The sequence below is a fragment of the Nicotiana attenuata genome, chromosome 9 (assembly GCF_001879085.1).
Source record: "Nicotiana attenuata strain UT chromosome 9, NIATTr2, whole genome shotgun sequence".
Classification (NCBI taxonomy): domain Eukaryota; kingdom Viridiplantae; phylum Streptophyta; class Magnoliopsida; order Solanales; family Solanaceae; genus Nicotiana; species Nicotiana attenuata.
In genome coordinates, this window is record NC_031997.1 from 40,626,555 (window position 1) to 40,698,643 (window position 72,089).

The 72,089-nt window shown below is 40.2% G+C and overlaps 1 protein-coding gene across 1 annotated transcript; it reads left to right on the plus strand.

Annotated features, from left to right (window-relative positions):
- On the plus strand, positions 19,619–20,494 carry LOC109232674. The gene has a single exon (XM_019398428.1). The coding sequence runs from the start codon at positions 19,619–19,621 to the stop codon at positions 20,492–20,494; it is 876 nt and encodes a 291-aa protein (XP_019253973.1).

Consider the following 72,089-nt stretch of genomic DNA (forward strand, 5'->3'; position numbering starts at 1 on the left):
TATATCTTAGAGATAGCTATAAAAAGGAGAAGACTGGTCATTTGTAAGGACACGAAATATCAACTCAATATACTGATTTACTTTGTTTTCTGCTACCTATCTTATTGTTATCAAAATCAATTTCTTCTGTTCATTTTCGATTATCAGTAACCCGAGTTCTTCTAAAAATAAAGCTTTGACCGAAATTCTATTTTTTGGTTAAACAAATTAGTTCCATTACCGGGAATCTGATAATCTATTCTTTCTTAGTCTAACCTTTTTTGCATCAACAACCATGTCAAACGTTAATGACAACAACCAAGGAAACCAAGTAAACCAAGGAAATCCTCAACTCCAGGGGAATTCACAAGATGATCGCACCCCGATTCCTTCTCCACAAAGCTCCCCTCGGCGGTCTCGAGAAGGCACTCCTGATGGGTCGCATTCAAATGCAAATGCTCAATTTGAAAACGATGAAGCTATTAATGAAGCTTTGCAAAAACTAATCGCTCAACAGGTCAATAAAGCTCTTGAAGCCTTTGCCAGTCAGTTACCTGTTGCACCACTAACACCAATTCCAAATACCAACACCTTGGAAAACCCTCGTTCTGGGCTTGCTAATTCAGGCAGTGGTGGAATCCCCAGCGAGTCACGAGATGGAGAATCAGGTAACTTAGTTAATTCCGATTTACAAAATTTAGTATTAATATTGCAGAAACAGCTCAAAGAGCAAAGTGACCGCATAGAACAAATACCTGGAGTACCGCCTGTAATCAAAGGGATAGATATAGACAAATATTCACAACAACCTTGGAAGCCAAGTGCTGCTCCTCTCCCAATTCCAAAGAAATTCAAAATGCCCGATATTCCAAAATACGATGGAACAACTGATCCACGAGACCACGTGACTGCATTCACAACTGGCGTAAAAGGCAACGACCTGACCAAACAAGAAATCGAATCAGTATTGGTCAAAAAATTCGGTGAAACACTCACTAAGGGAGCATTAACATGGTATTCTCTTTTACCCGAAAATTCCATAAATTCTTTTGCTGAGCTTGTATATTCGTTTATCAAAGCACAGTTGGGAGCTCAAAAAGTCGAAAAAAGAATGGAGGATATTTTCAAAATCAAGCAAGGGGACTCAGAGTTGCTTAGAGAATTCGTGGATAGGTTCCAGCGTGAAAGAATAACGTTACCACGAGTACCAGTCAATTGGGCAGCTATAGCCTTCACTAGCAATTTGAATGAAAAAAGCTCAGAAGCCACGAGGCGACTCAAGGAAAGTCTTCGTGAATTCCCAGCAATAACACAGAATGACGTATACAATAGGTATAGCACGAAGCTAAGGATAGAAGAAGATATTATCTCATGGTGTCAAAAAGAGGAAAGGGTAATTCGAGACGGGCGGAAACCGAAAAAAGGTCCGGTAAAAACAGGTACGAACCATATAAGGGCCCAGCGGGAAGAGATGCACGATCAAAACAAGACAATTCAAGGTACGATCATAAATCGAGGAATAGAGAGTCGAGCTCATCATCAAGATTTGGGAATGATCGAAACACGCGAGAGTCGCGGGACGATGACAGAAACTTGAAGGCAAGATTTGGCGGTTATAATTTTAATGTAAGCACTTCCGAGCTCGTAGCTGTTTTAAGAAGCATGGGTGACAAGGTGCGGTGGCCAAAAAAATGAGATCGAATCCAAACAGGCGCAATCTCGATCACTGGTGCGAATTTCACAATGATCATGGTCATAAAACGGCAGATTGTAGGTTGCTACAAGGAGAAGTTGATCATCTATTGAAGCAAGGGTATCTCACCGAATTATTCAGTGAGAAAGGTAAGCAAGCATACATGAAGAATAGGCAGGAGCCCCCTAAACTGCCTTCTCCCAAAAGGACCGTTAACGTTATACGCGGAGGGGAAGAAATCAATGGTGTGACGTACACAGCAGCCAATAAAGTTTCCAAAGTCACAATTACCCACGGGAAGCGGGTGCGACATGTCTTAGAGGAAGAAAGTATTACATTTGATGATGCAGATGCGGATGGCGTATTATCTCCACATAACGATGCACTGGTAATATCTCTACTTGTACATGATACTAATGTGAAACGAGTTTTGATTGATCCAGGTAGTTCCGTGAACATTATTCTGCTAAGAGTACTACACGAGATGCAAGCTGAAGATAAATTAGTACCAAAGGTGCATACTTTGTCTGGATTCGACAATTCCAGTGTCGTAACGAAAGGAGAGGTAATACTTACTACATTTGCAGAAGGAGTTGTCAAGGATACAAAATTTCAGGTGGTAGATATGGAGATGGCTTACAATATGATTCTCGGGAGACCATGGATCCACGAGATGGATGCTGTTCCGTCGACCTTACATCAAGTTATTAAATTTCCATCACCATGGGGGATATGTCAAATCCGTGGGGATCAACAGACATCCAGGAGCATCAACTCTGTTGCAGATTCAAGTATGAGAAACGAAGAAAAATAGCAGTTACAGAATCCAGTTGAGGGTACCACAACACAAACCTCAACTGAACAAGGGCGAACAGATGTGGACTCAAGGCCTGATGCCATTCAAGAACCAGAGGAAAACGAAAATATCAAAACAACAATTGAAGAGCTGGAGGCTGTAGTGTTGTCTACACAATGGCCTGAAAGGAAAGTCTACGTAGGGGCCAATCTAAGCCAGGATATGAAAGGTAAGTTGATTGAATTTTTGTTTGCTAACGTAGATTGTTTTGCTTGGTCCCATTCTGATATGACAGGAATACCACCGGAGGTAATGACTCACAAATTAAATGAAGACCCATCATATCCGCCTGTCAAACAAAAGAAGAGAAAGCAAGGAACTTTCAAGAATCAGGTGATTCAAGATGAGGTTCAAAAATTACTAAAAATTGGGTCTATCCGCGAGGTAAAGTATCCTAACTGGTTAGCCAATACTGTTGTGGTACCGAAGAAGAATGGCAAATGGCGAGTTTGTGTAGATTAAACAGACCTTAACAAAGCTTGTCCTAAAGATTCTTTTCCATTACCACATATAGATCAACTAATTGATGCTACTGCAGGGCATGAATTGTTAAGCTTTTTAGATGCGTATTCAGGATATAACCAGATCAAAATGGATCCTATAGATGAAGAAAAAAATTCATTTATAACAAACAGGGGGACTTACTGTTATAAAGTAATGCCCTTTGGTCTTAAAAATGCTGGTGCAACATATCAAAGACTAGTGACCAAAATGTTTCAAGAACATTTGGGAAAAACTATGGAGGTCTATATAAATGATATGCTCGTTAAAACTCAACATTCAGGGGATTATATATCACACTTGTCTGATACGTTTCAGATCTTGCGAAAATTCAATATGAAATTAAATCCTGAGAAATGTGCATTCGGTGTTGCATCAGGTAAGTTTCTGGGTTTTCTTGTTTCTAACCGTGGTATTGAAGTAAATCCCGCACAGATTAGGCCATTGAAGAAATCCCTAACATGCTTACAAGTAAAAAAGAAGTGCAGAGGTTGACAGGAAGAATTGCAGCCTTGGGGAGATTTATTTCCAAATCATAAGAAAAGTGCTTTAAATTCTTTTCAGCTCTTAAAAAGCAAGATCAGTTCGAATGGACTGAGGAATGTCAACAGGCACTCAAAAATTTAAAGACATACTTATCAAATCCGCCATTGCTCGCCAAACCAAAAGTTGGGGAAAGATTGCTCATCTACCTTGCTGTCTCCGAAGTAGCGGTAAGTGCTGTGTTAGTTCGTGAAGATCAAGGTAAATAATCTCCGATTTATTATGTCAGCAAATCTTTATTAGATGCAGAGACGCGGTATCCTCAATTAGAAAAGCTTGCACTTGCACTAATCATGGCATCTAGAAAATTAAGGCCTTATTTTCAGTGTCACCCTATTGCTGTAGTAACTGCTTATCCATTACGCAATATATTACACAAACATGACTTGTCAGGTAGGTTAGCCAAATGGGCTATAGAATTAAGTGAATATGACATCACATACCAGCCTAGAACCACGATAAAATCTCAAGTGTTAGCAGATTTTGTGGCTGATTTTAGCCAAGGAATGCAATTAGAAGCAGAAAAAGAATTACAGGTGTTTAACGGATCTAATCCGGGAATTTGGACCTTATTTACTGATGGTTCGTCTAATGTGAAGGGTGCAGGCTTAGGAATTGTTTTGGTACCACCTACGGGTGAGACCATTCGACAAGCCATTAAATGTCATTCTATAACTAACAATGAAGCAGAGTATGAAGCTGTGATTGCAGGTTTAGAACTGGCACGGGAACTCGGCATTAATCAGATTGTAATCAAAAGCGATTCGCAGCTTGTAGTTAACCAAATGCTGGGGACTTATACAGCTAGGGAAGCACGAATGCAATAGTATTTAAAGAAGGTACGGGATCTGATCAGGCAATTCCAAACCTGGAAAGTTATGCAAATACCAAGAGATGAAATGTCGAGGCGGATGCCCTAGCCAATCTCGCATCTGCGGCAGATGTGGCAAGCAATGAAAATGCTTCCGTAATTCATTTGTTTCATTCAGTACTTGATCCAGATAAAAATGAGGTAAATTTTAATAACTTAACCTGGGATTGGAGGAACGAGATTGTCGTTTTTTTCAGCATGGAACCGTCCCTGAAGATAAGAAAAAAGCTCACGCGCTTCGAAAAAAGGCTGCTCGATATTGTTTAAAGCAAGGCAATCTTTATCGAAAAATATTCGGTGGTCCCTTAGCAAGATTCCTCGGGCCTTCTCAGACAGAATATATAATGAGAGAAATACACGAATGGCATTGTGGAAATCACGCAGGAGGAAGATCACTAATAAGAACCACGATTAGGGCAGGTTATTATTGGCCTAAAATGAAAGAAGAAGCGAAAAGTTTCGCGGCTAAATGTGATAAATGTCAAAGATACGGTAATAACATGCATAGACCTACGGAGTTGTTACATCCGGTTATTGCACCGTGGCCTTTTATGAAATGGGGGATGGATATCGTGGGTCACTACCACAAGCAAAAGGACAGGTAAAATTTTTGCTTGTACTCACCGACTATTTTACTAAATGGGTGGAAGCAGGAGCATTCAAACAGGTGCGGGAAAAAGAAGTTAAAGATTTTATTTGGCGAAATATCATATGTCGATTCGGTGTGCCAAAGGAAATCGTGTGTGATAATGGCCCTCAATTTATAGGCGCACAAATCACAGAGTTTTTTCAAAGTTGGCAGATCAAAAGGATTACATCCACACCTTATCATCCGGTGGGTAATGGCCAAGCTGAGTCAACAAACAAAGTCATTATCAACAATTTAAAGAAGCGTTTAGAGGAATCCAAAGGTAATTGGCCAGAATTGCTACCTGGTATTTTATGGGCATACGGCACAACAGCAAAAACAAGTACGGGAGAAATGTCATTCTAATTGGTTTTGGAGCCGAAGCCTTAATATCAGTTGAGATAGGAGAGCCAAGCACGAGGTTTACACAAGCATCAGAAGAATCCAATGACCAAGAAATGCACATAAACCTTAATCTACTTGAAGGAAAAAGGGAAGCTGCATTAATAAGAATGGCAGCACAAAAGCAGGTCTTGGAACGATACTACAATCGAAAAGCGCGCCTAAGATACTTCAAGATTGGGGACTTCGTGCTCAAAAAAGTTTTTCAATCTACGAAGGCAGCTAATGCGGGAAAATTGAGTCCAACCTGGGAGGGACCCTACAGGATTCATGGTATCGCAGGAAAAGGAGCATACGAGCTGGAAACGATGGATGGCAAGATACTACCTTCACATTGGAATGCCGTTCACTTGAAGAGATACTATTTCTAAGGAATACCCACGGTCAGGTATCCATACTTTTAAATTTTATTTTTGAATTGTTAAAATTTTACTAACGATTTTAGATGATAGGCAAAAAGCTAACCCGTACTAAATGATGAGTCACGACCCGCAAGGCACGTGGAATCAATTTTCCCGGTCTAGGGTTACAATTATTCTGATAGAAATTGAAACGGGTTAAGCAGTCTTCATCTATAATCGCACCTCCGCGTCCCGTATGTTTTTCCTTTTCAGGGAAAGGACCAAATGAGAGGAACAATCAAGTGCTCGAGACTTCATACTTCAAAGCTCAAACACTTGGGGGACTATATAATATACATAGACACGTGTATAAAGAAGGCAAAGAAGATTGGAAAATAATCAAAGATCAAGCCTGAGAAGTTCACTCATTGAATGAGTCAAGTGCAGAGCAAAGTCACGAGCTAAGGCCAAAGAAAAACCTTATTATAGTTAGGGTAAAGGCAATGTACTGAAACGGGTTATAAATAAAAACCTTGTGTTCATTTTCTTTTTTGAAATCTGTTATAAGAAAAACAGTTACGAGAAAGTTATAGAAGTAATTCAAATACATGTAAAGTGTTATTCAAAACTAGACAAAGTTCAAATAAAAACTTGTCAAAGTTATTTCAAGAAACATGTGTATTCCTATTTCTTTCATCGTATATTAACACCATTATGAAGTTGAGACGTCTTCTTCATTAAGTGTCGAATATAAAAGAGCCCTCTTTTATAAAATTCATGATTAATTCAAGTATTCATGAAGCTAAAAAAATAAAAAAAACAGAAGCATTTTTGAATAATAAAAATGCAAGTTATTCAGTAAGTCCTTAAAAATAAAGGCAAGAATAAACAAAACAGAAGTTCAAACAGCAACAGAAACTTCTTAATATTAAAAAAAGTTTAGACTAAGTATGAACTTAGTCATAAATCAAAAGTTGTTTATACAAAGTGCCCCATAAAAGGTCTGGGGACTTAACGTTTTCAACAAACCCTTAAAAAGACCAAGGGTTACAACCACATATCACCAAAAAGAAAAAAAAAAACAACAAAGGAATTCAAACAACATAAAGTTTTCACTGAGAAGTTGAAGGAATTGAAGTAGGGACATCAACAACAACAAGCTCAACTTGACTTGAAGGAGTGGGGATACCCGTATCATCTTCAATATTTTCAGAAGCTTCAGCCACGGGAGAAGAAAAATCTTGGTTCTGCTGAGTCTTCTCAATAGTCTCTTTGATCTTGGCTAACTCAGATTCCAAGTTAAAATTCTCCTGGCTAACTTCAACGAGGGTATCATGGCGAGAATTTAAAAACTCCCAGCTCACTTCAATGACAGTTTTATCTTCAAGGATCTCGTAATCTCTTTCCCAGTCAGCAATTTCATTTCTTAACTTTTCATTTTCAGCCAAGGCAGATTCATAAGAAGCTTGAAGAGAAGCATGGAAATTTTCTAAAGAACAAACCTTATCAGAAGATACCCGGAGGTCTTCTTAAGTTTGAGCCAAATTTTGCACAAGTTCACCAGCATATGCTTCTTTTTTACCCAAGAGAGCCCTCAGCTGTCTAATTTCTTCACTTGCCTTGGACAATTGCTCGGAAAAAGAGGTTTCCAGACGAGCCTTTTCCTTACCTGCTTGATTTGAAAAAGCTTTTTCAACTGCCAATTCTAAAGTCAAACCCCGTACCTGCTGCTCTAAGGTACTTTTACTTTCTTCTAATGTTTCCACGTCGATCTGAAGACTTTCACATTGTTCCCTCCAATTATCCGCCTCCACTTAGTAGTCACGCACTAATTGCTCTGAGAGGGTAACCCTCTTCATCATCTCCGTGCCAATTAGATTGACCTAAAAAAAAGAAGGGAAAAATAAGAACCCTGAAAACAGAAAAAAGGTAAAGTAAAATTTGAAAAAGGGATACCTTTAGAGAAGCATGCACTATATCGTTCATCAAGGTCAAAGAACTGTGGCTGTCAAGTTTAGCTCCCTCAACTGGACCAATCAAAAGTTCACGTCAGCTTGACCTGATTTCCTCAAAAGGTTACCCTCAGCAGGAACTTCAATGGTGACTTGCCTCATAGCAGCACCCCTACTCGAGGAGCCAACTTCAGTGTGAGGAACAGGTGGAGGGGGAATTGTTGAAGGAGGAACAGTAGAAGCAGTCAAAACAGCATGGGGAGGAACAGTAATAGCCACGACTGGCAAAGAAGGAATCACAGGAACGGGAGTAGAAAAAGGAGCCATGGGAGCTTCATCAGAAATCGAACCTAAATTTTCACTACCAAACCCGCGGTCAAAAAGCTGCTCAACAGAGTCATGAACAGCAGCGGGAACATCATCAACGGGGATCACCATCGGGGCTTCAACAGACTCGGTAAGAGGAATCGAACGAGGTGGAGAAGCTTCCTCATCAGAAATGATCCGTCTACAGGCTCGTGGCCTTTTCACTAAGGAGCCCTCGTCTTCCTCTTCTTCAAAGTCTTGGTCATCAGCAGCTTTTCTTTTCGATGAAGAGTCCAAAATTATCTCTTGGGCCCTTTCCAAAGAAATACGAGAAGCTATGACCGCCTCAGCACTAATCCCTCGAACTGCAAATCCTGATAAAAAGAAGGATTAAAATAAGTTCAGGAAAAAGCAATATATAAAAGGAAAAAAAAACTCTTACCATTAGTTTTCACTTTCCAACCAAATCGATGGGAAAGAGTCTTCCAAGATCTACCCTCCATTGGGGCAGTATTCAACAACATTCCTACCCAACCACGGAAATTGGGAATATCGTCAACAATTCCCATGGTTGCTGGAAAAGAAAAGGAAAATTAGGATAATAATCATCAAAATTGAAGAAAAAAGGTACGAGAAAGTTATTTAAAAATAACTCACGTGCAAAATTCCACTTCTCAAGGAAGGGAACATTTTCATCACCCACTAAACCAACGGTGGGGGCAGCAACAAACCTAGTGTACCAGCCACGGTCTCTGTCATCTTCTAGACTAACCAAAACTCTTTTACTCCTTGCTACTAAAGTAAAGAGACCTTGGTGAAAGAGTCTGGGAGAATAAAGGTGAATTAGATGAGAGAAGGTAAAAGGCACGCCTGCCATGTTGGTCAAATGCCTCAAACAGGCAACAGTCCTTCACACTATAGGGCCAATTTGACCTAAACAGACGTCAAAAAAACGACAGAATTCAAGGATAACAGGGTCAATAGCAGGTTTGAAGCCTAATGTGAAAGGGTATGTGTAAACAAAAGAAAACCCCATTAAATAAGAAGTGATTCTTTGGTTCGCATTAGGAATTATAATAGGGAAGTCATGACTCCAATGGCAGTCTTTGCGAACTAAAGTAATCAGATCTTCAATGATTTGAGTTGGGTAGATATCAGCACGATCTAAAGAGGATACTTGATTTCTAAGGGATTCTCTGTCGTTATAGAAAGATAATTCAGCAGGAACTATTTCATCCACCGAAGGTTCACAAAGAGGTTCAGAAGGTTCCTTACCCCTAGAAGAAGATCTTTGAGAAAGATAACCTCTGGTTCTAGAAGAGGGGCTGGAACTAGATGAAGGAAGAGAAGAACCACGTATGGATGAAGACCCTAAGTTACGTAGTCTACCTCCTCTTCTAATCCTATTAGGGGCAAGAGGAAAGTTATCAACTATGGGGACTCTCCTAGGGTTAAGGTTTGATGAAGACATGACAGTACGAGGAAGGTAAAGAACAAGAAATGAATATTCTGAAAGCTATGAACTTTATGTGAGAAAGACAAAGATGAGAACTATATTTATACTAAGAAGCAACCGTCAAAGGAAAAGGTGCAATGATGGAAAGTTCATAATGAGAACTATCGCTTCGTAATTGGTGAAGCCGTAAAAGAGCCTTAAAAAGCGCTGCAAAGTCGCAGAAACAACAAAAAGATGCCACGTGTAACAAGCATTAAATAGAAGTGACAATTGAAGCGTCGATTCTATCATAGCATTAATGGCGGCAAATATTCCCGCTTTAATAAAATCCACTTCCCAAATATTCAATTGATAAATAAATGGCAAGTGGGGGGACTATCTGTATTGGGAAAAACTGAGTTTATATATTGAAGTGATACCATGTCATGACATGAAGGCTGGTCAAAGAGTGATGATTAGAAAAGAGGCACGAGTTGCAACAGATACGAGCAGAGGCACAAATATAGGCACGAGCAGTTATTCAAAAGACTCAACGCTCGTACCTATTTAAATCCAAAAATCAAGGAGAATGAATCTGACAGCACAAGAGAGTACAGATACAGTATTTAATAAGCATTAAATACTAAAAACGTTAGAGAATCTGTATTAAATTACAATGGTTATGTAACGTAGCATTTAATGCCTTTAATTGTCTATAATAACCTTATTATGACAAAGGCAAAACGTATATCTTAGAGATAGCTATAAAAAGGAGAAGACTGGTCATTTGTAAGGACACGAAATATCAACTGAATATACTGATTTACTTTGTTTTCTGCTATCTATCTTATTGTTATCAAAATCAATTTCTTCTGTTCATTTTCGATTATCAGTAACCCGAGTTCTTATAAAAATAAAGCTCTGACCAAAATTCTATTTTTTGGTTAAACAGTTTGGAAAACAACTTTGATACAGTTTCAGCATAATTAGGGGTCGTTTGGTAGGATGTATTAGGTAAAACAATATATGTATTAGCTTTATAAATTAATAATACCTTGTTTGATACACTTTTGAACTTATGCATTAGTTATATACCCTTTTTGGTATTATCATATGCATAACCAATGCATAAGAAACAATAATATTAATAATGGATTTTAATGCATGCATTAGCTTAGCTAAAGATAAAATTGTTGTTCAAAATTTATGCTTGATTAAAATATACTATTATATTAATGCAAGTTTGAAATAATCCAAGAAAGTGAGAAATAAAGTTATATCCATAGTAGATAAATCATGGTAGGCTCTAACAGTTTAAGGGGTTAGGCTTGTGCCTTAGGCCCCCAATTTTGGGGCCCCATTTTTTTAGGAATAATATATTTTTTATAGGTTTATTGGTAGTTTAAAAAAAAATTATATATATAGTACTTTTGTACTTTCATATAAAAGGAAAGAAAATCTTTTAGATATGTTAATAAAGTAAAAATTTGACTTACTTAAAAATTGTAGATGAATAGTTCTCAATTTGATTTGATTTGACAATTTTACTTTTTACTCTTCTTCCCAATGTTTCAATTTCAATATTTCACTCTTCATATTCCAATTTCTAGACATGAGACCTACCTTCTTCCTTTCTCTTTATTCTTGCTCGCCTTCTTTCTCCTAGATTTCTTTCTTTCTACAAAATTTTATAATTCACTTTTTTTCTTCAAGATTTTATTAGTTCAAGTGATCAATAATATTTTTAAGCTTCCAATAGTTTTATTGTATTAGTGAAAAATAGACCCGCCATGTTGGTCTACTAAATGGCGACACGTGTCAGCAAAGTTTGGAGAAAAGTGAAGAATGACATGTAAAGATGATATGTGAAACACTCCCGGGACTGAACATACTTGTATCGTGCCTGTTAGCCTCGGAACTGATTATCATAAAATAGCCCGGATCAGGTGCGGGAGAATATCTCATAATTACAAATGAGGAAGGAATCAATTAATCCCGGATTATATGGGATTTACCATCATTACACCATAAGTTACAAATCAATTATTAATAAATGCAATAAATGATTGTAACGGTCAGAACAAGGCAATCAATTACAAGATTGACTCAACAGGCACGAGATTGGCTCAACAGGCACAGGATTGACTCAACAGGCACGAGATTGACTCAACAGGCACGGGATTGACTCAACAGGCACGGGATTGACTCATCAGTTACCAAATTAACTCATCAGTTATGGAATTAACTCATCAGTTACGGAATTAACTCATCAGTTACGGAATTCCAGCATTTACACAGTTGTTACAAGTCTTCCAAAACTAATGGATGGATTGGGTAAATGCTCATAATAGACCCATAATTCAAGGACAATAGTTACTTAGATTTAACCCTATAAATAGACATATTTTTACCACCATGAGGGGAATCTAATTTTCTTCTCTACAATTCTATATATTGTAGTTTACAGCATATTGCTCCCAAGTTAGCCATAGTTCGGCCCTTCAAGCTCTGTTCGGCTCATTATCCTATCAAGGATCATTCAATAAGAATTCTTTCTTCTTTCCTTTACTTTTATTATATTATCTGTCATTAAATTTAATTTCCACTTCTCTATCACGTTGCATTAACGAAAATTTATATCTCGGATTGAATCGGTTGCTTGTGGCCCGTTACATAAAATTATTGCTTTGACCTTGAAAACTATTTTTTGGGTTAAACAGTTTGGTTCCATTGCCAGGAACTCAAGCAAATTTGCTATTCATCTAAAGATAGTAACATCTTTTGTTAATATTCGCTTGTTTTCAGCTTAAACCTTCATCATGGCCGAAATTTGCCAATCAACACAGTTGAGGACAACCAAGTTGGAGATGGCTTTACCATGGAAAATAAAAAGGGAAGAATAGCCATGATAATGATAAGCAAGCAACAAGCAGAGAAAATGGAGAATGTATCAGTATATTTGTACCACAATTATTAGTACCAGAACTGATTATAACGGATCTGTACGAAACAGTTTCGGAATATGAGGTTCAGATACACCAGGTAATTTTAATTTGCAAAATTTAGTTCTAACCTTACTGAAACAGATCAAGGAACAGAGGGAGCGGATAGAACACCTCCGGGAATTCCTATCTATCCTACGAGAATGATATGCATAACCGTTACAGCACCGGGATTTAAACAGAAGAAGACACGGTAAGTCGAATCGACACTAAGAAGATGTCCAAAAATAGGTTCGAAAACCAAACCGAGGTGATTCCGGATCCGATTGAAGGAGTCAGAAGAATAACGTCGGAGCTTCCCGGAACTGAGGAGTAAAATTTACATTCGATATAGTACAAAGCTTCGAATAGAGGAAGACACGTTCATTCAATTGAAAGTCAAAAACAGGTCCGAGGATCAAACGGATGTGATTCTTGGGTGATCCGAATCTAAACGCAAAAATCTAAAAACAGGTCTGAGCAAAGAGATACGAGATTTTCTTCGCGGGCTGGAAAAGATCCGGATCTACCCGAACAGGTAAGGAATTACCTTGCTAAATTGCAAAAATCTAAAAAACAGGAGAAGAATGAAGATTAGGAAGAGCATGGTTAAAACACCCACGAGATTGCTCACAAAGATACCACACCTAGCAATTGAATAAGAAGAGATAGATGCGGGATGGAATAGACCACGAGGAAGGAAGGTTCATTAATAACCTTGGACAATTATGCAAATATTTTCGGAAGGAATCATTGAACCGAAGGCATCAGAAGCCACAAGGTCAAATGCTGAAGAACTAGAAATTATCATTGACTTCCCAAATAGGAAGGTTTACGTTGGTCGAGACTCGACACCAGATTTAAAGGTAAGTTGATTAAACTTTTACATGCTAACAAAAATTGTTTTGCTTGCCTCCATGCTAACATAACAGATATACCACCGGAGGTAAGGTTTATATGCTCAATATTGACCCGCGGTATAATTCGGTCAAGCAAAAGAACAAACTAGAGTCAAATAATAAAAGATAAAGTTACAGAACTTCGAAAGATCGGTATAGTCCGAAAAGTCGAATCATTCGAACTTGCTAGCTAACAACAATGCATCATTACTTTCAAAATTCCGAGGAGAAAGATGATTGCTGGTACACCAAATTGTGTCGGATGTCTCGGTAAATGCAATTTTAATTCAAGAAGATAAAGGTACACATTCGCCTATCTATTATAAATGCTCTTAGATACGGAAACTACATATCTACATTTTGATAAGTTTGCATTAATTATAGATACCCTAAATCTAAGGCTTTATTTTCAATGTCATTCAATTTCCGTAGTCACTATATTTTCAATACGCAATATTTTGCATAAACATGAACTGTCAGGAAGGCTAGCTAAATGAGTAGTTGAACTTAGTGAATATGGTATTATTTATCAGTCACGTACGACTAATAAATCACAAGTTTAGCATATTTCATGATTAATCTTAGCTTGAACATATTTCCCGAAGCTAAAAAAAATAGTATATGTTATTTTTGGGATAATTCTCGGGATCTGGGCCTTCTACACAATTAGGTCCACAAGTAATAAAATTTCTGAGTTAGGGATAATGCTTAGTGCCTACCAGGGAAGTAGTTAGATAATTCATAAAAGTTATTTTATTACTAACAACAAAGCCGAGTATGAAGCATATGCTACAGGGCTTGAATTAGCTGGGGGACTCAGAGCAAAAATATTAGTTTAACGATTGATCAAATCCAAGAAAACTATGCAGCCCAAGAAAATCAAGCCATATGTGCTAGTCTCGGATCTATTATTGATATCACTGACTCTGAAAGCAACTCCGGGCTCTTATTGAGAAATATCGTTTCCGGATCAAAGAGTCTCGGGATCGAGCCATCTCTTATTTAGGCTCCCTGATCTATCATCAATTCGAACGAAAATGAGGTAAGCTTGACTAATTTTATTTGGAATTGGCATAATAAATTCATTTATTACTTGCAGAATGGGACTTTACCCAAAGACAAGCATGCTCTCGATAACTCTGAGTGCGTCTCATCCCATACTGCCTTGTTGAAGGAGAATTATATTTGAGAATATTCAAGGCTCAAAAAGCTAAAATGCCACATGGACCAAACAAACAAAATATATGATGCGAGAAATTTATAAAGAAAGCAGTGAAAATTACTCCGGTAATAAGGCTATAAATCGAAAACTCATGAAAGTCAATATGAATAGCTCAAATCAAGATATGGCATGATCCTCGACAACATTTTGGAACCTCCGTAGTTCCGTCCAGAGTACAAAAAAATTGATAAAAAAAGCTCCGTTACCGTCCCTATGTTGGAACTGGACCATTTGAAAGTCCTTCAATATCGAAACTAACTACCCTACCGGGGACTATTAAACTGTGGATCGTCAAATTATGATTACAGTGTTTTGAGTTCTCATACCTTAAAACTCAAACACTAGGAAGAGTACTTATACTTGAAGATTAGTCAATTTGACCTGACATTATAAGAAGTGATACAAACAATTGATTGCCTTGGGAGATATAATTCCTAAGAGTATTCCGATACTATTTACCAGCTCAACTCAGTTAGTTGTATTGCTCATATCAAGCATAAACACTTCAAACAGTGTTGAATGAGTTCTTCAAAAATACATATACTACATGTACACAAAAAGGATCGAGAACTCCATGTCAGAGTCAAGAATCCCACGATAAAAACGAGAGTTTTACATCCAATTCAAGATAAATGTATGCAAATAAGCCACCAGAATAAAGTTCACTTTGAACAAACACGTGACTTATATTCGGTCCAACAACGACCATTCAAGTTAAATATATAAGCCTTTCTTAATGGCTAATTATATTATGACTCGAATCGATTATCCCTTATATATAAACGAAAATCTCTAATATTATTTCGGACATGTGTCCCTCTCTACTTGGAAGTATGTTCATTTACTCCAATTTGGATTCAAATACAAACAGATTAAATGTCTCTTCAGGATAAATCTACTAAGATATATATTTGTTTGGGATCAATATTCCCTTAAACTCAATGTCTTACCGGGATCAATACTCCCGTAAATCTTAATGGGGTCAATACTCTTGTAAATCCTACCTGGATTAATACCCCTCAGACTAAAAGTCTACTTGGATCAATCGATCCTATTTTACGCCTGAATGAAAAGGAGACGTCCTTTTCATAGCGTTTAAAATATATAAAAGGGCCCTCTTTTATTTAAAAGTTAGACACCCAAAGGTGCAACTTTAGACATCGCACAAGTAACGATGCATCAAAATATATATTTTAAGTCTAAAATACTAGGTATGAGCACTCAAATAATTTTCTAAAGTGCCAAGAAAAATTAGTACTCGGATAAATTCCCTAAAAATGCCAAATGATGATATTAGACCCGAAAGACACGAGGAACACTGTATTATTCCCGGTCTAGGTTACAACCTTTCTAATGAAATAAAAGGATTAAGTAGTCATCATCTAAAATATATACCTCCGAGTCCCGTATGTTTTTCCTTTTCAGGAAATGGACCACATGGAAGGAATAATCAAATGCTCGAGATTTCATACTTCAAAGCTCTAACACTTGGGGGACTATATATATGGAAGGCAAAGAAGACTAGAAAAATCAGAATTCAAGTCAAGCCTAAGGTCTACCCAACAAATCGAAAGTTAAGAGCAATGTCACGAGCCAAAAATGCAAGCCTGATTCAAAAAATCTGTGAAGAATACACTCGTGGATGTAAATTTTAAAATCTTACGAATGTTTAGGTTAAAGACAATATTTAATCATGGGTTGCAAGATATACCCTTGAATTTTTACAAATCTGTTGTAAAGAAAACAGTTACGAAAGAGTTATAGATGATACTTAAATACATGTAAAGTATTATATAAGTCGAAAGATAGAATGATACAAAACTTTCTTCAAAGTTGTTCAAAGAAACATATGTGTTCCTATTTCTTCTTTCGGATGTTTACACCACTATGAAGTTGAGACGTCTTCTTCATTAAGTGTCGTTCATAAAAGGGCCCTCTTTTATAATTCGTGCTTATTCAAAAAAGTCACGAAGCATTGAAGCATTTTTAATGCAAAGTTAAACAACAAAGGGTGAAACAAAAACCCAAACATTAAAATAGGCAGAAAATTAAGCCGAAATTTATATATCAAACTTTGCAAACATAAGGCAAATATTTGTCTTCAAACCCCAAAACAAGAAAGGGGTAAACCAACCGATTATTGACGAAAGGAACATAAGCGGTGGAGTTGTCATCTGAATCTCTAAGTTCTGCACTCTTTTTTTCTTCGTCCGTTTTTTGTCCCTATTGGATTTTTCGGCAAAGTTTTTAATGAGGTAGAGGCAAGGATGAAAAAATAAAATATTCCACTTCCCGGTCACATCATACTGAGTAACCGAAAAGTGGGAGAACTATCTGTATTAGTAAAAAATAGACCCGCCATGTGGGTCTATTAAATGGCGACACGTGTCAGCAAAGTTTGGAGAAAAGTGAAGAATGACATGTAAAGATGATATGTGAAACACCCCGGGATCGAACATACTCGCACCGTGCCTGTTAGCCTCGAAACCGATTATCATAAAATAGCCCGGATCAGGTGCGGGAGAATATCTCATAATTACAAATGAGGAAGGAATCAATTAATCCCGGATTATATGGGATTTACCATCATTACACCATAAGTTACAAAACAATTATTAATAAATGCAATAAATGATTGTAACAGTCAGAACAAGGCAATCAATTACAAGATTGACTCAACAGGCACGAGATTGACTCAACAGGCACGGGATTGACTCAACAGGCACGAGATTGACTCAACAGGCACGGGGTTGACTCAACAGGCACGGGATTGACTCATCAGTTACCAAATTAACTCATCAGTTATGGAATTAACTCATCAGTTACGGAATTAACTCATCAGTTACGGAATTCCAGCATTTGCACAGCTGTTACAAGTCTTCCAAAGTAATGGATGGATCGGGTAAATGCTCATAATGGATCCATAATTCAAGGACAATAGTTACTTAGATTTAACCCTATAAATAGACATACTTTTACCACCATGAGGGGAATCTATTTTTCTTCTCTACAATTCTATACATTGTAATTTACAGCATATTGCTCCCAAGTTAGCCATAGTTCGGCCCTTCAAGCTCTGTTCGGCTCATTATCCTATCAAGGATCATTCAATAAGAATTCTTTCTTCTTTGCTTTATTTTTATTATATTATCTGTCATTAAATTTAATTTCCACTTCTCTATCACGTTGCATTAACGAAAATTTATATCTTTCGGATTGAATCGGTTGCTTGTGGCCCGTCATATAAAATTATTGCTATGACCTTGAAAACTATTTTTTGGGTTAATCATTTGTATTTCTATTGCTATATAAAAAATATAGTATAATTTTTCAAGATTTAGAGCAAGAATTTTGAAGCGGACAAGCAACAAGCCAACAACTAGATATTTTGGAATCAAAGTGTTCAAACTTCTTGAATCAGTCATTGGGTAAAATTATTCTTACTTTCTAATTTTTTTTATTTGTTATTTATTATTTTATTAATTTTACTCCATACATATTGTTTAATTTTTATTGAATATAAATATGTGTAGACAATAAATTTGCGTCGAGAAATAAAATCAAGACCGAAAAATATTGCATCAATCGTAGTATTTTATTTCAAATATTTGAGTGTTACAATCTCTATGATTCCCATGATTCTACTTTTCTAGTATAAATTCAAGGGCCTTTGAGCTTGATCTAGAATTTTAATTTGATTTATCCGTCGCGAACACTTTGATTGTTGCCATGAATTTTATCACGAACAAGTAGCCTTGATCTTGAACGCCTTGTATTTGATTAGACTTCGTTCTTGATCTTGAGTTTGATTGCTTGAACTTGAACTTGATTTGTTCTTCGTTCTTGAGCCTGAACTTGATTTGTTCTTCGTTCTTGAGCTTGAACTTGATTGTTTGAACTTGAACTTGATTGCTTGAAGCTTGAAACTTGTGGAGGAATTTGCAATGTTTGATTCCCGAGCTCTTTCTTGCTTCTTGTTATAACTTCTGGTGCCTTTTCTGAGTTATGAAGACCCCTATTTATAGTTGTGGGAGGGAAAAGTTGTGATAAGAACAAACTCTTCCCGACCAATCAAATTGAAGTGTGACAAGGTCGCATTTGATTATCCAGAACATGTCACTTGCACATGTGGCGTAGTTTCATTGGCATTTTAATGTGATTTAGCATACCTTGTCTTTTTGACACGTGGCATGATCCTATTGGCCTTTTTCCGTTTGACTTGCTGTGCCACATCATTTGACATGTGGCACCAAACAGGGCCTCTAGAAAGATGATATCTTGGGCCTAATGAGGTGGGCTCATCATTTGTGGCCCAATTAAATGGGCTAGCCCAATAATATTGGACTTATACAATTAATCCATTTATATTAGCCCAAAATATTTATTTGCACTAATATATTTAAAATATAATCCAAATTATTTATTGAATTTGAATTCAATAAAAAAATTTACATGCCTACAAAAGCCCCTACTTCAAAACTTGTTAAATATCAACTTATCAAAGACGAGGCTTGAAGTATGGTGTTTCAACGATTGAGCAACTCGCACTTTGCTTGTCAACAGATGAAAAGCTATTAATTTTCAAGCTTTCCAAATTAATCCATTTTTTTCTTTTAGTGTATAATCCATGCCAAGACCTTAATTTAAATCAACTAATTCATGTGAGCAAATAGCAAAATCAGAGATAAGCTCACATAAGACACAATAATTCATGGAAACTTTGAGTCACATGTTTCACGTAATTAAAGGTCAAGTGACCAAAGACCAAAAAGTGTATTATTTTAAAATTACACTGGTCCCTATATAGGCTTTCATTTGCAAAGAACTGAGCAACTTAATATGAATAGGATCGTGAGTAGTATATTACAGTAGATCACTACAAGGGAAGCCAAAAGAGAACAAAATGCTCTCTAACAAATTTTCAAAAATACACACTGTTTCATCATGAATCCATTTACTCTTCCTCACCACCAACACTAAACCATTCATCCACCTTCACTGATGGCACCATGAACATAGATCCCCCTGATTCCCCAACAAAACCGGCAAATTCTACCAACCAATCATACCTTTGCACACTTATATCTCATAACAATATATCTTCACATACCAATCAACCTTACTCCCTAAACCCTAGCCTCAACATCACAGATGAAACGGAGGCACCTACGGATCCTTCAATCTTTATCCCGCTCTCACTAGAAGAAAAAAACAGACTCTATACTCCATGGAAACATGCAGTTATTATCAAGGTTTTTGGTCGAAAGGTTGGACACCAACTTCTTCGCCAAAAAATTTATGCACAATGGAAACCTACTGAAAATCTTCCATTGATTGATCTAGGATCTCATTTCTTCCTCATTAAATTCCAAAAGGAGGAGAATAAGCTTCATGCTTTGCAAGATGGCCCTTGGTTTATTTCAAACCATTTTCTCTCAGTCCGTCAATGGGAACCAAAATTTATGGCTTCAGAAACGAAAATAACATACTCGGCAATATGGTTGCGTCTCCCTGAATTACCTACAGAATTTTACGACCTTCAGATCCTGAAAAAACTGGGAAATAAAATTGGAAAACTACTTACTGTTGATACATGCACCTCTACAACAACAAGAGGAAGATATGCAAGGCTCTGTATTGAGGTACCATTGGATCAACCGTTTAAAACTCACCTCTTTATCAGCAGCCACAAGCAAACTATCCTTTATGAAGGATTGAACATGCTCTACATCAATTGTGGTCGACTTGGCCATAACCAAAGGGCATGTACTTACCACCTCCAACAAAACTTTCCCCAAGAATCAAATCCATTGCACCAGTCCCAAACTACAAACCCTACTGCCATCCTTTCTTCGAAATTACCCACTCCATCTACTGAAGAATAGAAAATTGTACAATTTACAAGGAAATCCATGATGAAAAAACTGCCGCGCAACCAAAATCCCTCCAATCACTCCCAGTTTCTCCTTCTCCATCTTCTCAGTCATCAGGTAAGCACGTGACTCCAACTGATATGCCAAAAAACCCTAATAAACTGTTTTTACTAATCTGTCTATTAACAGTAGTAATCCTACCACTAAAAATGTTTTTAATAAATCCTCCACATCAGCAACTCTTACTAATAATAAATTTGCTTCCTTATCAAATAATGACAATTCCTCTGATAATAGCTTCACTAAATTAAATAAGGACAATTCTTTAACCTCTAATAACCTAAGGCCTTTAATTACTAATCAAAACCTAACCGAACAAGTTATCCCTACGGCCCAATCAAAGAACACACAATCTCCAACACCTACCCCAGCCCATGCAGAGAGACACGACACCCCTCTACACATGCAAGACCTCTCACAACACTCAACCCAATCCCACTCAGCACCCCTACAAAACCTAGTACAAAACCTACACAATCATAATACTTGTACTACCAACGACGGCTTACCCTCTCCACCAAGGCAACCTGCTACATATTCCATGCAAACAACAAATGATGATTTCTCAAACACTAACACTACATAAAATCGACACCAATCCCACCCACAGACTCTCATTCATCAAACTCAATCGTCCTCTTCCACCACTGATATATCTTCATCTTTAAAACAAGTCTCAATTCCTTCACATATCAATCAGCTTCCTTTATCAACTCCTTCAAATAAAAAAGATGTTTCCCAACACTTTCAATCACCTACACAGACAATCAAACACCAACAACAGGCAGACTATTCATCGTCTCAATCACCACCAAACTCCATACTCAATCCCTCATCCACATCTCATAATGGAACCCAACACAATAATATACACTGCTCAAACACCACATGCAACGACAGCTCCAACATCTTGGCTAGAGATAGGGCTTCAGAATCATGCTCTAACCTTCACAATGGAGGTAAACAACCAAGAAGTGACAATACTTATCAACAATTTGAGGGACCTTGCGCAAATAATCGCGGAGGGAATGAGCCTAGGGATGGAAATCTATGGCAGGTACCATTGGTCTATGATGCAAGCCCCTTATCTTGCACCATACCATCCTCAACATCTTCTAATACCAATGTGGGATCCCACTCATCTCCACCCAAATCATATTCAACTGCCTTTGTACCCACTACCAACTCCAATTCCTGCAACACCATGGATATAACCATACTCAGTTCCACAGCCACACACACCATTATTGGAACCCCTTACACCTCCACTCCCCTCACCCCCACAATCCCCACCAAACCTTCCCAATCCAGGCGCACAAAACAGTGCTTTCCAGGAAGAACTCAAAGCAGCAGTAGCCTATAACAGGGAGACACGCCCCGTTCATGCATGGCTCGATAGAATCAAGGTCTTTGTCCAGAAGGAGGAATACAAAATAAAAATATACATCCGCTGTCCCCCAAATCTAATAACAACATCACTTCGCATAAGGCCCACCACAAATCCAGAGGTGGGAAAATATGCAATGCTCCTACTACCAACACTACGTCTGCGCCCGGGGGAGAACACCAACACCCTGAGGAACACACAGAGCAGCCAACTGCTCACCCTCGATAATAATCATATGAATTTAATTATATGGAATTGTAGAGGAGCTCAGTCTGCTGGCTTTCGACATAATTTTTGCTCCCTCCTTGATTACAATCGCCCTTCTCTGGTTATGCTTCTGGAAACTCACTGTGCAGATCACCAACATTTGAAGGAGGAATTTAATTTTACTGGCATGGTTGAGGTGGCTGCTATAGGCCAATCGGGAGGTATAGTCATTTTATGGCATTGTGACATACTTACAGTAGAACCAGTGGCAACCACACAGCAGGAAATACACTGTCATATCCAGGTACATCCTTCTCCTTTTAAGTGGTTATTTACTGCAGTATATGCTAGCAATGATTTAAGTAATAAACAAATTCTTTAGAATAATCTTATGTCTTTGTACGACAATTACAAGGGTCCATGGCTTATAGGATGGGATTTTAATGAAATAACTCACGCTAATGATAAGTTTGGAGGCCAACAGATTAATAATTCACGTTCAAATAAGTTTATTGACTGTATAAATTATTGCCACCTTACTGATCTAGGTTATAAAGGTAGCCGATACACTTGGACAAATGGTCGATATAATAATCATAATATTCTAGAACGTATTGATCGATTTATAGGAAATTATGACTGGATCAGTCATTACCCTGATGCACTTGTCACACACCTCCCACGTACACATTCCGATCATTGTCCCCTTTTATTACAACTAAAACACTATCCATTACCTCGAAAAAAAAAATCGCTTTGAAACAATTTGGGCTACACACCCTACTTTCCCATCGTTAGTCCAACAAGCTTGGCATGAACATTCACAATTACTCCCAGCAATTGAAAACTTCACAGAAATTGTCCAAGAATGGAATAAATCCACCTTTGGAAATATATTTAAACGCAAGAGAAAAATCTTGGCTCGATTAGGAGGTATTCAATCTTCCGTAAACTATCCTACTAGCACTTTTTCACAAAATTTGGATCGTCAATTACAAACTGATTTCAAGCTTCTTCTTAGGCTAGAGGAGGACTTCTGGAAATTAAAATTCCGTATTAACTGGTTAAACGATGGAGATGCAAACACAAATTTTTTTTCATCTCTCCACTTTAAATCGTAGAAGACATAATCGTATAACTACATTACAAGACCTAGGGGGAAACTGGCTCACAAACCCACAAATCATTAAAATAAATATTACTAATTATTACCATACTCTATTTACAACACAAAAAACTTTTTCCACTAGACAACATTCAGTCCAACCTTCAAACGTTCTAACTCAGGCTGAACATATTTCTTTAACTCAACCACTACAAGATCATGAGATCCTCAATGCCATTCATTGTTTTAAACCGTTAAAGGCTCCGAGGCCGGATGGACTACACCCCTTCTTCTATAAAAAATATTGGGATACCATTGGCAATTCAGTGAAATACTTTTGCCACAATGTTTTTCTTGATCATAAGATACACCCTAACAACAACACTACTCTTATTTGCCTAATCCCTAAACATAAACACGCTTTATCTATTTCCCAATATCGACCCATAAGCCTATGCAATACAATTTACAAACTGATTATAAAAATCATTCTAAATAGGCTCAAACCAATTCTGGAACATATTATAGATCCAACTCAATCTAGTTTCCAGAAAAATAGAAGAGCTGCGGATAATGCTATTATTGTCCAGGAAGTAATTTCTAGATTCCAAAAAATGAAGGGCAAAAATTCTAATATGCTTCTTAAATTGGATCTTGAAAAAGCTTTTGACAAATTAGAATGGTCATTCATACATCATACTCTCGTTACCCTAAATTTTCCGCCAACTTTTATTCAACTCATTATGTCATGTATCACAACAACTTCTACATCAATTCTTATTAATGGAAATCCCACTGAATATTTCAACCCCACCAGAGGCATACGCCAGGGAGACCCACTATCGCCATATTTGTTTATCCTCTGTCTTGAAATGCTCTCGCGCACAATCAACACAGCAGTCGATAATCATGCTTGGTGACCAATCTCTCTCGCTAAAAGAGGACCTCAGCTATCTCACTTATTTTTTGCCGACGATATTATTCTAACAGCAAAATTACTCCAACTACATGCGAATCAATTGTTGATACTATTACTCACTTTACAAACCACTCGGGCCAAACTATAAACTTTCAAAAATCAAAAAATTTCTTCTCAAAAAATTGCTCAACAATTACCAGAACATCAGTACTCCAACTCTTTCAGATGAATGAAGGAAAAAATTTTGGAAGATATTTAGGGTTCCCTATCTTTACAAAGAAACCATCAAAAAGGGATTTCCAATTCTTATTAGATAATTTTAAAAATAAACTAGCTGGTTGGAAAACAAATTTTTTATCTCAGGCAGGTCGGACAACACTAATTCGTTCTACACTAAACCACCTACCAATCACCTTATGCAATATATTACACTACCTAACTATATACTTTCTCATCTTACTCGCTACCAAAGAAATTTTCTATGGGGTACAACTCCCCAAAAGAAAAAATTACATCTTATTAAATGAAATATAGTAACCCAACCATTAGATCAAGGAGGCCTGGGGATACAAAATCTTGCAACAAAAAAGTAAAGCATTACACGCAAGTCTCGCATGGCGACTTTTCCAAAATCCAAACCAACTTTGGGCACAGGTACTTCTTCACACATATATATGCCCAAAACATTTTATAAAAATAAATGCTTCATCTACTTGGCGGAATATAATTCGTGGATGGTCTGACTGTCGTTTAGGATATAAATGGAACCTAACCAATGGCCAACACGTCCAATTCTGGACTGACCCTTGGATGAAACAAAATTTACCACTTCGCACTTGTATAACTGGACCACTCCCACGTTATGCAGAGCAAAATTTAGTCTCCGATTATCACTACAGTCACGAATGGCATTTTGAAAAATTACCTTTCGAATTACCAACTCAACTAAAGAACACCATTAAGGATATATACATGCCTCTCTCTCACACAACCTACGATCAGATTTTTTGGGCTCTTACCACGAATGGTATCTTCTCTATAAAATCTAGTTACACATCACTCACCCCTATTACCATTCAACAATACTTACAAGTGGATTTGGCAACTAAACATACCACCAAAAAATATCATTCTTTCTTTGGTTACTTTCACATAACCGACTTCCTACTGCTATGTATCTCTCACGTTTAGGTATCCTACCTTCGCCTATATGTACACAGTGTCATATGGCTCCTGAAACAACAACTCATATTTTTCTTGAATGCCCAAACGCAATTCAGCTATGGGCATACCTCAAATCATCCCTTCCATCTCAGGGTCCTACTATACCTCAAACTGATAATACAAATTGGCTCTATGACATTATCCATACACCTTTATCATCCACTCCTCATAAGATTCCTTCAACCATCCTCCTACCTTTTGCACTCTGGCATCTATGGATTATAATGAATAAAAATACTTTGGACCGTAAAAAAATTTCTTTAAATATACAGTTACTAATCAATACCGCAGCTGAATACTATTTTTTAACACACAAAAATCTCAAAAAACATCACGTAACATCTCTTCACATTAAATGGCATCCTCCAGCAGTAAACCACTATAAACTAAACATAGATGGGTCTACCTCATCTACCCACCAAAAATATGGCATTGGTGGAGTCTTTCGCAACCACCAAGGAAACTGGATCATGGGTTTTGCAGGAAAATCAAACCCAGCTACAAGTGTCCAGACAAAACTCCTTGCACTACTCATGGGACTAAAAATTGTTGTGCAACAGCAACTCACACCCATCGTCATTGAGACAGATGCGCATGAAATCATAGGTATGTTCAAAACGACTACTATGCATTATACTAACATTATCAATGATTGTAGGTTGTTACTTCTACGATTGGGTAGGCCTCCTATCCAACATGTCTATAGAGAGCAAAATTGTGTTGCAGACAGTTTAGCTAAACATGGAGCCATGCATGCAGCTGATAAAAACTGCCTACTTTTTGCAAACCCACCACCTTTTGCCGAGCCATTCTACCAGGAAGATCTAGAGGAACAATGCAAAGGAGGCTCGTTAACACAACAACAGTAGTTCCCATGAGTGCTTCAACACAACCGCTCTCTGCTACATCTATTTTTTGTAATAGTAATGTTTTGCTTAATACTGACTTTCTGTCTAGTAATGATCCCTGTGCGGGGGGTACTTGTAGTAGATCCTACTATTCCTAGCTTAGCTACTCTGATGTTAATGTTTAATTTCTATAATATAAGTACTTCTTTTCGACCAAAAAAAAAGGATCGTGAGTAGTTTCCATATTAACGTTGGACGCGTCGACGGCTGCTTTTTCCTCCAGCCTTTACGTCGTTTAAACAATCAAGCAAGGAAGCTATTTGATTCCTTATTGAAGTCAGCCACTCACGCCTAATCCATGCTGGAGACAAACTGTATTTGCCGCCTTAGCACTGATCCCATATCGACAAAAGGTTCTTTAACATCACCGTTCAACACCTATATAAAGTCGTCTGCTCATGTTTATTGAGCATAAACCCGTGACATTCTCAAAGTCGATCTTACTTCGACCTCAAACGTTTAGGAAGCCTACGCAAAGGTAATTTTCCCTCTTTAATTCTTTTGCGTTCTGTCTTTTTCTTTTGTAGGCCAAAAAGAGAAAGTTCGTCGAGTTCCAAGTTGACAGGCAACTCCATGACCTTCCATAGAAGGATAAATTCATCACGGCATATAGATGATCAAATATACAACTACATCTAGGAGGATACCCCGCGCAACATATAGACGGACAAATCCATATTTCCATATAGATGGATAAATCTTTATCAACATATAGATGGATAGATCTATATCAACATATAGACGCACAAATCTCCATCACCATATAGATGGATAGATCCATATCAACATATAGACGGACAAATCCCCATCACCATATAGACGGACAAATCCATATCAACATATAGACGGATAAATCCATATCAGTATGTGGACAGACAAATCCATATCAACATATAGACGGACAAATCCATATCTCCATATAGATGGATAAATCTGTATCAACATATAGACGGATAGATCCATATCAACATATAGACGGGCAAATCCACATCACCATATAGACGGACAAATCCATATCAACATATAGATGGATAAATCCATATCAATATATAGATGGACAAATCCACCTCAACATATAGACGGACAAATTCACATCACCATATAGACGGACAGATCCACAAAGAGGCCAACTTAAGGTGCAAAGGGACTTAAATGTCCACCTTAATATCGAAAAATTATAGTTCCTTTTAAGGACAAACCCGCGAAGAGGCCAACCTAAGGTGCAAAGGGACTAACATGTGCACCTTAAGATTAGAAAATTATATAGCCTCATCTTAAAGGCTTGGTGGATTTGTAGACTTCAACTTGAGGACTGACAAACTTAATGACTTGACGGATTTGAAGATTTGGTAGACTTTGATGCGTCAACTTGGAGAGCGGTGTACTTTAAACTTCAACTTGAAGACCTCAACTTAAAGAATTGGAGGGCTTAAACAACTCAACTTGAATTCTGGTAACTTAAGGACTTCAACTTGAAGACCGATGGACTTGGAGGGCTTGAATACTTCAACTTAAAGACTGGCGGACTTGTAGACTTCAACTTGAAGACCAAAAACTTGAAGGTTTGGCGAACTCGAAGGCATAACGAATCTCCAGGCTTCATTGCAAATACTTGGTAGCCTCCTAAAAGACTATAATCATTCCATTGAAGACACCAATTTACCATGGAAGCTTGTCCCCTTTAAATAAAATGAGATCAAAGTTCAACAGGAGGATAGAGTTTCAGCTTGATTTTCATTCCTTCATACTTCGTTCGGACAACAATTGGGGCAATATGTATCTTTTGAACTTATGCGACTGAACTTAGAATGAAACTCTAAGCTGCCTACCCACCTCGGTGAAGAGGATCAAGTCATACCGTAGTTTAGATTGGGTGATTTTTTTTTAATTTTTTTTATGTCCTAACTTTTGCCTAGGCCGCCTCTTTCGAGGTTTTCAACCTAGCGGACTCTCTTTTTTTTTGTGGGGGCCGTATACAGTTTAGACTCATGCGGGCCGGGAGTGTAGGAATATGCAGTTTAGGCTCATGCGTTAAGGAGCATTGCAACTTCAAGGATAATACTACTTTAAAAACTTTCCATTTATAGGGCCGATTCTCATGCCATCTGCATCAACCAACTTGTAAGCCCCACTTGAGTAAGCTTCTTGTACGACATATGGCCCATCCCATTTTGAAGTGAACTTCCCTACAGGTTTATGGGAAGTAATTATGGGTCTTCGTACAGAAAGGACTTGATCTCCTACTTGAAAGGATCTCGGGCGAAATCTTTTATTGAAGGCGCGAGGCAATCGAGTTTGATAATATTCAAGACTCTGTTGAGCTTCCAACCTCTTATCATCAAGAGCCTCCAACTCTGATAATCAAAGTCGAGCATTTTCTTCATCAGTGATCCCTTCTTGAATAGTCAGTCGTAATGAAGGTATTTGACGCTCAAGTGGCAAGACGGCTTCGACTCCATAAACGAGTGAATAAGGAGTCGCTTATGTTGGCGTGCGGTGAGTCGTCCTATATGCCCATAGAGCTTCTTCCATACGGTCATTCCAATCTCGTTTAGATTTGGAGACGACTTTCTTTAACAAGTTGCATAGAGTTTTGTTGAATGACTCAGCTAGACCATTGGCGGAAGCATTGTACATCGAAGAGTTACGTTGCTTGAAGCCAAAGAGATCACAAATCTTGTTCATCAACCTATTATCGAATGGCTTTCCATTATCCGTTATTATGTAACAAGGAATGCCAAAGCAATAAATAATGTTTACTCGGATGAAACTTGCAACATCTCCTTCATTACTTCCTTAAGAGCAACAGCGTCAGCCCATTTTGAGAAGTAGTCAATTGCAGGCAAGATGTATAGGTGCCCACCAGAGGACTTTGGCAGTGGTCCAACAACATATAATCCCCAAGCGTCAAATGGCCAGGATGCAACAGTTGGGTGCAACACTTCAGGAGGTTGATGAATAAAATTCGCATGGAATTGACAAGTCTTGCATGTTCGAGCGTAGTCCAAGCAATCTTTTACCATCGTTGGCCAATAATATCCCATCCTTTTTATATGGAAGTGGAGCTTTGGTCCAGACTGGTGTGACCCACATACCCCAGAATGCGCTTCTTGCAAAGCTTGGAGTGCTTCATCTTCCCCTATGCATCGCAAGAGTACTCCCTCGAATGATCTTCTGTATAGGGTATCTTTGTAGTAAAAAAATGAGGTCCACGACGACGGATTTCAGTTCTTCTCTGTGGATTTTCTGGAAGTATCCCATAGCATAAGTAGTCGATAATGGGTTGTCGCCATTCTTCTTTCTCGACTTCAGAAACAGCGACAAGATGCTTGAGTTCATTTTCTTCACCTTCAGCCTCATTTGGAGGCAGTAGTACCCATGTTTGGTAGACAGTAACTTGCGCTTGATCAGGCAGGATTAACGATGAAGCTAGGGCAGCTAAAGCATCAGCCTTCTTATTTTCTTTCATTGGCACATGCTGAATAGTTATATCATCGAGCCACCCCACTAATTTTTTGGTGTAATCATGATATGGGCGTAATTCAGGCTTCTTGACCTCTTAACTACCTAAAAGCTGATTGACCACTACCTGAGAGTCACCAAAGACTTGCAATTGCAACCGCTTCATTTTGACAGCCATTTCAAGCCCAAGTATTAGTTCTTGATACTCAGCAACGTTGTTAGAGCAAAGTTGCATCAACGTAAAATAGTAAGGCAGAACTTCACCTTGAGAAGTGACAAATACTATACCAGCACCAGCTCCTCCGTGATGTGCAGCACCATCAAAGTACATCTTCCATGGAGGCTGAACTTCAATGACCATGGTGTCCTCATCAGGTAGTTCGTCAGTTAGCTCCCAATTATCAGGTATAGGGTGATCTGCCAAGAAGTCCGCTAATGCTTGTCCTTTTATAGCCTTTTGTGGGATGTACACAATTTCAAATTGTTGAAACTGGAGGTACCACCTTGCTAGTCGATCACTAAGGATAGGTTTGGACATCACGAACTTGATGGGATTTGCTCTAGAAACCAAACGAACGACATGAGCTTGAAAGTAGTGCTTCAACTTTTGGATTGAGAAGACACCGCCAAACATAACTTTTGATTTGGCAAATAATTCAGCTCATTTGGTGTCATCATCCTGCTCAAGCGCTCTAACAGACCTTTCTTGTGCTGAAATGTATAGTATCAGCGGCTTTCCAAGTATAGGGGCTGCCAAAACCGAAGGTTTCATCAAGTAGGATTTAATGCTCTCAAAGGCATTGCTACACGCTTGGTCCCATTTGGAAGGGATACCTTTCTTCATAAGGCGACTGAATGTTTAGCACCTCCCAGCTAGGTTTGAGATGAATCTCCTAAGGTATGCTAGCTTTCCTTGCAGACTTTTCAATTCATGAATATTGCGGGGCTCAAGCATTTTCAAGGCTGCATCTACTTTAGCTTGATCTATTTTAATCCCTCGATGTCGGACAATGAAACCCAGGAACTTTCCAAAGGTAACTCCAAAGGCGCATTTTAATGGATTCATCCTAAGTTGGTATCTCCGGAGCAACTCAAACACCATTCTCAAGTCTTTCAAGTGGTCACTTTTCTTTCTTGATATTACCACCAAGTCATCAACATAGCATTTGAAATTCTTGTGGAGAAGGTCATCAAAGATATTCTTCATAGCTCTTTGGTAAGTAGCACCAGTGTTCTTCAAGCCAAAAGGCATTACTTTGTAGCAATAAATACCCTTAGGGGTACGGAATACAGTAAGCTCTTCATCTTTTGGCGCCATGCAAATTTGGTTATAGCCTGATGAACTGTCAATAAATGACATTGCCTCGTACCTAATAGTAGGATCGGTCATCAGTTCTGGGATGGGAAGCGGGAATTCATCTTTCGGACACGCATTGTTAAGATCCCTAAAGTCAACGAACACTTGAATCTGGCCATTTTTCTTCCTTACAGGGACAATACTTGAAACCCATGTTGGGTATTTAACTTTACAAATAAAGCCAGCTTCGACGAGTTTGTTAACTTCGGTTTCAATCTAGGGAACCAAGTCCGGCCTAAAGCTCCTTTGAGCTTGTTTAACAGGGCGAGCGCCATTTTTGACTGCAAGGTGATGGACTGCTACTTTCGGGTCTAAGCCAGGCATCTCTTTGTAACTCCAAGCAAATACATCCCTGAACTCCTTGAGTAACTCAATATAAGTGCTCTCTTCATCAACATCTAGTAAAGCACTTAGGTAGGTGGGTCTTGGTTCTTCATCGGTGCAAGGTTAACTTCTTTTAAGGCATCAACTGTCGTCTTCACTCCTTCTTCAAGTTCAGGTGGAGCATCTTTTACGTCTTCATCTTCTTGAGGGTCCCCATCGTTGAAGGATATGTGATAACACGGTGAAACATCCACCAATTCTGCATTATCCTCCATTGAAGATGGAACACCATTCTCGCCTTGTACGGTAACATGATATGAAGAACCCACACTTTCTTTATCTTTGTCATGTTCCTTAGTGTAGACCACAGTATATGGCTTTACCTTCAGTACTTCTTTACATGAAACCACAAGTTTTGTATGTTGCCTCATTCTAGAAGGAACCAAACTTTGGAAATCCTTAGATATCTTCTGGATTTTGGGCGAATCGAGTGTTCTTATTCTTTGAAAATTTCTCTGGAACTTGTTCCCCTTCTTTAATGGACCCAATCTTTCAAACACAGAGGTCCTCACAGGTGATTTTCCAAGTCGATCAAAGACAGAAGGCTTGTTAGAAGCGGCTGATTCATCTTCTACAGTGATATAATTGCTGCTCGCCCTTCTTGTGGAGATGCGCACTGGTGACGGTTGCTTGTATCCCAAACCTTTACGTGGTTGTCTCGTTGCAGCTTCTGATGGTAGCTTCCCTAATTTTGACGGCTCATTAGGATTGTATCCAGCTTTTGCAAATAGCCTGTAAGCGTTAGGATCAAAACCTTCATCTGTTCGCTTTGTAGGGAGTGCCACATTATGGAAACGATTTTGGGCCACAAAACCTGCAAGTGGCTTTGAGGACAACTTTACAGCCTCAATTCGTTTTATCGGAAGAGTTAAATCCTTTAGTATGTTAGTTTGGAGATTAGATGATTCACCTTCATCTTTCTTCATTTTAGGGACATATTGGAGCGCGTGACTTACTTTCTTGCCATAAGACGCAATATTCCTCTATAAGATTTATTTGTGTTGGGTTGTACCTCCTCAGTAATAGCTTTGGCTTCACCAGTAATCACCTCTGCTCTTTTAGTTGTGGGCTCGTCATTCTTGTTTTTCATGCCATCATCAGCTTTTAGCTCCTGCACAATGCGGTTCTTCCAGTAGAACTTTGCATCGGCGAAGTGTGACTCAGCCTTGGTGAATGGCTCATCATCAGCAACTATATTCTTCTCGACCTCACCCTTGTAGTATTTTAAACATTGATGGTAGGTAGATGGAACTACTTTATTTCATGTATCCAAGGTCTTCCAAGCAAGACGTTGTATGAAGTCTTTGCATCGATCACATGTAGCCATGCACTTGATTGCATATCTTCAATGGTGATTCCCAACCTGATCGCGCCTATGGCTCTTTGCCCCCCTTGGTTGAATCCTCGGATCATCACACGACTTTCAGAGAGTTTGTTCATGGGAATACCAAGTTCTTTCACAGTGCGAATTGGCAAAATGTTCACTGAGGATCCTCCATCAACCAAAATTCAATTTACCCTTTCATCACACATATAGCCAACCAGGTACAATGGGCGGTTATGAAGAGTGTCACCTAGCAGAAGATCGCCATTTGTGAATGTGACATTTTCCTCACAAACATTAACTTCTTGAGGAGTGGACTCAATGAGCTTTTCCGAAGATGGTGCCAATGGTAGGTCATCACACTTTTCTTCCCCTTTGTCCTCATGGCTTCCGCGCCCCCTTTTTCTCGCGAAATCGGGTTTATGACATTTTGGTTGAGACAACTGGTTCCTTTTGGGAAAGGGGTTTTGCATTTTTGAAGAGTTGCCACCTAACGATTTAAGGTGCGTTAGGGAACCTATAGGGTTCATTTATAACTACTTTTGGTAACCATAGACAGGGTAAGGGCTTGAAATTATCCTAAGGGGAAGGTGTTAGGCACCCCTCAAGATCCACCAGTGTGGTTCCCGGCCAAACAACTTTTGTGGATTTGTAAAATTTAGCAAATAAACAAGTATGGCTCAAATAATAGGGGATTTAAATTTAAGTGCACGGATATTTGAAAAAACAGTTAATGAAAAGCTAGATTTTGAAAAGAATTACGATCTAAGCATATTTATGAATGTAAAGGGGTATCCTAGGTTTGTTTATAATATGGATCACATCAATGCAATATCCGATATGACACTCCTCAAAGAGGGGCTACACGTGGTATTAACGCACCGGTCATCATATCCATATCTACCCTTTCCCGCCACGTGAAGGTAATTAAAGCGAGGGTTGGTCTCGACCCCTATTGCATGTTGTTACCCGTCCATTCCTATCAGTCCCGGAGGAATTTAGGACTCCTATCCAATAAAAGGGGGTCCTAGGCAGACCCTCAAGTTTAAAGGTAAAATACTAAANTCTATGGGGTTTTAGACTGGTACCGTTGAGCGGACAACTCAAAGGGGAAGGCACGGAACCGTCGACTGCACCGTTGATCGACTAGTTTTACCACAAATAAGCCTTTCCGAATTTAGGGGGTAATGCTATAGGAAGGGCGCAACCACTCATCAAGCGTTGCTATAGTATTTTGTTTGGCACGAGTGGAGTATGATGTTGAGCATGTTTTTGCAATAATTAAAAGCATGTTGTCATGTATTTGCACGTTAAGAAAGCGATAAATACAGCAGTTTCATAATTTAATACGGTTATAAAGGGAGGAAACAAGAAAGATACGTCAGTTTGCTTTTGAAGAAGAAATTAAACGCTTAAAGGAATCAAACAAATAATTTGCACATAGGGGGGGTACAAATTCACAAAAACGGTCTGAAATGGTAAAGGCCTAAAGTCCCCAGCAGAGTCGCCATACTGTTGCGCCCCCTTTTTCTTGCGAAATCGGGATTATGACATTTTGGTTGAGACAACTCGTTCCTTTGGGGAAAGGGGTTTTGCATTTTTGAAGAGTCGCCACCTAAAGATTTAAGGTGCGTTAAGGCACCTATAGGGTTCACTTATAACTACGTTTGGTAACCAGAGACAGGGTAAGGGCTTCAAATTATCCTAAGGGGAAGGTGTTAGGCACCCTTCAGGATCCACCAGTGTGGTTCCCGGCCAAACAACTTTTGTGGATTTGTACAATTTAGCAAATAAACAAGTATGGCTCAAATAATAGGGGATTTAAATTTAAGTACACGGATATTTGAAAAACAGTTAATGAAAAGCTAGATTTTGAAAAGAATTACAATCTAAGCATATTTATGAAGGTAAAGGGGTATCCTAGGTTTGTTTATAATATGGATCACATCAATGGAATACCCGGTATGACACTCCTCAAAGAGGGGCTACACGTGGTATTAACGCACCGGTCATCATATCCATATCTACCCTTTCTCGCCCCGTGAAGGTAATTAAAGCGAGGGTTGGTCTCGACCCCTATTGCATGTTGTTACCTGTCCCTTCCTATCAGTCCCGGAGGAATTTAGGACTCCTATCCAATAAAAGGGGGTCCTAGGCAGACCCTCAAGTTTAAAGGTAAAATACTAAAGCGACACATAATAAACAGATAGGACTTCAATTAAAGGGGAGCATGGAAGACAAATAAAAGGCTCAGATATACCTCCACACATAGTACACACAAACAGCATGACTCATACACAATTAAGGTCTAAATTCAGATCTTAAGCATGGTAGCAGAGTCAGATTTATTACATAATTCAGAGAGGAAGTCCTAATCAGGCTTGCCTACTGATTTTAAGCTTGTTAACCATTAAGCAGTAAACACAAAGAACAGTTTCTAGTTTCATAGAAGTTGATTACCTAAGGCTTGCCTAGGCGTAGGATAATGCACAACAATTACCAGAATTATTAAAACAACTTAGAAGTTATTTTACCTAAAGCATGTTGTTCTAAATGTTGCAAAGATGTACAGGGATTATGACCAGTTTCACTTAAATAGGATAATCGAACGTGAGATTGTTTTGAGTCCTTTTCATGCATCAGTAGTTTAACTGGGTGTGACTGAGCGAGTGTGAACGAGATCCTAAATCAGGGTACTTAACATGCACATACAAAAATGCAGAATGATTTCAGGATATTGCGGAATTCCTAAAGCATGATTTCTAAATGCCCAGAAAGTTACAGCATGATTTCAAGATGTGCAGGAGCAACAATTTTATGTTAATGCTATTATTTAGCCTAAAGCAGGATTTCTAAGTGATAAAATAATGTCAAATGAGATGCTGAAACAGTAAACCTAAGAACATGGTATCTAATGCATGACATGCTTTGAATGTGTTGGTCTTAGACATGGATTCTGATGCGCATATAGGAAATGTAAACCTAAGGCATGGTTTCTACCCATTGATGTTGATAACATATATAACTACCCTCCCCTTTTCACTAGCCAATCCCAATATTCGTTTACAACAAATTATTACTGACCAATATTGAAATGAATTACATAAGTAGAAAAAGAAAATAAGAAGTTACACTATAGAGAGCCTGAAAATGGGCCCAGATTTCCAGAACCTCAAATGCCAAGACTGTTTCATAGTCTTTCTCATATCCGGGTGTGTCAGAGTTCCCTAAGGACCTCAAGGGATCCCGGGCAGTGCTCACACGCAGATTTCATAGCCAAGATAGAGTAAGTGCAGTGTGGAAAGACCAGCTTTTGTGTGTCCAAGTTCAGAGGGAGCTCAAGGGTCCCAAGGAAAGGCTCACACAAAAGGGGCAGAACTTAGTGGTCTAAGAGTAGAGTGAGAGTGCTTGACATAGTTTTGAAAAGATTTAAGCAGGAAAACAGTTTGAAAAGAGACTTGTTTGAAATAGTTTTGTAAAACAACAGGGGAAGTTATTCAATAGAACAATTTTGAAAAGAGAGTAGAGTAACAAGCAACAGTCCAAACACAGCAACCAAAGCAGGTTCATACATAACCAAGAGACATAGGACCAAGGCAGATTCAGCAACCACAAACAGGGGTAGTGGGATTTGGGGACACATAGGTCACATAGATAAGCACATAGTTGTAGGAGCACTTAAGCATAGAATCAGCAACATGCTAAGGGGTTAGGGAACTTCATAATTAACACAGAATGATATAACTTAAGGATAGCCAACTACTTTGCATAGAGAGGTTCATGCCAGAAATCAGAGAAACATAAGTAAGGAAAAGCCACATTAGGGTATACTAGGAGGGGGATAAAATTTCATAAACATGATGAGTCTAAGGGAGGGGACACATTCAAAAGCATTCAGTAAAGTAATGAAGTAAACACATTAGTTGCAAGTTGAACAACAAAACCATAAGTGAAAACATACTAGAAACAGGATGAACTGAAGCAGTAAAAGAAGCATATTGTTTTTGAAACCTGAATTGAAATCAGAACATACCAGTAAAGAGGATAGTAACACAAAGTGAGGAACAAGAGAGTAGAGTAATCAGCCTTGGCTTGCAGCCGGCTGACTTAGAACAACAGCAAGTAACCGGACGAAAAGAGAGCAGAACAATGTTTTTTTTTGTGAGAGAGAGTTTTGAACCAATGTGTTCGTGTGTTGTGTTAATGAAAAGCAGGGTATTTATAGTTTAAAGAACAGGCAGCAAATAAGGCAAGAAACATAGTTCAGCAGTAATTAAAGCAATATGTATCAATTAGAACCAAATCAGCATAGGTACTTCCCTTAATTAAGGAATTAAAAAGAATCAAACGGTAATAAGCAGTGACAAATAAGGAATGAAATCATGTAAGACTGAACATGACATATAAGGAAATAAGCATAGTACAGAGCATGTAATAGAGGCTAGGTTCGACAAATTCTAATTAAGGAAAATGTCTAAGAATCAATTTGATAGCATAGTCAACCACAAAATAAGGCAAGAAAATATTTAGAGGTTGAAATCAGTAGAGAATATCACAGAAAATCAGTGAAGGATCAGTCATAGAGGTTCAAAGATTCGAAAATAGCAAATAGCACTGATTTAGCACAACTTTACGAGAACAAGCACATAGTAAGCAAAATCAGAACTCTAAGAAGCTGAGTAGGCCAAAAATCATATAAAAAATTAGGGATTCATATAGAGCATAGCATGAGTTAATAGAATAAACATGACATAGGCGGAAGAAATAAAAGTCAGAGGCACTGATGAACAAGATGGGGTAAAACCACAGAGAATCATAAGGCTCGTGAGAAACAAACACATATACAGATTAAGCGAACATGCTATCACAAAACAGAATCGGAATCCAGGATTAAAACCAATAAACTTAGGGTTTTCAACACAATAACTCAGATAAAAAGAGAAAAATTAACATAGTGAAAATCATAGATTAATACTAAAATCAGAAGGAAAAGCCATTTTGAAAAGGGGTTAAGAAACCCTAGTTTGAAGACGAAGAGTCGTTTTGAAAAATCGGAGAGGTTATCATGGAAAACGGCAAATATAACTCAAAATACACTCAAATCTATGGTTGATCTGAAGAGTCAAGAGATGAGTTAGGGTTTCAGAGGGAGATAACCCAGAGGTAAAAGAGATTCTGACCTAGAAACCATGGGTCTAGCCGGAAAATATGAAGATCTTACTCGGACAGGACAAGATTGGCCTGAGAATGACATGAAAAACCATGGGGTGAGTTGAACCGCCTCTAGTTCCTTGAGGACCTTAGGGTAGAAATAATCCGGCATGGGGGGAGCCATGGAGGCTAGGGGTCTGGTGGAACCCCATTGTTACCGGCGAGCCAACGGCCGGTGAGAGGAACCATGGTTTAGCAGAGGGAGCTTTGAGAGAATTTGAGAGAGAATGGGAGGGTGTAACGGCGGAGTGAAAGAGAGGAAATGAGGGTTTGGGGGGTGGTCTATTAGGTTAATTAAGGAAGGAATTAACCTGGACCGTTGATCCAAAGTGATCAACGGCCAGGATTTGGGCGGAATTGGGTCGGGTAGGATTTAGGTTTGGGCATGGGTCTTTGGGCTAGTGTAATTAGGTTTGGGGCTGGTTTAATTTAGGCTAGAATTGAAATGGGAATTGAATATTTGTTAAATACCCAATTTGAATTAAATAAAAATTATTTATAAAAATAGCTGATAATTGTAAAAAATGAATTTTGTGCATGGAAATAGTTAAAAATGATTACTTAGTATTTTAAAAATACAAATGATTAATTTCCGGTCAAAAATAGTGTAAAATCATATGATTGGACTATAATTGCAAAGTTGTTGCAATTGTAGCCAAACGATGCCAATTTGGCTAATTATGAAATAATTTGGTTTAAATAGGACCATAAATAGTAAACTAAATCAAGAAATTCCTTTGAAGTCGCTTGTGATGCAATTCTGTAATTATTTATTGGAAATAAAATGTTGGGTAAATTAATAAAATATAGGAAAATTATGGAAAAATACCAATTTCTATTGATGCATGATTTTGAAGGTATATATGCAATTTTAAGAAATATTTTGGGGAAAAATTGGGTATCAACAGCTGCCCCTCTTTACCCGGGAAGGATGAAAGAGTTTTCGGGTAAAGAAATGATGGACAAGTTTGACCGAGCGAAACGGTTTGAGAGATTAGGACGCACCCTGGCTTCTGAGCTGCCTACATATCCCTGGTTTTACAGGAATCAGGACGTATGTAGTTCAGGAGTCATCGGCGAAGTATATCGATGAAGTTTTACAAGAACGGACGCAACGTATAGGGTTGGACGAATAAGCGACTTACGGGAATGGTGAGGTTTTATATGGCTGGGAAAAGTAGAGCGGGATCGCTCCTGCTGGGATAGCCGTTGCTCGCCGGGTTACCTGCAAATAAATGATACAAGCATATATTGCGTAATTTAAACATGATGCAAATTCCCGTTGGACCATGAATGTTGTCTTTGGACAGTTAGGAACGGCGTCCTCAGACCATGATGTCCTGGGCCATGGATTGTTTGATGCAGGACTCGCAGGCCATGAAATGATGTTCTCGGGCTATGAGGATGGTGCTTCCGAACCATGACGCCTTTGAATAATGATATGCAAAAGATTGAAAGAGATCCTCAGGCCATGACATGGTGTTCTCGCACAATGAAGATGGTGCCTCCGAACGATGACGCCTTTGGACGAGTTGGCGGTATTTCAACCCATGAAGGATGCAATAGTATGATGCGGACAAGACAGATCTTAGTCTTGCAAATTGAATGGCAGAGCTTGGCCCGTAAGAAAAGCAAGATAAATAGTGCTTGAGATAGCGCTTAGTTTCGAAGAAAATTGGAGGCAAAGCTTAGCCTCGAAAGGCAGGAAAGTAGCCTTATGCAAAGATGCGAATGCAGATGGAGGTAGAGCTTAACCTCGGAAGGCAGAATGGTAGCCTTATGCAAGAATGTAGATGGAGACAGTGCTTAGTCTCGGAAGGCAGAATGGTAGCCTTATGCAAGTTGGAAGGCAGAATGGTAGCCTTATGCAATGCAGATGCAGATGGAGACAGCGCTTAGTCTCGGAAGGTAGAATGGTAGCCTTATGCAAGAAATAAAATAACAAATGACAGTAGAGTTTTCTTAGCTGATAGCAGATTGCGGCATTGTAATTACTTGGAGCATTATGACTACGGAGCATTGCTGGTGTGTGCTGATAGCAAATGTTGGCAAGTACAACGGTTCTGAGAACAATGTTTGTCCCCTGGACGTACAGTATGCTTAAGGATTTTGCAATCCTAGTGCCTGCATCCAAAGAAAAATCGTGAGTTTTGTAAGGGGGAGGTTAGTTCGTATCCCCGCTGGCTTTGCTTGACTCGTTCGGCTTTGATCTGGTGATACCGTCTGTATCATTGGGGTAGCGTTGCTAAACAAAGCAGTTCCAATAAACATGCATGATTTTGTAAAAGTATGGTATGAATGTATAATTAGAAATAGCTTTTAGATGAACCGACGATTGTGACGTAGTACAGGACATTGCAACCTCTCCTGCTACGGAATTTTGAGGGACCTCCTCAAAATTCTGCCCCAGTTCGATGGGTTGACGTTTCTGACTGTTGCTCGTGCGGCGATCGGCTGAAATTACTTCGGAATTTTGAGGGTCCTCCTCAAAATTCTGCCCCAGTTTCCAATTGCGGGGGGAAATGAAATTTGTATTGAATTGTGACCGAACCCATAGGGCTGCCTACGTATCCCCTCTTAAATGGGAACCAGGTCAAGTGTAGTTCTATTTACATCATATAAGGAAAGCCTAAAGATTACACATATTAACGCTTGACTGCATCTGAATTTATCGGCTTTGGCCAGACTTCTCCGTCCATTTCTGCAAGTATGAGGGCTCCTCCTGTCAAAACCCGGTGGACCATTGGATTGGTTGGCAGCTTGTGAGCCACAATAGACGTACTCAGACCAGTCATGTCATCATACGACCATGCGAATATGTCCTCATACTCCTTTAGAAATTCTGTGTATTCTTTCTTCTCTGATGGCGACAGGTGAATGCTGATTCGCATTTCCTTGACGTTTTCTGAATCTCCCAGGTTGACAATTTCGGTCTCGTCCAGGTTGGACTTAGGTCTGTTCTCAAAATTCTCAACTTCTTTGACAATCTCGTCAGATATGTCATCTTCCTCTGAATCCATGTCCGTTTGTTGCGTTGTCTCATTGCATGTCACAGTCATTGGTTCATCAAGACAGGTAATAGTAATGCTGTATAGGTAAAGTAATGAGAGAAAACGATAGTGCTAAATATTAGTTCATAAGAAAAATCAAAATTGCTTTTGATAAAGTGAATAATTGTTTTGAACATCGAAGATCTTATTGCGGGAATTGAAAAATGCAAAAGGAAAATCATTTAGTAAATAAAACAGTGAATAATGCTTGTTTTAGCCTTGCTACCCCGAGGCTCGTCGGGCTTTGGTTGTCCTGATGGTCCAATTCTTGAGACGTGCCCCTCTTCTTTCAGCCTGTATGGAAGGGCCTTCCTCCCCTTCCTCCTCGAGAATAACGCAACAGTCCATATCACTGTCCTCTAGAAATAAGTTCTTCACCGTTGCAAGTGCTTCTTCTTCATCTGACCCATAAATAATGTCGGCCTGTTGGAAGGTCTGCTCTAGATGCGGTATTGGCTTCTCCAGCGGGTCTTAAGGACCACGCCATGGTGGCGACCAGCTATTGAATTCTTCCCAGGTGTATTCATATCCCAAACCGAAGGTAGTGCCATGTTTCTTGAGTCTTATGGGTTTAGAGATTCCTTGGAGGTTCTTGCCGAGCCCTTTGCCAGGCTCGTACCCACTCCAAGTCAGTATGCTCTCGATTTTGCTATCCCACCATTTTTCTTTATCGGTAGCATTGACCCGTTCAATGTAGTGGTAAGTTTCTCCGCCCAGCTTCCTTCTTCCCTCGATCGCCGGAATAGTCTGGTGACTGTATATAGGGTTGCTACCGTCGCCGTGAATGATCACTTCCTGGTGATTCCATTCGAACTTTACTGCCTGATGCAGCATTGACGCTACGGCCCCAGCAGCATGGATCCATGGTCGTCCCAGCAGCAAGTTGTAAGATACTGGTACATCTATTACCTGGAAATCGACCTCGAACCAGGTTGGTCCCATCTGCAGGCATAGACTAATCTCACCAATGGTGGACCTCTGAGAACCATCGAAGGCTTTCACATTGATTGCTCTATCCTTTATCTCATGCCGCCCTTTACCCAACTTCTTGAGCGTTATCAGCGGACAAATGTTAAGACTGGATCCTCCGTCGATTAGGATTCTGGTGATGAAATTATCTTCGCATTGCACGGTGATGTGCAGTGCTTTGTTGTGCCCCAGCCCTTCAGGTGGCAACTCGTCCTCATGAAAGGTGATCTTATGGCTTTCCAACACTTGTCCTACCATATTAGCTATTTCCCCGCTAGTGATGTTATTTGGTACGTACGCCTCATTCAGCACCTTCAACAAAACATTCCTGTGCGTCTCAGAATTTTGCAGCAAAGAGAGAATGGATATTTGTGCTGGCGTCTTGTTCAACTGGTCGATGACCGAATATCCTTGGCCTGTACTTTCCTCCAAAGGTTGTCCGGACCTGTCTCAATGAGGGGTGGCCGATTGGAGGCCTGCTTGCTTGATTCAGCTAGATGTTCAGGGGTATAGACTCTACCAGTTCTTGTCATACCCTGTGCTGCGACAGTTTCTTCAGTCTTGACCTTGCCCTTCCTTCTCACCTCGGCTGTATAATCCCAGAGTACAGCATTTGTATAGAAGGGTGGCGTGGTTGATATCGCCACTGGGATCGGCGTGGCTATCCTTACTTCGAATGGAACATGTTGCTTGGGTGGCAATACTGCAACCTCAAGTGGTGCGGGGTGCATTTGCCGGAAACACGAATTCAACCTCAATTGGTACTAGTGTCTTTGCGGGTGGCGCTCCTTCAAACTCAAGAGGCATAGACATATTCACCTCAGCGTCCTCAGACGGTTGGATCTGAACTATGATTGGATTGAGAGTAATTGCCGGTTTCTTTGGGTCATCACCTCCACCCTTATGGTCTGGCAGAGGATTGTTGGGGACGTTTGGAGCGGGTTCCTTCGCCACAATGTTCTTGTTATCAATCAGAGACTGCATCTTGTCTTTCAAAGAGCGGCATTCATCGATGGTGTGCCCTTTCATGCTGGAGTGGTATGCACAGGACTTGTTTGGGTTAACCCATTGAGAAGGATTCTCAGGGGTTGCAGCAGGGATGGGGGTGACATAACCAGCAGCTTTGAGCTTCTCATACAGCTGGTCGATGGGTTCAGCGATGGCGGTATATTGTTTTGGAGGTCTGCAATCAAAATTAGGTCGAGGTCTAGGGAAGTTTTGGCGTGCAGGGGGTGATTGATAATGGGATGGTTGAGAATTATAAGTGTGGTAGACATGTTAGGGGGTGGAGATGATTGATAAGTTGGTGGCGGAGCTTGGTACGAGGGTGAGGGTGCTTGGTAATTTGGGGTTGGCTGGTATGTGAGTTGAGGTGTTGGGTAAGTTTGGTATTTGAGGGGAGACTTGGTCCTTTGTGCAACCATCACGGCCCCCACGTCCCTTTTCTTGGACACACCACCAGACTGTAAAGCCTTATTCGTAGCTTGCAAGGCTTCGAAATTTGTGACCATACCACTTTGATACCCTCTTCAATTCTTTCACCTAATTTGATAATGTCGGCGAACTTGTGATTCTCAATCATCATCAGCCGTTTATAGTACTGCGGGTCCTGAGCCCGGACAAAGAACTTGTTCATTTGTTCCTCTTATAAGGCGGGTCTGACCTTAGCAGCTTCAGACCTCCAGCGAGTAGCATACTCGCGAAATGTCTCTGTGGGCTTCTTCTTCAAATTCTGGATATAGAATACGTCTGGTGCGTTCTCTGTATTAAATCTGAATCTGTCCATAAAGTCAGATGCCATGCAGTTCGACATCAGGCTGTATGCAAAGGTCCTTATAGTTCAGCCCCTCGATTCATTTGCTTCCCTCGACGCCCTGAATCCGGCTGGTCAGTTTCTTAAGTTCCTCGGCCAAGTTCCTGATAAGCAGATCCTTTTCATCAGACTCAGGTGTGTATGAGATAGGTTGGGTGGAGTGTGGCATGGTCTCCACGTAGATAGGATTGTTGTGGTGGCCTGGTGTATGGGTATGGAAGTGGTCGTTTGTGGAGTTCTGAGGCTTTGGGATGAGTAGTGGAGTGTTGTTTGGGGTATGGCGGGTGTTACATTAGTTCTTTGGTGGAGTAGCGTGATGGTGAGGTGCGGGATGATTCTGCTGTTTTGGGATATTTTGAGGAGGCGTAGGGTTTTGAGCGTTGGGGAAGTTGATGTCTGGGGTGTGAGGGAAAATGACAGGTTTGCCAGATTTCGAACCTGATCGAGCTCTTCCTGGAATTTCAACAGTTTCTGTTCAAGCTGTGACACATTCTCATTAGGAACCCGAATACCCTGGCCATCAGTGGCCTCTACCCGTTCAGCTGTGTTCTCCTTCCTGATGTTGTTTAAATCTTCCATTTTATTCTTGCCTTTAAAGGGACTAGGAGGAGGAGTGGGTGGAGGGCCCCTGGATCTTGTGAAATAAGATGATGATGCCAGAGTGCACGAACTAACCTTTGGGGAGGGGAATAAAAGAAAGAAAACAAAAAATAAAAACAAAAGGTAATCAAGTAGTGAGGATTATAAAAAGTATTGCAATATTTAAACACATAGTGCGGGAACGTAAAGCGTGTTCTAATTTGGGAACCTCTTTGTGCCCGAGGTAGACCTAGCGACAAATTGATTTGGAGAACTTTTAATGCCAATATATTCCTCATTTCATAATGTAAGAACAGACGAATCCCAAAACGATACTGAAATAGTGATAAAAAATGAGTTACTATTGGCATTTGGCCATATTACATCTTAAGAAAAAGCAAGAACAAATCTAGCCTATTTGGTCCCAGAAGGACCTTCCTCAGGTTGAATGTTCTCGTTGATCAAATCCTCCAGCTCGCGTAGGCTCATTAGTAAGAACGCCTTCGCCAGATGTCCTTCTTCATTTCTTTCAGCGCTCTGGCAGTCGTTGACTCTTTTCCTCACTTTTCCTTCCAATTCTAACAGGCTGTATTCTAGATAATCTAGCTTTTCGCTAGCCTTGACGGCCCTTTCTTTCCATTCATTGATCTGATCATCCGATGGAAGATTCTTCCACCAGTCTAGCAAGAGTGGGGGTATGTTAACCATTCCGAAGCTGGGGACCTCGTGCCTCATTTCTGCAAGACAAAAGGGTTAGACCTCACCCCCACCAGATTCGACTATTTATACATTTATGATCAGCATATCGGCATTAAGTTCTCCAAATTAATGCACAGAACGTGATGATGTCCGTTTGGGTTTAGGGAAACCCAGTGGACTTTTGGACAAGGCTATCTTAAAGGATCATTATGTGGACAACATAACTGACCCGGCTAGGTTTGACCATGATGCATGCAACAACAATAACAGAGTAAGGTTTCTATGGGGTTTTAGACTGGTACCCTCAAGCGGACAACTCGAGGGGGAAGGCACGGAACCATCGACTGCACTGCTGATCGACTAGTTTTACCGCAAATAAGCCTTTCCGAATTTAGGGGGTAATGATATAGGAAGGGCGCAACCACTCATAAAGCGTTGCTATAGTATTTTGTTTGGCACGAGTGGAGTATGATGTTGAGCATGATTATTCAATAATTAAAAGCATGTTGTCATGTATTTGCACGTTAAGAAAGCGATAAATACAGCAGTTTTATAATTTAAAGCAGCAGTAAAGGAAGGAAACAAGAAAGATGCGTCAGTTGCTCGTGAAGAAGAAATTAGACGCTTAAAGGAATTAAACAAATAATTGCACAAATTCACAAAAATGGTCTGAAATGGCAAAATCCTAAAGTCCCCAGTAGAGTCGCCATGCTGTCGCACCCCCTTTTTCTCGCGAAATCGGGTTTATGACATTTTGGTTGAGACAACTCGTTCCTTTTGGGAAAGGGGTTTTGCATTTTTGAAGAGTCGCCACCTAACGAATTAAGGTGCATTAGGGCACCTATAGGGTTCATTTATAACTACGTTTGGTAACCAGAGACAGGGTAAGGGCTTGAAATTATCCTAAGGCGAAGGTGTTAGGCACCCCTCAGGATCCACCAGTGTGGTTCCCGGCCAAACAGCTTTTGTGGATTTGTACAATTTAGCAAATAAACAAGTATGGCCCAAATAATAGGGGATTTAAATTTGAGTACACGAATATTTGAAAAACAGTTAATGAAAAGCTAGATTTTGAAAAGAATTACGATCTAAGCATATTTATGAATGTAAAGGGGTATCCTAGGATTGTTTATAATATGGATCACATCAATGCAATACCTGGTATGACACTCCTCAAAGAGGGGCTACACGTGGTATTAACGCACCGGTCATCATATCCATATCTACCCTTTCCCACCCGTGAAGGTAATTAAAGCGAGGGTTGGTCTCGACCCCTATTGCATACTGTTACCCGTCCCTTCCTATCAGTCCCGGAGGAATTTAAGACTCCTATCCTATAAAAGGGGGTTCTAGGCAGACCCTCAAGTTTAAAGGTAAAATACTAAAGCGACACGTAATAAACAGATAGGACTTCGATTCAATGGGAGCATGGAAGACAAATAAAAGGCTCAGATATACCTCCACACTTAGTACACACAAACAGCATGACTCATACACAATTAAGGTCTAAATTCAGATCCTAAGCATGGTAGCAGAGTCAGATTTATTACATAATTCAGAGAGGAAGTCCTAATCAGGCTTGCCTACTGATTTTAAGCTTGTTAACCATTAAGCAGTAAACACAAAGAACAGTTTCTAGTTTCATAGAGGTTGATTATCTAAAGGCTTGCCTAGGCGTAGGATAACGCACAACAATTACCAGAATTATTAAAACAGTTTAGAAGTTATTTTACCTAAAGCATGTTGTTCTAAATGTTGCAAAGATGTACAAGGATTATGACCAGTTTCACTTAAACAGGATAATCGAACGTGAGACTGTTTTGTGTCCTTTTCATGCATTTAACTAGGTGTGACTGAGCGAGTGTGAACGGGATCCTAAATCAGGGTATCTAACATGCATATATAAAAATGCAGAATAATTTCAGGATATTGCAGAATTCCTAAAGCATGATTTCAAAATGCCCAGAAAGTTACAGCATGATTTCAAGATGTGCAGGAGCAACAGTTTTATGTTAATGTTGTTATTTAGCCTAAAGCAAGATTTCTAAGTGATAAAATAATGTCAAATGTGATGCTGAAACAGTAAACCTAAGAACGTGGTATCTAATGCATGACATGCTTTGAATGTGTTGGTCTTAGACATGGATTCTAATGCACATATAGGAAATGTAAACCTAAGGCATGGTTTCTACCCATTGATGTTGATAACATATATAACTACCTTCCCCTTTTCACTAGCCAACCCCAATATTCGTTTACAACAAATTATTACATACCAATATTGAAATGAATTACATAAGTAGAAAAAGAAAATAAGAAGTTACACTATAGAGAGCCTGAAAACGGGCCCAGATTTCCAGAACCTCAAATGCCAAGATTGTTTCATAGTCTTTCTCATATCTGGGTGTGTCAGAGTTCCCTAAGGACCTCAAGGGATCTCGGGCAGTGCTCAGACACAGATTTCATAGCCAAGATAGAGTAAGTGCAGTGTGGAAAGACCAGTTATTGTGTGTCCAAGTTCAGAGGGAGCTCAAGGGTCCCAAGGCAAGGCTCACACAAAAGGGGCAGAACTTAGTAGTCTAAGAGTAGAGCGAGAGTGCTTGACATAGTTTTGAAAAGATTTAAGCAGGAAAAAAGTTTGAAAAGAGACTTGTTTGAAATATTTTTGTAAAACAACAGAGGAAGTTATTCAATAGAACAGTTTTGAAAAGAGAGTAGAGCAACAAGCAACAGTCCAAACGCAGCAGCCAAAGCAGGTTCATACATAACCAAGAGACATAGGACCAAGGCAGATTCAGCAACCACAAACAGGGGTAGTGGGATTTGGGGACACATAGGTCACATAGATAAGTACATAGTTGTAAGAGCACTTAAGTATAGAATCAGCAACATGCTAAGGGGTTAGGGAACTTCAGAATTAACACAGAATCATATAACTTAAGGATAGCCAACTACTTTGCATAGAGAGGTTCATGCCAGAAATCAGAGAAACATAAGTAAGGAAAAGCCACATTGGGGTATACTAGGAGGGGGATAACATTTCATAAACATGATGATTCTAAGGGAGGGGACACATTTAAAAGCATACAGTAAAGTGATGAAGTAAACATGTTAGTTGCAAGTTGAACAACAAAACCATAAGTGAAAACATACTAGAAACAGGATGAACTGAAGCACTAAAAGAAGCATATTGTTTTTGAAACTTGAATTGAAATCAGAACATACCAGTAAAGAGGATAGTAAACACAAAGTGAGGAACAAGAGAGTAGAGTAATCAGCCTTGGCTTGCAGCCGGCTGACTTAGAACAACAGCAAGTAACCGGAGGAAAAGAGAGCAGACGAATGTTTTTTTTGTATGAGAGAGAGTTTTTGAACCAATGTGTTCGTGTGTTATGTTAATGAAAAGCAGGGTATTTATAGTTTAAAGAACAGGCAGCAAATAAGGCAGGAAACATAGTTCAGCAGTAATTGAAGCAATATGTATCAATTAGAACCAAATCAGTATAGGTACTTCCCTTAATTAAGGAATTAAAAAAAAATCAAACGGTAATAAGCAGTGACAAATAAGGAATGAAATCATGTAAGACTGAACATGACATATAAGGAAATAAGCATAGTACAGAGCATGTAATAAAGGCTAGGTTCGACAAATTCTAATTAAGGAAAATGTCTAAGAATCAATTTGATAGCATAGTCAACCACAAAATAAGGCAAGAAAATATTTAGAGGTTGAAATCAATAGAGAATATCTCAAGAAATCAGTGAAGGATCAGTCACAGAGGTTCAAAGATTCGAAAATAGCAAATAGCACTGATTTAGCACAACTTTATGAGAACAAGCACATAGTAAGCAAAATCAGAATTCTAATAAGCTGAGTAGGGCAAAAATCATATAAAAAATTAGGGATTCATGTAGAGCATAGCATGAGTTAATAGAATAAACATGACATAGGCGGAAGAAGTAAAACTCAGAGGCACTAATGAACAAGATGGGGTAAAACCACAGAGAATCATAAGGCTCGTGAGAAACAAACCCATATACAGATTAAGCAAACATGTTATCACAAAACAGACTCAGAATCCAGGATTAAAAGCAAGAAACTTACGGTTTTCAACACAATAACTCAGATAAAAAGAGAAAAATTAACATAGTGAAAATCATAGATTAATACTAAAATCAGAAGGAAAAGCCATTTTGAAAAGGGGTTAAGAAACCCTAGTTTGAAGACGAAGAGTCGTTTTGTAAAATCGGAGAGGTTATCATGGAAAACAGCAAATATAACTCAAAATACGCTCAGATCTATGGTGGATTTGAAGAGTCAAGAGATGAGATAGGGTTCAGAGGGAGATAACCCAGAGGTAAAGAGATTCCGACCTAGAAACCATGGGTCTAGCCGGAAAATATGAAGATCTTACTCGGACAGGCCAAGATTGGCCTAAGAATGACATGAAAACCCATGGGGTGAGTTGAACCGCCTCTGGTTCCTTGAGGACCTTAGGGTAGCAATAATCCGGCATGGGGGGAGCCATGGAGGCTAGGGGTCGTGGTGGAACCGCCATTGTTACCGGCGAGCCAACGGCCGGTGAGAGGAACCATGGTTTAGCAGAGGGAGCTTTGAGAGAATTTGAGAGAGAATGGGAGGGTGTAACGGCGGAGTGAAAGAGAGGAAATGAGGGTTTGGGGGGGTTAGTCTATTAGGTTAATTAAGGAAGGAATTAACCTGGACCGTTGATCCAAAGTGATCAACGGCCAGGATTTGGGCGGAATTGGGTCGGGTAGGATTTAGGTTTGGGCCTGGGTCTTTGGGCTAGTGTAATTAGGTTTGGGGCTGGTTTAATTTAGGCTAGAATTGAAATGGGAATTGACTATTTGTTAAATACCCAATTTGAATTAAATAAAATAATTTATAAAAATAGCGTGATAATTGTAAAAAATGAATTTTGTGCATGGAAATAGTTAAAAATGATTACATAGTATTTTAAAAATACAAATGATTAATTTTCGGTCAAAAATAGTGTAAAATCATATGATTGGGCTATAATTGCAAAGTTGTTGCAATTGTTGCCAAACCATGCCAATTTGGCTAATTATGAAATAATTTGGTTTAAATAGGACCATAAATAATAAATTAAATCAAGAAATGCCTTTGAAATTGCTTGTGATGCAATTTTGTAATTATTTATTGGAAATAAAATGCTGGATAAATTAATAAAATATAGGAAAATTATGAAAAAATACCAATTGCTATTGATGCATGATTTTGAAGGTATATATGCATTTTTTAAAAATATTTTGGGGAAAAAAATTGGGTATCAACAATGGCAGCAAGAGGCATCGATACCCCCATTGGAAATCTTCATACGGAACCAACTTGGTAAAAATCCTCCAAGGTCACTGAATTTCGTGGATTTTGAGAGTGGTGCACCTCCACATTTGCTTTCTTTAAGTGCTTAACCGGATTCCATATCCTTAGTCTTTTTACCATCATTTTCCTTGTTGGTTGTTCTACTGATTCTTTTCGTGGGCTCCTTTTATGGCGCCTACGGCGAGTCACCAATGTCCAACCTTCATCATCATCAGGTTGATCGTCTTCAACTTTGTTGTTCTCCAGTAATTCTTCATTTTTGATTCCTTTTAAACTGCATAACTTATCTAGACTGAATGAGCCAAAGGTGATAGAGACTTGGTTTGTGCTTGCTTTCTTATCTTCAAGCACGATCATCTTTTCACGGGCCAAGTCCATAACTTTGTCCTTGAAGACAAAGCACTTCTCCAGAGGGTGGCTCACAAGTCAATGGTATTTGCAGTATTTTGGGTCATTTGTTTTCCCAGCTTCATTTGGTCGCTTCATCTCTAGAACTCAATGAGATTTAACTCGAGAGTTATTCAAAAATAGCTGGCACTTCAGAATCCAGAAATGGGTACTCTTTCTCTTGCATTTCATTTAGAGTCAACTTTCCACTTGGCTTATCTTGAAAAGAAGTGGATTTCATACTCTGCTTCTTGCTCACCTTCGTTGTGAACTTCACAGGTGATGTGTTGACATTCATAACTTCTTTGTTTTCAGATTTGGGTACGAACTTGCCCCATTTCTTGACTTCTTGCTTGTCGTTCCCTTTGCGAGGCTCATAGATAGGCAACCTTTCATTTCCAGCGGAGCCATGCTCAACTCCATGTCATGGGCACGAGTCGCAAGTTCTTCAAATGTGTCAGGCTTGATACCATGCAAGATGTAGTGTAGTCCCTAATGTATGCCTTGGATGCACATCTCCATGTCCGAAGCTTCACTAAGCCTGTCTTTGCAGTTGAGGCTTGCATTCACCAAAGATTGATAAAGTCGATAACTGGTTCACCCTTTCATTGACGAGTATTTGTAAGTTCTATCATACTCGCAGTGTGTCTCGTGCTATAAAAGCGATTGAGGAATTCTTGCTCTAGTTGATCCCAGCAATCAACAGATCCAGCCTCGAGGTCCGTGTAACAATCAAAAGCATTTCCTTTTAATAAGCAGACAAACTGCCTGATGAGGTAATCTCCATAAGTCCCAGCATTGTTGCATGTCTCAACGAAGTGCGCCACATGTTGCTTTGGATTGCCTTTGCCATCAAACTGTTGAAATTTTGGAGGTTGATAGCCAGCAGGCATCTTCAACATATCGATCCTTGAAGTGTACGGCTTTGCGTAGGTAAAGAATGACTTGGAAGCGACTTCATATTTGTTTTTTATAGTCCCTTCAATGAACTCCTTTAGTTGATTGATTAGAATTATCCCTTCTGAAGAGACTGAAATTTCCTTAGTGGATGCAACTTGTCGTGGGGCAGGATCAATCTCTTGAACTTCTGGGAGTTTGCCGGGTGCATGGGTGGATTCTTCTTCCATCAAGATTCCCACCCTGTCTGTTAGCTTGTCAATTCTAGCCTCTTGATTTTACATGAATTTGGTCAAGCCAGTAATTGCTTCCGTCAAGTTTGCCAACTGCTCCTCCACAGATGAAGTGTTTGTCACCATGGCTTGCATGATTGTTGTGGACGATGTAGAGTAGCATGGATTTTCACACAGATTGATCCTTGATTGGATCACACTATGTGGTGTAAGTGGGGAGGATCCATCACTTGAAGCATCATCATCTTCCTTCACAGCAGAGTGCTTGGATCCGGAGAGGTCAAGCAGAGCAAGAGTTTTTTTGATCTTTTCAGCAACAACGCTTCCTCCTTCAGGTGCGTTTGTGGAAGATCATACTCATTTTGAGGATGAAGATTCGAAAACAGGGGTTGATGCGGACGGCACTTGGGGTGCTTGTTGTCCTAAAGAGCTTACTTTGCTCCTCGTAACTGGTCCGAAGCTTCCAAAGGTAACATCGAGGATGCTTTCAACATCAGCATAGAACTTGGAGTTAGTAGCCTTGGTGGATGTTGATCTGGAGTTGATTTTCTTCGAAACATTTCAATGTTCTTGAACTTTGGTGATTGAAAAGTTGAGATGAGAGGTAGAGATTTTTCCACCGAGCTTGCCAGAATTTGTAGACAATAAATTTGCGTCGAGAAAATAAAATCAAGATCGAAAAATATTGCAACAATTATAGTATTTTATTTCGAATATTTGAGTGTTACAATCTCTATTATTCCTCTAATTCTACTTTTCTAGTATGAATTCAAGGGCCTTTGAGCTTGATCTTGAATTTTAATTTGATTTATCCGTCGCGAACACTTTGATTATTGCCACGAATTTTATCACGAACAAGTAGCCTTGATCTTGAATGCCTTGTATTTTGATTTGACTTCGTTCTTGATCTTGAGTTTGATTGCTTGGACTTGAACTTGATTTGTTCTTTGTTCTTGTGCCTGTACTTGATTTGTTCTTCGTTCTTGAGCTTGAACTTGATTTCTTGAAGCTTGAAACTTGTGGAGGAATTTGCAGTGTTTGATCCACGAGTTCTTTCTTGCTTCTTGTTATAACTTCTGGTGTCTTTTCTGAGTTATGAAGACCCCTATTTATAGTTGTGGGAGGGAAGAGTTATGATAAGAACAAACTCTTCCCGACCAATCAAATTGAAGAGTGACAAGGCCGCATTTGATTGGCCAGAACTTGTCACTTGCACATGTGGCGTAGTTTCATTGGCCTTTTAATGTGACTTGGCATACCTTGTCATTTTGACACGTGGCATGATCCTATTGGCTTTTCCGTTTGACTTGTCGTGCCACGTCATTTGACATGTGGTACCAAACAGGGCCTCTAGAAATATGATATCTTGGGCCTAATGAGGTGGGCTCATCAGTTGTGGCCCAATTAAATGGGCTAGCCCAATAATATTGGACTTATACAATTAATCCTATTATATTAGCCCAAAATATTTATTGGACTAATATATTTAAAATATAATCCAAATTATTTATTGAATTTGAATTCAATAAATTTTTTTACATGCCTACAATATGTCAACAAGAAAATATGCATCCGGTTTTTCAAAACTCCAAAAGAAAAGAAAAGTTAAAAATTTAATAAAGTCTCAAAAAGGAGCTCTTGACAAATTTTTGACAAACAATGGAATCACTAAATCGAAAAATACAGGAGAATGTTCTGTAAATAGGTCACTAACTTAGTTGAGTCACATGATAACAAAATACAAATTGAAGAAGAAGAGGTTTATGAGAAATCTGACGAAGATTCTCAAGAAAATAAAGAACTAATAAATGAATTAAGTAATAGCATTCCTAAAAATATATATGATCCTAGTCAATGGACAAATGTTGATACAAAGTTGAGAGATTTATTAGTAGAAAAGGGACAAAAAGAATTACTAACATAGGTTTTCCAAAGGATAAATTCTTTAAGGCACTTTTTTACTACACATTATTTTCAAAAATTAGCAAATGGGGAAAGACATTAAAGAAGATGGTTAGTTTATTCCAAAGACTTTGATAGAGTATTTTATTTTTGTTGCAAGTTGTTTAATACAAAGTCAAGTGCTAATATTAGTAAACTAGCTAGTGAATGTAGTAGAGATTGGAAAAATTTTAGTACTAAGCTTAAACTCATAAAACAACGAACGAACACATTAATAATATGAGTGCATGGATTGATCTAGAAATGAGATTGTGCAAAAATAAAACAATTGATAAAGATATGCAAGACCAAATTAATAGAGATAGAGAGCACTGGCGGAATGTATTGTCAAAAATTATTGTCGTCATAAAAACTCTTGGTAAAATAACTTGGCATTTAGGGGAAAAAATGAAAAGATCTATCAGGAAAACAACAGAAATCTTTGAAGTCTTATTTAAATGATGGCAGAATTTGATCCTATTGTGTAAGAACATATTCGGCGAATTAAACATGGTAAAATTCAAAATTATTACACTGGACATAATACAAAATGAATTGATAAATATAATGGCAGGTGAAATTAAGAATAATATTATTGAAAAGATTATAGAAACAAAGTATTTCTTAATCATACTTGATGTTGCCATAGATCAACTACGAGGTCTAATTTTTTTTTTAAATATAGAAAAGAAGGATTTACAAATGCTATGATTTGAGCTAAGGAAATTGCATTTGAGATGAATATAGAATCTGAATTTCGTAATAAACGCGTAATGTATAGAAAGAAACAATTTGACGAGAATGTTGTTAATGAAATCACAAAGTCCCTTGAAGAATCTTTTAGAGTTGATTACTTCTTATACATAGTAGATCAAGCCATTTTTTCACTTCAAAATAGATTTGAACAGTTTGAAGTATATGAAAATATCTGTGATTTCCATTTAGTGGTAAAAAATTGAGATCATTACATGACGAGAATTTAAAAAAATATTGTCTTAACCTTGAATGTTCCTTAAAACATAATAGTCACTCTGATATTGATGGTTTAGACTTATTTTTCGAATTAAAAGTGATAAGGAAAATAATACAAGTAGAAGATAATATTGTAATCGATATACTCAATCAAATAAAAAGACTTGATTCTTTTTCAAATGCTTATATTGCTTATAGAATAATGTTAATAGTTTCTATAACAGTTGCTTCAGCAGAAAGAAGTTTTTCAAAATTAAAATTGATAAAATCTTACCTAAGATCAACAATGTCTCAAGAAAGATTAAATGGCTTGGCTATATTGTCAATTGAAAAGGAATTATTAGAAAAACCGATTATAAGAAAATTATTAACAACTTTGCATCTCAAAAAGCTAGAAGAATAGATTTCAAATAAAAATATATATTATAACGTTCTTATAAATACTTAGGCCCCACATTAAACTTTGGCCTTAGGCCTCACATGCACTTGAGCCGCCCCAAAAATAAATTAACACTTAGCATACTTTTTTTTATAAATAAATTTTAAGTTATATACTACAATATAGGTAGACAAATCAAATTTTTTTTTAAAACCTTTTTCATATATAAGCATTCTTCAATATATATTTCTTTTAAAAAGATAAAGTGATGGTGTAACGACCCGGCCGGTTGTTTTGAGAGAAATAGCCCCGATCCTCTATTTACTGTTTTTCCGTATCTTTTTCTGCTTATATGACTTACCGGGAGGTTGTGTTTTTGGTTTCGGAGTGATTTAGGATACTTAGTCCCTAAAACGAAAGCTTAAGTTCTAGGAATTTGTCCGTAGTTGGAGCTATCTGAAAACGACTCCGGAATGGAGTTTCGTCGGTTCCATTAGCTTGGTTTTGTGATTTTGGACTTAGGAGCTTGTCCGGATTGTGAATTGGAGGTTTGTAGCTGAATTAGGCTTGAAATGGCGAAAATTGAATATTAGGAAAGTTTGACCAAAAGTGGACTTTTTGAATCTGGGTCGGATTCCAATTTCGGAAGTTGGAGTGGGTCTGTAATGTCAATTATAACTTGTGTGCAAAATTTGGGGTCAAATGGACGTGATTTGATAGGTTTCGGCATCGGTTGTAGAAGTTTGAAGTTTCAAAGTTCATTAAGTTTGGATTGGAGGGTGATTCGTGTTTTTGTTGTTGTTTGATGTGTTTTGAGGGCTCGACTAACTTCGTACAATGTTTTAGAACTTGTTGGTATATTTAGTTGAGCTCCCGGGGGCCTCGGGTAGATTTCGGGTGATTAACGGACAAAAATGGGACTTGTTGAAGTTGTAGAATTTCTGGTGTTTCCAGTTTCCGGTTTCCTTCTTCGTGTTCGCGGGGGAATTTTCGCGTTCACGAAGAGAAGCTAGAGGCACGAGGAGATTTGTGCTTCGTGTTCGCGAAGTGGGGGCTGCGTTCATGAAGGTATTTTCAGCAGTGCATCGCGAACACGTGAAGGGTATCAGTTCGCGTAGAGGAAGTAGAGCAGCTGGGACCCCAAGGCTTTGCTCTACGTGTTCGCGTAAAGGAGAACACGTTCGCGAAGCAGCAGGCAGTGGAAGCTACGCGTTCGTGAGAGGTCACTTGCATTCGCGAAGGAGGGATTTTTGGTCAGTGATTAATTGTTCAACGCGAACGCAAGTGTGTGGCCGCGTTCGTGAAGAAGAAAATGCCCGGGCAGCAGATTATATTTCACAATGGAGGGTTTAGCCATTTTTAACATAACTTGAGATAGAGAGCTCCGATTTGGATGAAATTTTGAGAAATTTTCAGAGACATCGATTGGGTAATGATTCTTCACTTGTTTTGGTTATATCTCACTAATCTATCATTAATTACATCCTTTAATTTCGGATTAGGGTTGAGAAAATCGGGAAAAGTTCTTCAACCAAATTTTTGAGTTTTGATTGGAATTTTGATATCGGATTCGGATAATTTTGGTAAGAATGAACTCGTGGGTGAATGGGTGTTCGTATTTTGTAACTTTTACCCGATTCTGAGACGTGGGCCCGGATTGACTTTTGGAGCGATTTTCTAATTTCTTGCTAAATTCTTGATATCCTTAATTAGACTAGTTTCTTATAATTATATTTATGGTATGTAATTGCTTTTGACTAGATTTGGGCCATTCGGAGTCGGAAAATTGTGGAAAAGGCATTCTTACTGATTCGAGGTAAGTGGCTTGCCTAACCTTGTGTGGGAGAAATCCCCTTAGTATTTGGTACTGTTGTCATACTTACGTGATATGTGAGCATCGTGTACGCGAGGTGACGAGTGCGTACACGGGCTAATTGTTGTAAAATCTGATTTTTACTGAGTAATAACTTGTTTCATCTTAATTGAGTTATACCAGCATGTGCAGAGGCGGATTTATATGGAGGGGGTGGGGTACATGCTCCCCTCCCTAGGCTATGTATAAAATACTAATTTTTTTAACTATGTGGCTAAATATATTTGTGGCCATCCATGCTCAAGTGAATGGTTTGGTGCATTGGTGACTAAGTGCCCCTCTTATCTCCTTTTTGTCCCCAAGGCCAGTGGTTAAATTCCCATACAATTCTTTTTGATTAATTCCTATTATAATTAATTACAATAAATAAATTCTCAATTTCACACACCCTTTTCAATTAACAACATATTTCTATGCCCTTTCTTTCTATTCAATTAACAAACAAAAACACTTTTTTTACTTCTTTTTTTTAAAAAAAAAATTCTTTTGCCTACATCTTTTTTATTTTCCTCTCTTAATCATTCTTTTGAGTACAAAAACATTGAAATCCCGAAAAATAAAGTACTCATGACTCGTCTCTCTCGGCTATGAGGCTCTCAGTGGATTCAAAGCAGGAAAATCCCTGCTCAATATTAAGCGCCGCTTTTAAAATCTTTTTTGAATGATTGTTTAGTTTGCTATATAAAGCGTGAGATATTTAAAACTGTAAGTAATGATGTTATTATTGACGTTTTCAATAAAAACTCGTCGAGGACAATTGTAAAGTGAATGATATTTTTTACGAATAGAGTATTAATATAGTTTGCTCGTCAACTTGCCGCCATCATAATATTTTATATAATTGAACCAAAAATCTATCTTATAGATAATAGTGCATCCATGGTATTAAAATCCTAGATACGCCTCTGAGCATGTGTAGTTATCCTGTTTAGCCTAATATTGTATGTCTACGTGTCTTTAATGCTTATTTGAACTCTGTGCAACATGCTTAGTTGATTTCCTGTTTTTTCTTTATCTGTATCAGTCTTAACTGTAGAATTCTTGCTATTAATTATTTTATTCATTGATTTCGAGCTGTGTGTTTACTTTGGGACTACGAGGCGGTACCTCGGGAGATCCCCTTGCATATTTACTTTTGAGACTACGAGGCGGTACCTCGGGAGATCTCCCTGCACATTTACTTTTGAGACTACGAGGTGGTACCTCGAGAGACCCCCTGCTGTTTTATCGCTGTGTGATGTGCTGTTATTTTACTGTGGTTTTCTCTTTGTTAAATTTCCAGCCTCTTATTACACTGCAATATTTTTCTGCCTTATTTATTATGTATACTAGTAGGGCCCTGACCTGACCTCGTCACTACTCGACCGAGGTTAGGCTTGGTACTTACTAGGTACCGTTGTGGTGTCTTCTGCACATATTTATGTGTAGATCCAGGTACTTCGTATCAGCCCCGTCATCAAGGAGCAGTGAGACTTTGGAGACTTCAAGGTATATCTGTTGCGTCCATAAACCTCGGAGTCCCCCTCTATTCCCTCCTATGTCATTTACCTTTTCGTACCTTTTTCTTAGACTCTGGTGTATAGAGATATTAGTTTTTCTTCTGTAGCTTGTGACTTATAATTTTCCAGGTTTTGGGAGTACTATGTAAACTAAAGTGTTGGTTATTGTAAATGCTGAGTGGCATTTTTATCAGTTATTTAATTATCTGTTGCAGTTAGTTGTTAAATTTTTGCTTTTATTTTCCTTATTCCGCAAATGTTAGGCTTACCTAGTCGTAGAGACTAAGTGTTGTCACGACATCTTACGGAGGGAGAATTGGGTCATGATAAGTTAGTATCAGAGCTCTAGGTTTTATAGGTGTCGTGAGTCACAAGCAGTTTTAGTAGAGTCTCGCGGATCGGTACGGAGACGTCTGTACTTATCTTCGGGAGGCTATGGAACTGTTAGGAAAATTTCACTTCTTTTGATTCCTTGTTGTGCGAAATTGTTGACTTTGAAATTCTAAGCTTCTGTCTTCTATTCTCTCACAAATGGTGAGGACACGTATAGCCAGATCAGATGACCAGGCACATGCGCCCCCTTCTAGAGCTGCAAGAGGCCGGGGCCCGAATAGAGGTCGAGGACGTCCACGTGGTGCAGCTAGAGCACCCACACGAGCTGCTACAGAGGAGCCACCAGTAGCTCCAGTCATAGCGCAGACACCTGAGATGCCTGTTACTGCACCAGCTCTTCAGGAGACCCTTGCACAATTCCTGAGCATGTTCGGTACTCTAGCTCAGGCCGGGTTGATTCCCCTTGCTCCTGCCACATCTCAGGCCGGGGGAGGAGCACAGACTCCCGCCGCTCGTACCCTAGAGTAGCGGGTTCAGGTCGATCAGGTTCCAGAGGTCATACCAGTGCAGCCAGTAGCCCCAGTTCGGCCCGAGGGTAGACCAGCAGCTTCTGAGGAGGAGCAGCTCAGCTCAAGAGGTACAAGAAGTACCACCCTCCTACGTTTAGTGGCTTGGAGACAGAGGACCGCCAGGGTTTTCTTGAGGAGCGCCACCGTATCCTCGGTACTGGGTGTAGCAGAGTCGAGTGGGGATTCTTTCACTGCGTTCCAGCTTAGAGGAGCGACCTATCAGTGGTGGCGTGCTTATGAGTTGGTAGTCCAACTGAGGCAGCTTCACTTACCTGGACTTAGTTCTCGGATATATTCTTGAGGGAGTATAAACCAGAGTCTTAGAGATGCATGGCATGCAGAGTTTGAGCAGTTGCGCCAGGGTGCTATGACTGTATCAGAGTATGCGGTTCGCTTCAGTGATTTGGCTAGGCATGCACCAGCCTTGGTTGCTACAGTTCGAGAGCGGGTATGTCGGTTTATCGAGGGGCTATACCCCAGTATCAGGCTTAGCATGGCCCGGGAGTAGGAGATAGATATTTCATAGTAGCAGGTTGTGAGTATTGCTAGGAGAGTAGGGGGTATGCTTGCTCGGAAGAGAGAGGAGAGGGAGGCCAAGAGCTCTCGAGAGTCTGGCACTTATAGTGTTACACGTGCCTCAACTGCAGTTCATCATGGTAGGGGCTACGTGAGTCGCCCTGTTCATCCGGCACTTCCAGTCGTCAGTGTCTAGTATACCTCCTGCACGGGGTGCTTTCAGTAGTCAGTCCAGCAAACCTGGCCCGAGCCAGTCGCAATAGTCACGCCCTCCGAGAGCTTGTTTTGAGTGTGGAGACACTCGCCATATGGTAAGGGATTGCCCCAGACTTAGGAGGGGTGCACCTGCACAGACTTCTCAGGCACTGCGTTCTCCACCAGGTCCACAGGCTATGATTACAGCACAGCCTACTACTCCACCTGATTGGCCAGCTCGAGGTGGAGGTCGGGCAGGTAGAGGTCGCCCTAGAGGGGGAGGCCAAGCTTGATATTATGCCCTTCATGCTCGTACAGAGGCAGTTGCATCCGACTTTGTCACTACAAGTATTGTTCCGGTCTATCATAGAGATGTTTCAGTTTTAGTTGATCCATGCTCCACTTATTCCTATGTGTCATCTTATTTTTCCCCGTATTTGGGCGTATCTCATTATTCTTTGAGTTCTCCTGTTTATGTGTCTACACATGTGGGAGATTCTATTGTTGTTGACCGTGTGTATCAGTCGTGTTTGGTTGTTCTTAGTGGTTTTGAGACCAGAGACGATCTATTATTTCTCAATATGGTAGATTTTGATATTATTTTATGCATGGACAGGTTGTCGCCCCATTATGTTATTCTTGATTGTCACGCCAAGACTGTGACGCTGGCTATGCCAGGATTACCGCGGTTAGAGTGGAGAGGTACCTTAGACTATACTTCCCACCAGAGTTATTTCATTTCTTAAAGCTCAACGAATGGTTGAGAAGGGGTGTGACACATATCTAGCTTATGTGAGAGATATCAGTCCCAGTAGTAAGGGATTTCCTAGATGTATTTCCAGCTGACCTTCCAGGCATGCCCCCCGATAGAGATATCAACTTTGGTATTGATTTGTTGTCGGGCACTCAGCCCATCTCTATTCCTCCATATCGTGTGGCTTCTCTTGAGTTGAAGGAACAATTACATGAATTGCTTGATAAGGGCTTCATTCGACCCAGTGTGTCACCTTGGAGTGCCCCTGTCTTGTTTGTGAAGAAAAGGGATGGTTCTATGCGTATGTGCATTGATTATCACCAGTTGAACAAAGTCACAGTGAAGAACAGATATCCATTGCCTCTTATTGATGACCTATTTGAATGCTTACAGAGTGTTTTCCAAGATTGACTTGCGTTCAGGTTATCGTCAGTTAAATATTTGGGAGCCAGATATCCCGAAGACTGCTTTCAGGACTCAGTATGGTCATGTAACGACCCGGCCGGTCATTTCAAGAGTTATAGCCCCGTTTCCCTCATTTTTGCTTCTTCTTGTGTTCTTCAGCTATATTATGTTATGTCGGGTTAGTTGGTTCAGGTCTGGAGTGGTTTCAGAGAGGATTTGAAACACTTAGTCTCTTATGAGAAGGTTTAAGTTGGAAGAGTTGACCGGATGTTCACTTATGTGTAAACGACCTCGGATTTGAATTTTTATGGTTAGGTTAGCTCCGTTAGGTGATTTTGGACTTAGGAGCACGTCCGGAATGTGATTTGGGGGTCTGTAGTGGAATTAGGCTTCAATTGGCGAAAGTTAGAATTTTGGCGATGTTGGTCGGCAGTGGAAATTTTGATATTGGAGTCGGATTGGATTTCCGGAAGTTTGAGTAGGTTCGTGGTGCCATTTTTGACTTGTGTACAAAATTTGAGGTCATTCTGACGTGGTATAGCGGGTTTCGGCATCGGTTGTGGAATTCAAAAGTTTTGAGGTTCTTAGGCTTGAATCCAAGTGTAATTAGTATTAATGTTGTTTTGAGTGATTCAAAGGTTCGACTAAATTTGTATGTTGATATATGACTTGTTCGTGTGTTTGGTTGAGGTTTCGAGGGGCTCGGGGTGATTCCGGATGGCTAACGGGGAGATTGGAATTGCAAGAATGCAGCTGAAGCTACTGCTGGTGGTGTTTTTGCAACTGCAGAGTGGGAACCGCAGGTGCGAGGTCGCAGGTGCGATTGGGGAGCCGCAGATGCGGACATAGAGGACCTAGGCTGGAACCGCAGGTGCATAAGAGAGGTCGCATCTACGAGCCCAGCAGATGCGAGACTGAGTCACAGATGCAGAAGTGAGGAGATTGGCCTATTCCGCAGAAGCGGAGGTTGATGCGCAGGTGCGCAACCGCAGGTGCGAGAGGTTGTCCGCAGATACGGAACCTGGTGTATTAAGTGAGTTCCACACCTGCGATGGAAATTCCGCAGGTGCGGTGTCGCAGAAACGGACAAGTGGACTGCAGGTGTAGTTTCACTGGACAGAAGGTATAAAAAGGGGACTTCGTGATTTTTTCTCATTTCCACGATTTTTCAATTCGGACTTTGGAGCTTGTGGGGAGATTTTTGAAGGGGATTCAAGGATATTCACTGTGGTAAGTTGCTTGAGCTCTAATATCATTAGCTATGGTGTTTTCCAGTTGTTTTCCCACCTAATTAGTAGGATTTATAAAGTGAAATAAGGGGTTAGGGCTTGGGATTTAGGAGAGAGTAATTTTGGGATTTGAGGGACCAAATGATGTCGGATTTTGATGAAATTAGTATGGGTAGAATTGTAAGTGAATGGGCTTTCTGGTTTTGTGACTTTTGTCGGATTTTGAGACGTGGGCCCGGGGGTCGGGTTTGAGTGAATTTTGGGATTTGGCCTATAATTTGGTATTTTTCTTGTGGAATTGATTCCTTTAGGCTATATTGATCATATTGTATTGCTTGTGTCTAGATTCGAGACGTTCGGAGGCCAAGTCGAGAGGCAAGGTCATTTTGGAGTAGGATTTTTGCTCTGTTGAGGTAAGTAACGCTTTCAAACTTAGTTTTGAGGGTTCGAAACCCCGAACGACGTGTTATGTGGTTAGTATTGAGGTGATGCACATGCCAAGTGATGGGCGTGCGGGCGTGCACCGTGAAAATCGTGACCTGGTTCATTCCATTGCACCGTTAAATGACTCCTTCTTGTTGATATCTGTGTTTTCATTATGTGATAAAGTAATTGAGCTGCAAAACATACTAGATATCATGTTAGGGCTTCACGCCAATACTGTTGGGACCCCTAATGGTCGTTTCTTGCTGTCATTCACTGATTTCACTGTTATTTTGTACTCATTCATATTCATGCATCTCATATCGTATCTCAGTCTCAGTTGTTATTATTGGCATAGCACATCATTGTTTCAGGCTAGTTTCCATGACATTGTGAGCCCGTGGGTGAGACTGGAAAGTGATGACTGAGTGAGGCCGAGAGCATGAAAATGAGTGACGGTTATGGGGTTGGGCTGCACGCCGCAGTAGTTATATTGATTATGATAGCGCTTGGGCCGTAGGAGCCCCTCTGGAGTCTGCACACCCCCAGTGGGCACGGATGATATTATTGAGGGATGGAATTCCCTAGACATGGATTTGCCCATAGTAATGATATCTGGAGATGGATTTCTCCATAGGGTTGGAATACCCTTGTTCCTCGGTACCGGGTGACTTATAGCCAGTGATGAGTATGTTCCGGGATGGATTTCCCTGGGTCGAATGGCCATATACGGTAATGAGTGGTTGAGTATTTATATATACCTGGAGATGGATTTCTTCACAGGGTTGGATTGCCCTTTCTCCACAGTATTGAGTAACTTACAGTCAGTGTTGTATATGTTCCAGGATGGATTTCCCTGGGCCGGATGGCCATAGTCAGTACCGACTGGTTGAGCACTTGAGAGTAGGAGCACATTGTGCATTTCATACAGTCGATGCATTTGGCATGTATAGGAAGTTGAGTTATATATCTTAAACTGTTCAGATCTGAATTTACCTTATTACCTTGAGCTGTTTATTTAATTGAAAGCATGCCTACGTTTCCGTACGTTATTTATATTATATCTATTGAGGTTGAGTTCGTCACTACCTTTCAGTCCATAGTTTGGACTCGTTACTTACTGAGTTGGTGTACTCACGTTACCCCCTGCACCTTGTGTGCAGATGCTGGCACTTTTGGTCCCAGTGGCAATCGCTGATCGAGGCTTTAGGCTTTAGGAGACTATCAAGGTATCTGCAGGGCATTCGCAGGCCTTGACTCTCTATCTTTATCTCCAGTTGTATTTCAGTTTGTTTTTCTTAAACGTTGTAATAGACTATGTTCTCTTTTAGACGCTCATGCACTCAGTGACACCCTAGTTATGGGCAGTTGTATCTTATTTTGGAATTTTCTTATGTTCAAACAGTTTCTCTAAATGTTAAAAGCTTCTGTTAAATGTTTTCAAACTTATTGTTGATGTGTTGTTTTGTTGGGTTGAGGCTGGCCTAGTTCCACGATAGGCTCCATCATAACGAGTTGAGTTTTGGGTCGTGACAAGTTGGTATCAGAGCCTAGGTTACATAGGTCTCACGAGTCATGAGCAGGTTTAGTAGAGTCTTGCGGATCGGTACAGAGATGTCTGTACTTATCTTCGAGAGGCTGCAGAACCCTTAGGAAACTTCACATTCTTGAGTTCTTATCGTGCGAATCTGTTGATACTAGTAACTAAACTTCTGTTATTCTATTCTCTCATATATGGTGAGGACACGTGCTACCGGTCAGGACGGACAGCCACCTGTACCACCAGTTGGGGCCATGAGAGGCCGAGGACATGATAGAGACCATGGTAGGGACAGGGGTGTAGCCTGCACAGAAGCTAGGGCAGCACCTGCAGATCCACTGGTTGCCCCAGTACAAGATCAGGTCTCAGTTGTGGATGTACCAGCGGGACCAGCTCAGGCCCCAGGTTTGCCCTTCGTGATTCCAGGTCATCAGGAGACCTTAGCTCAGATTCTGACCGTGTGCACCTATCTTGCTCAGGCGGTCTCTGTTCCGGCTACAACAGCTACTTCCCAAGCCGGGAGAGGCACTCAGACTCCCGCAGCCCGCACACCCGAGCAGGTTGTTCAGGGACTTCAGACACCAAGGGCACCACCAGCCCAACCGGTTGCAGCTGCTCAGGACTATAAGGTTCCTGCCATGCCTGATGATGAGTAGCGTAGATTTGAGAGTTTTGGTAGACTTCAGCCTCCGACTTTCAGTGGTACAGAGGACGAGGATGCCCAGGGTTTCTTGGATAAGTGTTAGAGGATTCTCCGTACAGCAGGTATTTTTGAGACCAGTGAGGTCTCATTTACTGCTATTCAGTTCTCTGGAGCTGCCTTCACTTGGTGTGAGGCTTATGAGAGGCGTAGGCCGGTTGGTGCAGCGCCGCTTACATGGCAACAGTTCTTCATTCTCTTCCTGGTGAAGTATGTGCCGCAGTCCCGTAGAGAGGAGCTGCGTAGACAGTTTGAGCAGTTGCATCAGGATGATATGACTGTGATGCAGTATGAGATGAGATTCTCTGAGTTGGCCCGTCATGCTATCTGGTTGTTTCCCACAGATAGGGAGAGGATCAGGAGGTTCAATGATGGCCTCATATATCAGTTGCAGATTCTTCTTACTAGAGAGATGGTGTCTGGTTCTTCTTTTGAGGAGGTTGTTGACATTTCTTGGGATATAGAGTCGGTTCGCTGCTAGGAGCAAGTAGAGAGAGAGTCCAAGAGGCCTTGTGGATCCGGTAGTTTTGGTGGTGTTCCTTCAGGAGGTCAGCTTCACCATGGTAGGGGTCATCCCTTCAAGCATGCTCAGACGGCTCGTCCAGCTCACCATGGCGCATCATCTAGACATGGTTCTCACAGTTCTCAGCCGGGCCACTCATCTCTCAGTGCCCTTCCAGCTTAGAGTTCGTCTCATGCACCATCAGCTCAGGGTTCATCTATGCCTGGTATTTCTAGCGGATATCCCGATGCTCGGGGCTCCCTTTAGTCCCCATTGCCAGTGGCCGGTAGAGGTTGCTTTGAGTGTGGAGATTTGGGTCATATCAAGAGGTTCTGTCCCTGCCTTACCGGAGGTTCATCTCAGCAGAGGAGTCAGCCTTCGACTTCAGCACTAGTTACTTCACCACCCGCCCAACCAGCTCGGGGTGGAGGTCAGTCAACTAGGGGTCGCCCTAGAGGGGGAGGCCAATCAAATGGCAGTCAGGCCCATTTCTATGCACTCCCTGGCAGACTAGATGTTATTTCTTCAGATGCTGTGATCACAGGTATCATCTCAGTTTGCCACAGGGATGCCTCTGTATTATTTGATCCTGGTTCTACTTTTTCATATGTGTCGTCGTATTTTGCTCATTATTTGGATACGCCCCGCAAATCTCTTGTTTCATTTGTTCATATATCTACACCGGTGGGCGATACTATTGTTGTGGACCATATATATCGGTCATGTGTAGTGACTATTGGGGGACTAGAGGCTAGAGTGGATCTGTTGCTACTTAGTATGGTTGACTTTGACGTGATATTGGGCATGGAATGGTTGTCTCTGTGTCATGTTATTCTGGACTGTTTAGCTAAGACAGTGATGTTGGCTATGCCTGGAGTGCTACAGGTTGAGTGGCGAGGTTCGTCGGATTATGTTCCCAGTAGAGTGATTTCATTCTTGAAGGCCTAGTGGATGGTTGGGAAGGGTTGTCTTTCTCATTTGGCCTTTGTGAGGGACGTCAGTGCAGAGACTCCTACTATTAATTCAGTTCCAGTGGTGAGGGACTTTCCGGATGTATTTCCTGCAGACCTGCCAGGCATGCCGCTGGACAAGGATATTAACTTCGGTATTGATTTGCTGTCGGAAACTCAGCCCATTTCTATTCCACCATATCGTATGGCACCAGCAGAGTTAAAGGAGTTGACGGAGCAGCTTCAGGAACTCCTTGATAAGGGGTTTATTCGACCTAGTGTGTCACCTTAGGGTGCACCAGTTCTATTTGTGAAGAAGAAGAATGGCACTATGAGAATGTGCATTGATTACAGGCAATTGAACAATGTAACAATCAAGAACAAGTATCCCTTACCTCATATTGATGATTTATTTGACCAGCTTCAGGGAGCGAGGGTGTTCTCCAAAATTGATTTAAGGTTAGGGTATCACCAGTTGAAGATTAGGGACTCAAACATTCTTAAGCAGCTTTCAGGACCTGATATGGTCGTTATGAGTTCCTTGTGATGTCTTTTGGGCTGACCAATGCCCCAGCAGCGTCCATGCATTTGATGAATAGTGTGTTCCAGCCTTATCTCGACTCCTTTGTTATTGTATTCATTGATGATATTATGGTGTACTCTCGTAGCCAGAAGGAGCATGCCCAACATTTGCAGATTGTGTTGCACCGTTTGAGGGAGGAGAAGCTTTATGCTATCTCCAAGTATGAGTTTTGGTCCAGTTCAGTGGCGTTCTTGGGGTACATGGTGTCCAGTGAGGGTATTCAGGTGGATCTGAAGAAGATAGAGGCGGTCCAGAGTTGACCCAGACCATCCTCAACCACAGAGACTTGTTTGGCGGGTTATTACCGCCGGTTCGTTCAGGTTTTCTCGTCTATTGCATCACCCTTGACCAAATTAACCCAAAAGGGTGCTCCGTCAGGTGGTCGGATGAGTGTGAGGCGAGCTTTGAAAAGCTCAAGACTGCCTTGACCATAGCTTCAGTGTTAGTTCTTCCATCAGCTTCAGGTTCATATATAGTATATTATGATGTTTCTTGGGTCGGCATTGGGTGCGTGTTGATGTAGAAGGGTATAGTGATTGTTTATGCTTCGCGTCGATTGAAGACCCATGAGAAGAACTACCCTGTTCATGATTTGGAGTTGGCTGCCATTGTTCACGCGTTGAAGATTTGGACGCATTACGTCTATGGTGTGTGTCTTGTGAGGTATTTACTGATCATCGTAGCCTCCAACGCTTGTTCAAATTGAAGGATCTCAATTTGAGGCAGCGGAGGTGGTTGGAGCTGCTAAAGGACTATGATATTACCATTTTGTATCCGGGGAAGGCAAATGTGGTGGTCGATGCCTTGAGTAGGAAGGCGGTGAGTATGGGCAATCTTGCATTTATTCTTGTTGGGGAGAGACCTCTTACAGTTGATTTTCAGGCTTCGGCAAATTGGTTTGTGAGATTGGATATTTCGGAGCCTAGTTGGGTCCTAGCTTGTGTGCTTTCTTGGTCTTCCATGTTTGAACGCATCAGAGAGCGTCAGTATGATGATCCTCACTTGCTTGTCCTCAAGGACATGGTTCAGCACGGCGATGCCAGAGGTGTGACTATTGGTGATGATGGGGTATTGAGGATGCAGGGCGGATATGCGTGCCCAATGTAGATGGGCTTCAGGAGTTGATTCTAGAGGAGGCCCACAGCTCACGATATTCCATCCATCCGGGTGCCGTGAAGATGTATCAGGATTTGAGAAAACACTATTGGTGGAGGATGATGAAGAAAGATATAGTTAGGTTTGTAGCTCGGTGTCTCAACTGTCAGCAGGTGAAATATGAGCATTAGGGGCTAGGTGGCTTGCTTCAGCAGATGGAGACTCCAGAGTGCAAGTGGGAGCGGATCATCATGGATTTCGTAGTTGGGCTCCCACGGACTGTGCGGAACTGCGCACTTCATTCCTGTGTGTACTACCTATTCTTCAGAGCGGTTGGCTGAGATTTACATCAGAGAGATTGTTCGCCTTCATGGAGTGCCAGTTTCTATCATTTTAAACTGAGGCACGCAGTTTACGTCACAGTTTTGGAGGGTCATGTAGCGAGTGTTGGGCACTCAGGTTGAGTTGAGCACAACATTTCACCCTCAGACGGACAAATAGTCCGAGCGCACTATTCAGATATTAGAGGATATGTTACGTGCTTGAGTCATTGATTTTGGTGGTTCATAGGACCAATTTGTTCCACTCGCGGAGTTTGCTTACAACAACAGTTATCAGTTGAGTATTCAGATGGCTCCGTATGAGGCTTTATATGGGAGGCGGCATAGATCTCCAGTGGGTTGGTTTGAGCCGGGTGAGGCTAGGCTTTTGGGCACAGACTTAGTTTAGGATGCATTGGACAAGGTGAAAGTTATTCAGGAGCGGCGTCGTACAGCGCAGTCAAGGCAAAAGAATTATGCTGATAGGAAGGTTCGCTATGTGTCTTACATGGTTGGGGAGAAGGTTCTGCTGAAGGTTTCACCCATGAAGGGTGTTATGAGATTTGGGAAGAAGGGCAAGTTGAGCCCTGGGTTCATTGGGCCGTTTGAGGTGCTTCAGAGGATTGGGGAGGTGGCCTATGAGCTTGCTTTGCCACCTAGCTTGTCGGGGGTGCATCCAGTATTTCATGTTTCTGTGCTTCGGAAGTATATCGGCGATCCTTCCCATGTTTTGGATTTCAGCATGGTTCAGTTGGATGGTGATTTGACTTATGATATGGAGCCGGTGGCTATTTTGGAGCGTCAGGTTCGAAAGTTGAGGTGAAAGGATATAGCATCAGTGAAAGTACAGTGGAGAGGTCGGCCCGTGGAGAAGGCTACCTGGGAGACCGAGCGGGAGATGTGGAGACGATATCCACACCTATTTGAGACTCCAGGTATGTTTCTACACCTGTTCGAGGACGAACGTTTATTTAAGAGGGGGAGGATATAATGACCCGGCCGGTCGTTTCGAGTGTTATAGCCCCGTTTCCCTCATTTCTGCTTCTTCTTGTGTTCTTTAGCTATATTATGGTATGTCGGGTTAGTTGGTTTGGGTCTGGAGTGGTTTCGGAGAGGATTTGAGACACTTAGTCTCTTATGAGAAGGTTTAAGTTGGAAAAGTTGACTGGATGTTGACTTATGTGTAAACGACCTCGGGTTTGAATTTGGATGGTTCCATTAGCTCCGCTAGGAGATTTTGGATTTAGGAGCACGTCCGGAATGTGAGTTGGAGGTTCGCAGTAGAATTAGGCTTGGCGAAAGGTGGAATTTTGGCGATGTTGGTCGGCAGTGAAAATTTTGATATCGGGGTCGGATTGGATTTTTGGAAGTTTGAGTAGGTACGTGGTGTCATTTTTGACTTGTGTCCAAAATTTGAGGTCATTCGGACGTGGTTTAGCGGGTTTCGGCATCGGTTGTGGAATTCGGAAGTTTAGAAGTTCTTAGGCTTGAATCCAAGTGTAATTGGTGTTTTGATGTTGTTTTGAGTGATTCAAAGGTTCGACTAAGTTTGTATGTTGATATATGACTTGTTAATGTGTTTGGTTGAGGTCCCGAGGGGCTCGGGGTGATTCCGGATGGCTAATGGGGAGTTTGGAATTGGAAGAATGCAGCTGAAGCTGCTACTGCTGGTGTTTTCGCACCTGCGGAGTGGGAACCACAGATGCGAGGTCACAGGTGCGCTTGGGGAGCCGCAGATGCAAACATAGAGGACCCGGGCTGGAACCGTAGGTGCGTAAGAGAGGTCGCTTCTGCGAGCCCGCAGTTGCGAGACTGAGTCGCGGATGCGAAAGTGAGGAGATTGGCCTATTCCGCAGAAGTGGAGGTTGATGCGCAGGTGCGCAACCGTAGGTGCGAGAGGTTGGCCGCAGATGCGGAACCTGGTGTATTAAGTGAGTTCCACACCTGCGATGGAAATTCCTAAGGTGAGGTGTCGCAGAAGCGGACAAGTGGACTGCAGGTGCAGTTTCACTGGACAGAAGGTATAAAAAGGGGACTTCGTGATTTTTGCTCATTTCCACTATTTTTCAATTCGGACTTTGGAGCTTGTAGGGAGATTTTTGAAGGGGATTCAAGGATATTCACTGAGGTAAGTTGCTTGAGCTTTAATATCTTTAGCTATGGTGTTTTCCCGTTGTTTTCCCACCTAATTAGTAGGATTTTTTAAGTGAAATAAGGGGTTAGGGCTTGGGATTTTTGAGAGAGTAATTTGGGGATTTGAGGGACCCAATTATGTCGGATTTTGATGAAATTGGTATGGGTACACTCGTGGGTGAATGGGCTTTCTAGTTTTGAGACTTTTGTCGGATTTCGATACGTTGGTCCGGCGGTCGGGTTTGAGTGAATTTCGGTATTTGGCCTGTAATTTGGTATTTTTCTTGTGGAATTGGTTCCTTTAGCCTATATTGATCATATTGTATTGCTTGTGGCTAGATTCGGGATGTTCGAAGGCCGAGTCGAGAGGCAAGGGCATTGCGAAGTAGGATTTTTGCTCGGTTGAGGTAAGTAACGCTTTCAAACATGGTTCTGAGGGTTCGAAACCCTGAACGATTTGTTACATGGTTAGTATTGAGGTGACGCACATGCCAAATGACGGACGTGTGGGCGTGCACTGATCGGGTCCAACCCTACACCACTATAAAGTGGCAAGAGCGGTCGATGCAGCTTTTACCCGAGAAGGTCGGGATCGAATCCACAGGGAGCTAGAATGTTTGGAGTTGGATTCCTATCTAAACTAGCAGTGTGTAGTGCTCTTGATTACACTTCCAATCATAATTGTTTGTTTGTTACTTCTAATTTTATACTAATGATGTGCGGAATTAAGCTAAGTATAAATGCTTGTAAGGTTTTCTAAATGGTTAACGAGGCACTAGGGAAGTGACTTTCTCCTAGGTGAATACTTGACGGGTTCTAAAGCCTAAGGCAAAGTTGTTATGTTTGGGATCGCGATATAGCCAATGCACGATACTACTCACTCTATACCTCTCGGTAGCATGAGTGACTTTGTCCTAATTGACTTTCTCAAGACCAATTGGGTGTCAAAATTGTGCAAGCAATATAGGTAGGGTATTACTATCTCTAGATTTAACCCTTTAATTGGGGCTATCAATCTCTTTAATACGCTCCAATTCCTTGTTAGACTGATTTTCCTAGACTCAAGCTCTCTTTCTCAAGAAGAACCCAAATCAAAAAGGCACAAATTAGTGTTTGCAACCACTAATTCAACATGGAAAACACAAATCAGTCCAAA

Excerpts from the sequence above, each read along its gene's own strand:
- LOC109232674 (XM_019398428.1), top strand. The coding sequence starts at position 19,619 with ATGAACATAGATCCCCCTGATTCCCCAACAAAACCGGCAAATTCTACC.